This window comes from Ornithodoros turicata, unplaced genomic scaffold (genome assembly GCF_037126465.1).
Source record: "Ornithodoros turicata isolate Travis unplaced genomic scaffold, ASM3712646v1 Chromosome25, whole genome shotgun sequence".
NCBI lineage: Eukaryota > Metazoa > Arthropoda > Arachnida > Ixodida > Argasidae > Ornithodoros > Ornithodoros turicata.
This window is the reverse complement of record NW_026999346.1, coordinates 711,199-783,287: the sequence shown is the minus strand read 5'-3', so window position 1 is coordinate 783,287 and position 72,089 is coordinate 711,199. Positions and strand designations below refer to the sequence as shown.

Sequence of the window (72,089 nt, the reverse complement as noted above, 5' to 3'; positions counted from 1 at the left end):
GCGACGGAGGACGGTACAGGTCTGGCAAAGTGGCTAGAACAGATTGTGCCGCTCACCCTGATCATAGCGGAAGACGCGAGTGGAGCAGAGCCAGCGACGGGAACACTCGACTGAGCCGAGCACTGCCTGTTCCCTGGTGATGAGCGCCCGTAGTCAAGCACGAACTGCCTCAAACAAGCCTACGAGAGATACGCGGTCGCAGGATAACAGACAGTGCTAAATGTCTGCTGCCACGCAACAAGTTGCGCAACTGGGAGAGTTCGTCTGGCGCATTTCATTCAGAAGTGAGGGTGTGCGTGCAGCATTCATTCGAAGACGATGGAGGCGTGACTCTTCAACACTATTGGAACGGCAGGACTTTGGGTGGAGATTTGATAAAATGGAGTTCGTTGTGTGTCTGTGTGCTCCAGAACTTCTGGCATTTGTGTAAGGTAATTTCTTGTGTGCTGATCTGACGTCTTGCAGGGTCATTTCAAAAGTAGTAAGGTCACTTGAGATTGCAGCTGTAGCAGTATGGTATACTAAATAATTCATTGTCTAGTATACCGGTGTGGCTGTGTACTAAGGAATACTCTCTCTTATGTACCGTATGCTGGCTAAGTATTGTGCGAGCTGCGCAAGAAAATTATCCTTCTTTTCAGTTTTCATACGTCGATCACTAGCTGCACTTTTACGTTTATAAAAATCCCTTCCGTTAGTATATCGAATAGACGATTTCAGAAATTGCGTGGATGGACCACCAGGGAGCGCCGTGTTGCGAAAGCCCCGCTGGACCTTGGGATTTAGTTTTCATGAGTCAGACAGAAGAAGAAGAGCGCAAACGGTTTCGGTTTTCTCTCTCCTTCACCTCCCGCACCTTCGAGCAACAGGCAGACGAGCACCAATGTAAACCATTTCCCACGACGCATTGCGCGATGCGCGTGACTTGGGCGACGGAGGGCCCCCGTGCGGAGCACAAGGGCAATATCTGAAATCGCCTATTAGCTCGGGCACTGCAATGACCTCACGTAATGTAATGTTGTAATGTAATGTTGCAGACATTCGTTTGCGCAACATTTCACGATGATCAATGATTATCACGCTTCACACGTGCACTTTGTCAGGAGGCACGACGAAGGCGTCGTGCACGGAAGACGCCTTTCACATCCAACCTCCTCCATAGCTGCGGAACTCTATGCCATCCTTTTCTTTCTACAACACATCGCTGATTTTCCACCCCGGGAATGGGCAGTCTTTACAGACTCCAAATCTGCACTTCAAGCAATTGAAACTTCCGGCATACGAAGCCCATCCGCACCCCTAGTCACAGACGTGTTAATGGCTTACCACACTATCTACGCCGCAGGCCACAGGCTAGTTCTCCAGTGGGTTCCAGCCCATTGTGGTGTCGTGGGGAACGAGCAGGCCGACAGCGCCGCAGAAGCAGCACTCTCGTCTCGGAACCGGACCCGTATTGTTCTGCTCAGAGGAGACCGCCGTTCAATTCTGCGACGTCTAGTGACACCCCTGGCTTCCCGCCAACGGACAACCGACATTCTTCCCCCCTCTATGTTGAACAGAGTTGATCCCACGCTCGCTTTCCGCATGCCACGAAACACATCTCGTCAGGATGCTGCATTAATCCACCGCATGCGCCTCGATGTGGCCTTTACAGCTCAGTGGCGTTACCGCTTGAGACAAATTGATTCTCCCACCTGCTGCCACTGTGGTGCTGTTGAGGATCTGGAGCACATTCTTCTTCATTGCCCTCACTACGAACCTTCCCGAACCACACTCTCCGAGTCTCTTCGTCAGCTGGACTCTCGCCCTCTCTCCCTACCGAAATTGCTTGGTCCCTGGCCCAATCCAGCCCAGCAACGCTCTGCGCTCAAAGCTCTTCTGACACTTCTGGACACCATCGGACTTCGATCGTTATTGTAAAGGGGCTCGTTATTTTATTCCCCCCATTCCACCAAGCACTGGGGTAGAGTATCGCCTGTTGCGATGAAACTCCCCACTCTACAAGACCGAAAATAAAGTTGTTGTTGTTGTCAGGAGGGCTCCCGATCTTAGCTTTTTAATCCCTGCAGTAGTTTTGGGTAACGATGTCACTCAATTTTTTTTCGATAAAGAATGGCGTCATATTCTTAAGAGGTACATTGTTCTTGTGTCTGAGTTTAACAGTACACTCTACATTGACTTTAATGGTTTGCTGCCTGAATTGCTTGGTTGTCCAGTTTGTTGCTCAGCTCCTCCGGTTACAGAGGAAGTAGAATTGGAATTGGATATGAAAGAAAGATACGGAGATGTTAGTCCCTACTGAGTCAGCACAGGCTACTCCAAAACGCGTTTCTGGGTGGGTGGGTGTAGGTGGGTTAGGTTGGGTGGGTAAGTCATCAACAAGTCGTTTGGAAACGGCTAATCCTAACTGCCGCCAGCATTTTATACCCATACAAGTGAGAAAGTCCAGGACTCGTGACGACCCACCAGGTCGGGCTTGACCCCGACTTCCACTGTTGGATGCTTCTATCCTTCACCTTTTATCCTCTTCGCACACTAGGTAACACGTTGGACATCTTTGGGGCTGCGGTGCGTGGTGTTGCCACTCACCAAATATACGCCAAAACCGATGCACCGTGTTGGGGAAGGGGGGCTGTAAGTTCAGTTCTGAAAGCTTGGCCGCGTGGAGAAAGGCGCGATCCAGGTTTTCCAAGTTGCCGCAGTGATGGCTGCTTGATGGTGCAGTGATGACTAGTACGTAACAAGCGATAACGTAACTGAGCAATAAAAGCGAAATTGAGTCGCGACTAGATATGCAAAAATTCCGAAAATTTTGAATCGCTCAGGAAAAACCGTTTTTCTTTTCGGGTTTTTTTCCAAAAAATTTGGAAAAAAATGGAAACAAACGCGGTTACTGCTGAGTCGAAGCAAGCCATTGCGGCTTGGGCGCAAATGCATAGCGGCATTGCGGCCAAGCGCTCAGATATAGCAAGGTTAGATGAGGAATAAGATGCCTGAATGTCGTCAACGTATAGTGAATATGTGACTGATGACGGTAATACCATTTTCCTGGATGAGAGGACGCGATACAGTATTTCTCAACTGAACTCCGAAAGTTCTTCCCCTGAGGAAATCCTTAATGCAGGGTGGAAGACGACCGCGTGTTCCAGAAGAATAGAAGTCACGCAGGATTCCATATCGCCATGCATAGAGATGCAAAATTTCGAGAAATTTTGAATCGCTCGAAAAAAAAAACCGCTTTCTCCGGGTTTTTTTTTTCCCGAAAAATTGGATACAATGGAAGCAAGCGCGGTTACTGCTGAGTCGAAGCATTGCCGGCCAAGCCACAGCATACAATGAGCTGGAAACTTTAGTAGCGTTGACCCTCTAGGCAAAATGCAGAGCAGAGCATCCCATGAGACTGCTGTCTACTCAGCGATAGGTAATTGGAAGAACCCGTCCACTCCGACCAGAACTCCGACCCGAGGACGATCGCTTGGAGCAGCCAGATCGAGCTCTAAGTGGGTGGTTGTTGGCGGATTAGAGGCACCCAAGGCACTGTTGGCGGGTTGGAACGCAGCGAAGGCACCAAAATTTACATTTTTGAATTTTGTCGCCTGGAAATTTTGGGCAATTGTTCCGGAGACGAGAAAAAAAAAACGAAAAACTATTTTTTTCAAAATTTTCGTTTTTTTTTTTTTCGGGGCTTCGCTTCTCTAGTCGCGACTGATTAATCACATCAAAAACAACAACAAATAAATAGTGACTATGAGCTCGGGCGATTCACCACTCAAGAGCAGTAATCTATACCCCGTTGCACGGGAAACATTAGATGTGAGCTATGAGAATGGAGTTAAAGTCATGTGCAAGTACAACGATTGAGCTCTCCTCCACTGGCTGCGGTACTCCACAAAAAAGGAAGGTGAAGAAAGAAACAAAAAAAGCATGAAGGAAACACCAATATTCATTAAAATGCAGAGGAGGGCTCTATACAGTGTCTGGAGCAAACCGGTAGACAAGAGGAACTCCAAGAACATCGAAGACATCGACGGTGTTGTACGTGGCTCTGACATGGGCCAAGAACTGCAGCCAGGTTGAACGTCAATGAATATTACGCACGAAACAAAACATTCGTTACCTGCAACAGTTAATGAACACACGTGTTTCCAATGGTGTGGCAAGGGTTGTTTTATATTATCTAATATCTTACTTAGTACCCACAGCCATACAAACTAGAAAGGATACTATAGACTTACAAAAAAATAAAAATGAAAAGGAAAAAAGAAATGGCCTTAGAGGCTTCGAAGGGATTGCGGCACATCGCACCAATTCATGCCGGACGAATGTAAAAGATGGTTATTTGCAAAGTATGAAACGCGCATTCCACGTCTTACAGTGAAGTGTAGCAGATGCGTAGAAAATCAGCCGCGCGGTACGATCGCTACGAGCAGCTCCGCCGGTGACGAGCGAGTGTTCTTGCAGAAATGAATAGAGGCTTCGAAAGAGGTTTTGGCTTCAGCGGTTTCTTCTCTGCATTGTTTGAGAACAAACTGAGAACAGCAATGTCTATCGTCACATGGCGATGAAGACACACATCTACTGTAATGCCAGGAAGTTTCGCGTCATCCTGTGTCTGATCTATTTGTCATTTGTCTCGATGAGATTTAGATGGCGGCTCGTATTTTTGAGCGCGTGCTTGTGAAGACTAAAAACGTCTCCTTAGTGTCCTTCATTGTGAGTGTACATATAGGCGTATCTTACAGTATATGTGCGCTGACAACTTTACAGAATTATGGCAGAAGAACGAGAAAGCCTTAAGGCCGAAAATTAACGTCGAGGATATAAATCGTATAGTAGTGGTCCTGAGTGGTAACAATAACGATAGGGGTGCGCGACATCCTTCCGGACATATAATGATGACGATGATGATTGCAGTCGATGATGATTGATGATGATGATGATTGAGGTTTTATGGCGCACAAACAACTACTAAGGCTATAGTGCGCCAAAACTGTGGTGAAAATTATGACCAGTTAAAAATCAAACGATTACGCTAAAACAATATCCTTTGTAAAAATGTCACACAAACCGTGATCTGATGTGGTAAAATTGTATATAAGACTATATAGCTGATAGGCAGTCAATGTCTCTAAAAAAAGTTGTAAATTCTTAAAAACGGCAACCAGGGCTCATCACCCAGCAGGAGGGCTGAGTGGAGAGGTAAATTATGTTTATAAAGGGTGTTTTCACGTGACGTCAAAAGAACGCGTTTGGCGGCCATGGTGGTGGTCACTTTTTCGGCGCAGCTGCCGAGATTATCTAGCAGTTGCTCGAAAACGAAGTCTTGAATGGTGTTTTGACATCTGGTCGCGTCCGTACCCTTCTTTTATTCCGAAGACACTTCGTTGTTGTCGTTGCTCACATTTTCTTTTATGAAAATTATGGGTTGTCGCACTTAAATAGCGCAGTTTGTAATCTTTCAATGCCTCTTGCACGAAGAGTGACCACCAGTGGGAGGAGCTTACGAGCATGCCACGTCACTGCCACGACACAATATGACGTAGGTTGACGTTGACGATCGGGCTCATGTAGGGTTCACGTGATAAGAATGTGGAGTACAGAGAGTTGTTGCCCACAGTGCGTATACACTGAGGGGGCTCCTCTCTGCGAAGAAGAAATCCATGTGTTAGGTGGGTGTGTCCGATCCGCAGTAGTGATGAGATGACCTCATGTAGACGACTGTCAAAAGTAAGTGTCGGCCTCCCTATACAGCTTTTAACGAAACGCAACTTGTTGCTGCTCTGTTTGTCCCAGTGTTGCTGCCATTTTTTATTGATGGATTTTTTCAGGACATAATGATGATGATGATGATGATTCGGAGCTTAATGGCGCAAAGGCAGCTTAGGTCGTAAGGTTTTTTCTTTTTTTTTTTTCAGGACAGGCCTAAGGTGATGATGATTTCATGATGATTTGAGTTCTCTTTTTTTCTGGGGTTTTTTTTTTCGCAAAAGTTACTAGGGCTATAAAGGACAGGACAGGCCTAAGGCCTTGAGAGGGAATATCAAAAAGAGTCATGTCAGTGGAAAGGGCAGCTGCAGCAGCTGTATCGGCCTGTTGGTTGCCAGGTATCCCAAAATGGTTAGGTACCCAGCAAATAACTAATTTATAAGATCTATTAGTCACTATACTTGCTAGGTACCTCGCACGATGAACAATGAGATTATTTGTTCTACGAATGTCACATATGAGCCCGTAAGGCACTGTGTGAATTTGTGTATATAACTGAAGATTTGATGTGATGCTGCAAGATGTAGTTGATAGCTAAAATAATTGCATAAAATTCTGCTGTGAAGATGGACATGACATTTTTCAAGCGGTGAGATCGTGTACCTGTTTGAGAAACCATTACGCATGAAACACCAGCGTCTGTCTTTGAGCCATCTGTGTATAGCTCCACTGGATTGCCAAAGCTTTCCTTTAGGGTCTCAAATTCTTGGAGCAGGACGGTTCTCGAGGTTTCACGCTTGCTGGAGACTTGTCGCATTTCAGGGGAGGTTGTCATGGAGGAACTATTTTACTGGTTTCTGCAATCATAGTATTATACGAAAAAAAAAAAAACGTAGTCCTGAGTCACTTGTGACATACGCATGCTAAACGGAGGTACAGTACAAGGTTTGTTCAAGAAGAGCTGTTGGTAGTGTGTCTCCTTAACACATCGAAGGGCTGGATGATATGGATAACCCCTTATTATTAGTGCATATGAAGTACTAAAATAGAATCGACGCCTTTCTAAGGACCACTCATCACATTCTAAATAGAGACTTTCCACAGGTGACGTTCGGAAGGCTCCAAGGATCAGACGCAGTCGCTGATGATGTACGGGATCAAACATATTCAGAGTAGATGGTCGTGCTGATCCGTATACTACACATCCATAGTCCATCCTTGAAAGAACAGTGGATGAATAGATTCGATGCAGCGTTTTACGATCTGCACCCCAAGACCGATATGAGAGTACTTTTAACAGGTTTGACGATTTCATGCACTTTTTCTTCAAGTGCTTGAGATGTGCTCCAAAAGTCAGCTTAGCGTCAAAGACCAGTCCAAGGAATTTATGTTCAGACTGAACAGTTATATCTTGTGTGCCTATTCTAAATGCAGGTTCAACAAACAGTCCCCTAACTCTTGAAAAACGAACACAGACGGTCTTCTGGAGAGAATTTGAAACCATTCTCGTGGGACCATCTGACTAAACTGGTGATTGATGATGATGATGATGATGATGATGACGACGGGTTTTTATGGCGCACGGACAACTAAGGTCATAGCTAAACTGTTGGATGTTAACTGTAGTTGGCGCTCAGATATAGCAAAATCAGATGAGCAATAAGATACCTGAATGTCGTCAACATATAGTGAATATGTGACTGATGGCGGTATGGCATTTGATGATGATGATGATTAAGGTTTTTTTGGCGCATTAGCGACGAGGGCCAGGTATGGCATTTGCTACAGAGTTCATCTTTACAATAAAAAGTGTAACACTTAAAACTGATCCCTGCGGAACATCGTTTTCCTGGATGAAAGGACGTTATACAGTATTTCCCAAATGAACTCTGAAAGTTCTTCCCCGGAGGAAATCCTCAATGCAGCGTAGAAAACGACCGCGTGTTCCAAAAGAATAGAGGTCACGCAGGATTCCATATCGCCATGCAGTGTCGTAAGCCTTTTCTAAATCGAAAAAGACAGACGAACAACGCTGCTTCCTGACGAAGGCTTCCCTTATAGTTGTCTCTAACCGTACGAGATGATCGACAGTTGAGCACGCAGCTCGGAAACCACACTGCTACTGGCTGAGGCACTGATTTTCCTCAAGGTAATATACTAGGCGGTTGTCTACCATCCTATCAAAAGTCTTCCCTAGACAACTTGTGGGAGCGATTGGCCCGTAGCTAGTGGGACAGGAAGGATCCTTCCCCAGTTTAAAAAAATGGTATTATTGTTGCTGCTTTCCAGTGTGGAGGAAGACGACCGTTGGAGTTGGAGTTGGACGGACTAAAAATAATACGGAGAGGTTGAACTTGTCACCTGACTGTCCTTCCATACCAAGCTGAAGAAGTGAAGTAAACCTTCCTTTGATGCTTCAGATAACTGCTACAACATAGCATACGTAATGCGATCTGGACCTGGTGCTGTTTGTTTAGATGATAGTAATGCTCTTGACAATTCTATCATGGTGAAACGTTCATTATACGAACACTTGTCACCAGTGTTGCTCTGTTTCAAAAACTCCTTACTATAATTTGAGGAACTTGACACACTTTGAAAATGCTCGCCAAGTGCGTTGGCTTCTTCTTCGAGGCTCTCACAGACAGCACTGTTGACTTGTAACAGGGAAATGGAAAAGTTGGCATAATCACCCTTGATTTTTTTCAATCTGTCCCACACAAACTTGGACGGTGTATCAGAATTTAAGGATGATATAATGCTTTCCCAAGACTCGCGCTTGGCTTTCCGACGAGTCCACCTTGCTTTTGCTCTGGCTTTTTTAAATGCAATCAAGTTTGACGAAGTCGGGTTATCTTCCGAATTATCTTCCTAATGCTCGATGTTGTTCCTTTCTAGTCATTTGACATTCCTCTGTCCACCAGTGCTTTGGCCGCTTGGGGAGGCGACCAGAAGTTTGTGGGATAGATTCAGTGGCAGAGCTAATTATGGTGTTTGTGATAAGGGCATTTGCTTCGTCAGCTCCCAGTTTATGGAAGCTGGAAGTCACGATATATGTGCTTTTTGTTGAAAGAGGTTCCGGTTCGCCTCTGACGATTTCCACCTAGGCGGACGTGAGCCTAAGTTATTGGGTGGTTGATTTAACTTTAAGACTATTGGGAAATGGTTACTGCCATGAGGATTGCTCTCAACTGCGCACCCGATGTTCTGAAACAAGGGTGAGCAACAAAAAGGAAATATCAATTGCTGAGAAGGACTGTGAGCTACTGCTTACGTATGCACATATAGACGCATTTGTCTTGAAAGAAGCACCCTTTCTACCATTTTGCCACGCCCGTCAGTTTTCCTGCTGCCCAACAGGAAGTCATGGGCGTTGAAATCTCCCAGTAAAAGGAAAGATGGTGGGAGTTCATATATTAAACCTTCTAGCATGTTTTGATTTACCATAGTGGTAAATCACAGTACGTCACGGTACGTCAGAAATCACGGTACGTCACAGTGGACGGTGGTAGGTATAAGGAACAAACAGTTAGGACCCCATGAAGACATGTTTGATCAGCAACTGCCTCCAGTGTTGTTTTCAGTGGAAAGTGCTTTTCAGGGAGGGTTTTCGATGTAAGAATAGCGACACCTCCAGACGATCCTTTCGATCCTTTCGGAAAAGGTTCCACCGCCGGAATGTGTGTGTCTGTTTTGGATTCAAGTAAGTTTCTTGTAATGAGACACAGAATGCATCATACATGTCTGAAAGATCGTTGATGCCACCGAGATTTGTGAAAAGCCCTCGACAATTCCACTGCAGGACAGCCATAACGGAGGAAATAAGGAAGATGTGTACGAGACGTCCGTGCATTATGGAGAAGAGTGTACTAATCAACGAATGTTTTTTTTTTTTTTTTTTTTTTTGGGTCCATTACTGGCTGTCGCGGAGTTTTCTTCCGAGCAGCCGCTAGTTCATTCGGCGATATATCAGGGAGTGAGCCACTCCCTGAAATATTGCCCTTAGGCTTCTTTTGCAATTGTGAGCTCACACTCGTGAACGATACTTGTGAGCTCATGTCATCCTCGCATTACATGGAGCTTGCCTCCACGGGTTGCGATGACAACGGTGGCGTCTGTGAAAACGACGCCACAGAAGAGGATTGTGAAACTGTGGTTACCGTTACAGGAGGTGGAGTTGAAGAAAGAGGTGTACATGTTTCGTCAATCTATGTTGTCTCCTGTGTCTGTGTTGAGCATGAGATCATCCTTGGTTTCTCTTTAACGACAGATGAAAAGGATTTCTGGGACAGGAATGGAGATGCCTTTTTCCTGGCTTCTGGATAGCTTAGTTTCTGTGTGATTTTGATGTGCATGACCTCTCTCTCGAACTTCCACTTTTGTCAGGACCTCCAGTACGAAGGGTGGTCACCTGCGCAGTTGACGCAGTGATCAGGCCCTCTGCAATCTTTGGGGCTGTGGTCCTCCTTTCTGCAGCGAGCACAGCATCCAGACCCTCTAGAAGCATCAGAAGGATGGCCAAGGCGGTTACATGTGAAACATCTACGTGGGTTAGGGATATGAGTGACTGAGTGAGTGACTGAGGTTTTTCTGGCGCATGAGCGACTACGGCTATTATGCGCCAAGACAATGGTAAAATGTTATCTATTTAAAAGTTAGGGATATATGGCCGCACCTCTGCGGTCAGGTAACCTTTACCTTCAACCTCTCTGGTAAAATCGGGCAGTCGAATGTGTTGCGTGTCGTTATGTATTCCTTGTTCTTCCTGATTTTGTTCCTGATGTTCTATCTGTTTAGTTTAAAAAAGTGGAAAGGATAGGACACATAGTGTACGGGGCCAGTTGGTACATATCCCTTGGCCAGGCGACAAAAAGGAACGTCGTCATCGCTGTCTCGTTCCTTTCTTTTGTCGCCTGGCCAAAGGATAGGACAAGTTGACTGTATTGCATGGTAAACTACTATTATGCGAAGCCAGATGGGTAGAAATCAAGCGAACCGGTAGAGAAGTATGAACGGAGTTGCCTCAGGACAGGAGCCGCCGATATTTCGAACAGAGACTGTTCTTCTTCTGGGCACTGTCCTCATCATTGGCATGGTATTTAAAGGGTAGGTGTGACGTGTGAAAGGTTCATGGGAATTGTGGGTCAACAGCCCGGGGGGAGGAAAGGGTCCGTACCGGCTTCTACGGCCGGAGTGAATGGCCACTTTGTTAGAGTGTGGAGGGGATTATGTGAACGAAGTGGTCATGGCTCCAAACCAGATACAGAAGATGGAGGTTCACGAACACGGGGACGAAGCGGGACAACAGGCAGGAATTGGTAAGCATTTCGAAAGATAAGGAGGTTAGTGGTTACGTGGGGAAAGTTCCAGAGCGAGCAAAGCATTTATTTCGAAGATATGCATTCGTAATACAATGTTGTGGCATGCAATATAGAAAGCAAAAAGCAGTGGCCATGCAGAACATAACAGATGATAAAGGGGATAGCAGGAAAAAAGTCCGAGACCTTTTCGTCCCGTTTCGTCCCCGCGTTCATGAACCTCCCATTTCTGTAACCGGTCTGGAGCCAAGATCACTTCGTTCACGTAATCCCCTCCACACTCTAACAAAACGGCCATTCGCTCCGGCCGTAGAAGCCCGTAAGGACCCTTTCTTCGCCCCGGGCTGCTGACCCACAATTCGCATGAACCTTTAACAGGTCACACCTAACCCTTTAAATACCATGCCAATGGTGAGGACGGTGCCCAGAAGAAGAACAGTCTCTGTTCGAAATATCGGCGGCTCCTGTCCAGAGGCAACTCCCTTCGTTTTATGCGAAGCCGGCTTTCTGTGTGGTGCCCCTGAATGGGTGGCTTTCAAGTGGAGAGGGGGGCGCTACGCACGCTCGGACTTCAAACTTGCGGTCCAAAATTACAGCTCTGCTCCATTGGAGCAAAGCAAAAGTTCATGAACTATGGCTTGAACAACAGTCAAGATGAGTTCGGCCGTGAACGCCTTGCCTCCCGAGCAAGTAAGTTACTTCGACAAATTTCTTTTTGGGACAAACAGTGATATCAAGCAACATTTCAGATATGGTATAACAAAAAATCAATCAATCAATCAGTTATTATATAACAAAATGTATAGCCAGTATTTTACGCAGCCATCTTCTGCACGCCGAGGATCGTACGCATGCAGTCGTTTCCATTTAGTTTCAAAGTTGTTGATTTAACGAAGTCCCACGCCTGCTGCTTTTGTGGCGTTTTTTATTTTTTATTTCTTTTATATTTTTCTTGTCGTTGTTTGTTTTTCTTTCTTGTTCTTGTTTGCCTTTCTGGCCCGAATTTTGGGGCTGTTAAGGGAGCGCGGGGCTGCTGAGAAAATCCATCCGCTTCTCAACGCGGGGTTACGTCCCAATGTAACGACGCGTCACATTGACACGTGAGCTGCGCAGCCGCAGGGGGTACTGAAGATGACGTGTTACGTCCTCCGAAGACACATGAGCGTCGTTCATATTAGCGGCACATTCTCTGCGAAAAGATACCCTGTCGGTGAGAGAGGCTCGCTGTCTGCAAGCACGTACTGCGCACCCATCGAAAGAGCTGCCTCGGCCATGAGGGCCAGGAACCTGTGTTAGAGGTGAAAAAAAAAATATAAAAAAAATAAAAAACATCGCTGAAACAGACAGCAACACCGAGGGTATCGGTTTTAAAACTCCAGGCTTGAAAAAATCCGAATATTTGCACCTGCCAATAAACCTCTACCCAAGAAACGTCAACATGACGTTAGTAGACACACCGAAACCAAAACAAATCAGAATGGGGAGGGCTAGCTTCCACGAATGGGCAATTGTTCGCTGCCTCCTATTGAAAGAAAAGTAGAACCGAAGGTCGCGTCCTTTTCAGAGACCATCGTAATGCCCTCAAGACCGTGGCTTTCGGGCGCGACCTTGTTCACCACTATAGCTTTGAACGTAGTTCAACTCTACCAAACTCGTGGCGCTGTCGAACATTACGTCATTTGTTTACAAACAGGTTGAGGTTTATTAATCGTGATCAAGGACGGACGGTAATATTTACAGAAAGGAGGAAAACAAAGACCTCAGTATATGATTTTATTAGGGGACACGGAGTGGGAAGTTCTTCATCTGTTCGATCAGTCATAGTAACAGAACATTTTCCGGTAATAAGGATCATCACGCTGTCCGCATTTGCCACTGCAACACTCACGGTTCGTGTGGCACTGCAACAACAACAACAACAACTTTATTAATAGACGAGTTCAGAAAATTCCAGAGTGCTTAGCGTCCCTTTGAACTGTGGGAGTTTACTAACACGAAGGAAACGGTTGGGCCTCCAAACCGTTCCGATTTCTCCCCTACCGGTCCATTGTCCACGACGTGTCAAGGTCGGCGAAAGCGAAATGTGAAGGATTATTCTTCGTTCCCCCGCTCATAGCAAGCGCCCAAGATGCAATGCGTGCGCAAAGAGCACTGGGATTTTCCGAACTCGGCTATTTTGCTCTTGCTCTTGATCGTTTATAATGAGTACTATACTTTCAATACAACAGAGAATATGAAGCTCGGAGTAGCCAGTCCTGACTGGGTCCGGACTAACATCGACATATTTTTGTTCCAATTCCAGTTCAAAGCTCAGACAGCTAGGAACTACGAGAGTGTTCCTAGGCGGAGCTCCATTCAATAACGTATTCACCATTACGATACGAGGCTATGGTTTAAGATTTCCGCATTTAAGCCACTACAGTGATTTGATTTGATTTGATTTGGGTTTTTCTGGCGCATTAGCTACTAAGGCCATAATGCGCCAAATACCAGTGTAAGTTTTATCTGTGTAAAATTTGTGTATTTACTAAAACAGTGTTGAGTGCTGGGTTAGTAGTTAAAATCACAGATCCTTTAAAAACTCGGTATCTCTAAAAAACATATAGATCTTTTCAAAGGGTATGAAACTTTCATCGCCCAGCAAAAGCGCCGGGTGCAGTGGTAAGAAGTTTCTATAGAATAAAACAAAATGACGTTCACGAAGATGCTGATACGCTGGGCATACAATGAGGATATGGAGGACTGAGAGTTGTTCCCCACAGTGATTGCACTCGGGAGGATCTTCTTCCCGTAAGAGATATCCATGTGTTAAGTATGTGTGTCCCAAACGGAGCCGACAAGATAGCACCTCATACAGTCGATTTGATGCAGATGGGGAAGGGCCTATCTTGGGTTTTATAGCATGTAATTTGTTGCTTGTCTGTTGGTCCCAAAAGCTCTGCCAGTGTCTGTTAATGCTGCTTTTTAAACATAGCCTGAGATCTTTTGATGGAATGTCGAAAGCCGTAATGTCGTTTGTTAGGGCAGCAGCAGCTGCTCGATCGGCCTTTTCATTTCCAGGTATCCCAACATGGCTGGGTACCCAGCAGAACAGTAACCGATAAGCCCTGTTAGCTATAGTGCTTGCAATTCGCCTTGCACGATGGACAATGGGGTCTTTTGTGCAATGAATGCTACAGATAGTCTGTAAGGAACTCAAAGAGTCTGTGTATATGACTGATGATTTGATACAATTTTGTAAAATATAATTCAGGGCTAAAATTATGGCATACACTTCCGCTGTGAAGACAGACATGGTGACCTTCAAACGATGTGACCTTGTAACTGTGCCAGTGACCATAGCGCACGATACCCCGGAAACGGTCTTTGAGCCATCAGTGTACAACTCTACATGGCTGCCAAAGCTATCCTTTAACACCTCAAATTCCTGCTGGAGTACACTGTTAGCAGTATCACGCTTGTTGTATCTGGAAAGGGATACGTTGCATTTTGGAGGGGGCTGCCATGGAGGGATTTTCTTAGTTGTCTCAAGAATCATAGAGCTGTATTCTGGAAAGCCATAGTGTTCGACTGCTTGTGACATTCTAACGCTAAAAGAAGGCACGGCTGAAGGTCTGTTCAAGAAGTGCTGTCTGAATGGTGTATCTTTCACACATTGATATGCTGGGTTCTCGGGGTGACCCCTGATTCTAAGTGCATATGAAGCAGCGAGGTAAAACCTACGTCTCTCTAAAGACCACTGATTCGCTTCTATGTATAGACTTTGTATCGGAGAAGTTCTGAATGCTCCGAGTACTAAACGCAGTCCTTGGTGGTGTATTGGATCGAGGATTTTGAGTGTAGATGGCCGTGCTGAACCATACACAGCACACCCATAATCCAACTTGGATAGAACAGTGGAGACGTAGATCTTCTTGAGTGTGTCACGATCTGCTCCCCAGGACCGGTGAGAAAGCACTTTTAGAAGGTTTAGAGATTTAATGGCCTTTACCTTGAGGTGTTTGAGGTGAGGAAGAAAAGTCAATTTCCGGTCAAATATAAGTCCAAGGAATTTATGCTCGGGCTTTACGTTAATGTCGTGGCTGCCCATTTTAAGTGTTGGCTCGGGGAACACTCCCCGTACCCTAGAGAAAGAGACGCATACTGTCTTTTCCGGAGAAAACTTGAAACCATTTCCGTGCGACCATTTGACCAACTTGTTTATTGTGAGTTGGAGTTGACGTTCGCACCTAGCGACGCTGGAAGAGGAACAAGAAATCTGAACGTCATCTACATACAGTGAATACCTGACTGAAGGAGGAATGACACTTGCTATAGAGTTCATCTTTACGATGAATAGAGTTACACTTAGGACGGATCCTTGAGGTACACCGTTCTCTTGTATGAATGGGCGAGAAAGTGTCGATCCAACCTGGACCCGGAATAATCGTCCTTGAAGGAAATTGGCAATACAGCGAAACATGCGGCCGCTTATTCCCAGAGTGTGCAGATCTTGCAGAATACCATACCTCCAGGCGGTATCATAGGCCTTTTCAATGTCGAAAAATACGGACACACAATGCTGCCTTCGGACAAATGCTTCTCTGATGGCACTCTCTAGCCGCAACAGATGATCTGTTGTCGAGCACGCAGCTCTGAAGCCACTCTGGAATTTATCTATGCATTTATTTTCCTCAAGGAAATACATCAGGCGATCATTAACCATGCGCTCAAAAGTTTTCCCTAGGCAACTTGTGAGTGCTATGGGTCGATAACTGGAGGGGTTTGTGCAGTCTTTTCCAGGTTTTAACAATGGGACAACGGTTGCCACCTTCCAGCCAGACGGAAGACAACCCTCTCGCCAGACAAGATTAAAGAAATCAAGAAGGGATTCTAAAGATGTGGATGATAAATGCTGGATCATGGAGTAGGTAATGCGATCAGGACCTGGGGCTGTAACTTTACTGGATGATAGAGCCCTTTGTAGCTCAGTCATTGTAAAGAGTGAATTGTATGGGTACTTGTCACCGCCCTCACTTGGAATAGTCTGTTTCTCAGCAGATGATTTTATTTTCAAAAAATCCCTGCTATAGTGAGCTGAGCTGGATACATGTTGCATATGTTCCCCAAGGGCATCGGCCTGCTCTTCCAAATTCTGACAAACTACGCCATTTACCTGCAGTAATGGGACAGAGAAACTTGTGTAGTCTCCTTTGATTTTCCTTAGCCTGTCCCATATAAGTTTTGAAGGAGTGTTACAATTCAAAGAAGATACAAAACTTTTCCAAGATTCTTTTTTTGCCTGTCTTCGTGTCCAGCGTGCTTTTGCACGTGCCTTCCTGAATGCGACTAAGTTTGGTGTGGTGGGGTGCCTCCGAAACACACCCCACGCCCGATTTTGTTCTTTGCGTGTAGTCTCGCAGTCGCTTGTCCACCAAGGCTTGGAGCGCTTAGGGAGGCGACCGGATGTTTGTGGGATGGACTGTTGAGCAGCATTTATAATGGTGTCCGTAATAAGATTATTGACATCTTCTTTACTTAACCCTTGGAAAGATGGTGTTAGGAGATTGGCTTCTTCCTTGAAGAGATTCCAATCAGCCTGTGACAGTTTCCACCGACGTGGACGTGTATCTAGGGTGGTTGGTACATTACGCACTTTCAGAACTACAGGAAAATGATCGCTACCCCGAGGATTCTGGTCCACTGCCCAGTCAATGCTTTGAAACACTGATGGGCTGCACAAAGAGAGGTCGATAGCGGAGAAAGACTGACTAGCGCTACTTACATAAGTGGGACTTCCTTTGTTAAGAAGACAGATAGCTCTAGAAAGTAATATCTTTTCCAACATTTTTCCTCGCCTGTCGACTCTTGAGCTTCCCCATAAGCAGTTATGGGCATTAAAATCTCCCAGTAAGAGGAAAGGCGGTGGGAGCTCGTCAATTAAAGTTTCCAGTGTGTTTTGGTCTACCACAGCTGATGGTGGTAGGTATAAGGAACATACAGTTATGACCCCCTGAAGACATATTTGAACGGCAACTGCCTCAAGTGCTGTTTTCAGTGGAAGGTGCTTTGTAGGGAGGGTTTTTGGTGTAAGGATAGCAACACCTCCAGATGTACGTGTTGCATCAACCCGATCGTTTCGGAACAGGTTCCATCTCCGGAGTGTATGTATCTGTTGTGGATTAAGATAAGTCTCTTGTAGTGCAAAACAGAGTGTATCATACCTGTCCGAAAGATCATTGACATCATCAAGATTAGTGAGAAGCCCTCGACAATTCCACTGAAGGATCGCCATAGTATAGAAAATGAAAAAGGTGTGCACAAGAGGCGTCTTCGTCATTGGAAAGTGTGTACTGTGTAAAGAAGATTTCATTATTTCTTCTTTGGGGGCATTATGGGCTGCCTCGGAGTTTTCTTCCGAGCAGCCGCAAGTTCCTTAGGTGATATATCGGGGAGTGAGCCGCTCCCCGACATACTGCTCTTAGGCTTCCTTTTTGTTTGTGAGCTCACGCTCGTAAAAGAGCCTTGCGAGCTCGTGTCGTCATCGCATTCCATGGAGCTTGCCTCCACAGTTTGCGATGACGAAGGCGGCGTCTGTGAAAATGACGCCGCGGAAGAGGATTGCGAATCTGTGGTTACTGCTACAGGAGTTGGTGTTTGAGAAAGAGTTGTACATGTTACTTCACTTTGTATGGTATTATCTGTCTGTGTTGCACATGACATCATCCTTGGTTTCTCTTTAACAACAGATGAAAAGGATTTCTGGAACGAGAACGGAGATGCCTTCTTCCTGGCTTCTGGATAACTTAGTTTCTGTGTGACTTTGATGTGCATCACCTCTTTCTCAAACTTCCACTTTGGACAAGACCTAGAGTACGAAGGGTGGTCACCTGCGCAGTTGACACAGTGATCCGGCCCTCTGCACTCCTTAGAGTCGTGGTCCTGCCTGCTGCAGCGGGCACAGCACGCAGAACCTCTGCAAGCATCGGAAGGATGGCCAAAGCGGTTACACTTGAAGCATCTGAGTGGATTAGGGATATATGGACGCACCTCTGCAGTCAGATACCCTACCTTTAGCCTTTCTGGTAAAGTCGGACAGTCGAACGTAAGGATTGTGTTGCGCGTTGTTATATACTCGTTGTTTTTCCGGATTTTTATTTTCCTGACATCAATCACTTTTTGGCTTTTTAGATTTTCCAGTATCTCTTCTGATGGAACGTCAATGAGTTCCGCTAGTGACACGACACCACGGCAGGTATTAAGGGTCCTATGCAAGGTTGCTGATATTTTGATCCCGTGCATCTCCTGTGTGTTCAGTATACGCTCACAGTCGGCTTCAGACGTGCATTGCAGCAGTAGGTCACCTGATCTAAGGCGTTTGATTTCTTTCACGTTCTTTGACAGAGATGCCACCGCCTTTTCGATGAAGAACGGTGACATTTTCCCGAGTGGAGTGTTTTTTTCAGTCTCTGAGTTCACACTGCTTACAACAATGTATTTATTTTGAAAGGCGTCAAACGCCTGTTTGAAAACTTCGGTCCGCGGGCGCTTACCGCCCGCGATCGAGGAAGGAATATAATTTTTACCCATATAAGGTTTAAGTAAACGAATGTTCCAGATGGTCACCCACACTTCACATTCATACATGTGGGAAGGTCCCGGAGTTTTAAAGAAAACCCATCGGCCGGGGCTTGACCAAGACCCCGACCGCCACCGTTCAAGGTTTCTACCCTTCACCTTAAATCCCCTCGGCACGGTACGGTTAACACCTTAGGACTGGGGGCTGGGGTCCGTGGTGGCGCCACTCACCAAACACCAACTGAAGCCGGTGCCCCCTGCGGGGACTACAGTGAAACCACGTTAATATGACCCCCGATAATCTGATATACGCGGTTACGACCATACTCCTGGGGAACAATGCAGTGAAACCTCTGCAAATCCCCCCATTCATATGACAATTCCTCATTATGACCAACATTTTCGGGAACGACCATGGTCGTAATAACGAGGGTTCACTGTACCACGTGCTGTTCAAGGCCTGCTCGTGCCCTCTCTGCAACGTCATGCTTAGAGGGCCCTTCGTCTATACGTCTAGCTAGGACTAGTATATAGCCTATACTAGACAACAGCTGAGCAGGTGTGAAGCTCTATCCGTCGAGTGCACAGACTTTGTGAAAAAGACGCATGTGTGACGATAACACCGGGGCGATTTTGCGTTGATCGCCATCGTCTGTCGCGGGTTCGTCTACTTACTCCACTAGAAAATCTCGAAGCGACTGACGTCACGGTGATGATGATGATGATGATGACGACGGCGATGATGATGTTGATAATGTGGTGGTGGTGGTGGTGACGATGATGATGCGAGTGTAATGGCGCATAGGCAACTAAGGCTCTAGTGACGTCACGGTGAACAGCAGTAATGTTTCACGTTATCTGCGTCATTTGCCACTCGGCGACGTCTCAAATGTAGGTGCGACTAGGTAGTCAGGATCACTTGAGCGCCCGTCATTTATCATTCGCTTATTGTGTGCACGAAAGACAAACTGAGGCAGTGATTCTTAACTGTATGTATAACTATACACACACACATAAATGGGATGATACAACTATACAACGATCTATAGAACGCCAGAATAACTATATGCAGCTATAGAAGAAGTCTCTTAATGCACTTTGCATTTGTCGGAGTACTCAATAAAAAGTATTCTTGTCCATTGAAGATCTATCCGAAGTGATGCAATGATATAGACTGAGCCAGGAGATATCGATATTTCGTAGGACAGATCATTAGTGGCATAAAAATCGAACTTACTTCGAAGCCGAACGGTGTGCACCCGTAGTAATATTCGTCAGATCTAGAGACCACTGCACTGCGACATTCGATGGCTGCTGGCACCAACACAGCCAGGAATAACATTAGGCTCCAGGTCAAGGGCATGTCAGGTTTCTGGTAGTGACAAATGTGGATGCCGGATGCATATCAATTTCACTAATCAAAGTGTTATTCCTCACTTGACTCAAAAGTAACACACACAACAGTTCAGAGATTACGATAACGGTATAAAGAATTATTGTACGTAACTGCACTTCTAGTCTTTCTCTCGTCACCTTCCAGCTCTTGCATATTTATGTATATATCATATGTATTTAAGGGGAAAAAGCCATTAAAGAAACAAATAAATCACACTAGACGTGTTTGAAATATATATATTTATATATATCTCTCTATACCCGACCGCTTTTTGTATAGGACGCATTGCAAATGCGGCTTGATAGCACGCCTTCTATTAAACTGCTGCTGCGTGAGTTCGAGTATCTGGGCCCGGTTAATTGTATGCAGTTTGACAACAGTAGAATGAAAACAAAACAAAGAAAAAAAATGGTGGCTGGTGCAGATCTTAGGTATGTGTCTGATTATGTTTCTGATTATTCCTGTCTATTGTTACGTGTCATTTGTATTCAAGTTGTGTCTGGTCATATAAACCTTCAGTTGCGAGTTATCAGTTGTACAATGTATGCTCTGACCCGGTCCGCGTGTTTTTTTTTTGTTTTTTTTGCTGCGTTTATACCTGTCCACGCTTGAGCATTACAAGCATACCTGGGTAGTAATGTCATTACTGTAATGAAATTACAGTAATAAATTTCTAGCAATTTGTAATGTAATGCATTACTTTTGATATTATGTAATTGGTAATGTAATTCAATTGCACTTTGGCAGTAATTTTAATGACATTACTCTTTACTTTTCACAAAAGTGTCGACTGATGTGTTGTGTGTTGGTACTTGGCGAAACGAGAGTTGCCGACTGGCGAGCTAAAAGAATTCCAACGCCCACTATGAACGGTGACGCACACAATCGGCACAGATTAAAATATGTCTTATTTTTTACAACGTAGTCTTGTCTGACAATGAATCTCCACATCTTCAATATCATTACGATACTCGCATAAATGACTTTGTAGTGTCATTGCTTTTTGTAGTAATTCTAATGTAATTTCATCACATTTCATTTGCAGCAATGAGTAACGTAATTTAATTAAATCCTAACTGGAGTAATGAGTAATGTAATTTAACTACATTTTAGAAGTAATTAAACCCAGGTATGATTACAAGTAAACGGAACGCAGTATCATATTCCTGAAAACAGCGCTGGTTCCTTGAACTGTGAGAATTCGCCATGTCGTGATGACGATGATGATTGAATTTTATTGGCGCAAAAGCAACTCAGGCCATAATGCGCCAAAACCATGGTAAAATAATTCACCGTGTCATCATCACCGTTACTTAGCTTTTGTGGCTGGGAAGCTGCCGAAAGAAAAAATATAAATAAATAAATAAATGTGAAGACTGGTGAGTGGCACCTGAAGTGTAGGACATGCTGAAGGGTTCCTTTCATAACTCCCTTCCTTCACCAAGCAAAGAAAGAAAACATTTGCTTCTAGCAGAACGGTAGAAGGAACACAGTATATTCGCCCTACGTTCCCTTGACAAGCACAGACGTCATGTTCTTAACGTACACAAAAGAAACGATGATAAGATGGGGCAGCTAAACGCTTAGCGTAGTAGCACAGTTGCTCATCAGTTTGTTGCAATTTAAAGCACTGCAAGCTGTAATATCCAGTGATGGCCACTAACTTCTACAGTAGTTTAACTATAACTACTGACCACTTTGTAATTGAGTACTTAACTAGTGGTTCAACTACTTTTCAGGGAGCAGTTAAAACAACCTCTTTAACTACTGCAATGTAGTTTAACTACATCCATAATTACTTAACGTTGACCACCAACACCAATCCCCTGTAGTGTTCTTGGATACCTAAATATGAATCACAAGCAGTGATAAACTTTGGTTCAAGCCGTTGCTACGATCGTCAAATACAAAGCTTGCGGCGAGATTCTTTCTGTGGCTATGCGATAAACTAAGTTTCAGAACTATTTCACAGCAAATGAGGCTTCACTAGACAAGCATTAAAAGTGAAGATTTAGTACACATGCACGACACAATTGCTCTGCACCTCCGTTCTCATCGAACAAGTAGCTCGAGGTAAAAGTCGGAAGCAAAATTGTGCCGTAAAGCTTGCGGCAAAATCGGAAGTAGTTGGCGCCTGCAGTAACCTAACTACTGTAGTTAACTACTTAAAATAGTAGTTGAACTAGTAGTTCCCACTACTTTTCTGCAAGTAGTTGCTAACTACTTTTCAACTACAATCAGGCAGTTTAACTAGTACTTTAACTACTGGCCATCACGGGTAATATCACTCGTTACAGTTGTGTTTCATCAATATTTTTCGCCAAAATATAAAAGAACTACACAAGCATACCTTGTGATGAAATCCAGTGACGACGGCTGTTCCAAGGCGTTGAAGGAATTACGACGAAAGTGAGCGGATACACGAATTCGTTAATTCCGCAGAACAGATGGCTAACCTATATGAGTGGAACCGACTATAGGAATACAGCTTGTACGCTTTGCGCAGCGGTTCATTTTCTCTTGCTTTTTTTTTTTTTTTTCCTGTTAGGATACGAGGAGAGCGTGATGTTTATACTGAGACATGATGTCTGTTCTGCCCGTGCTTCCTTTGTGCTGTTTACTCACATTTATTTCCTGTGTGTTTGTGACGCTAAGCGATTTCTAACTGCCTTGAAACAGACACGTATGTGTGTGACTAATTACAAGGTAAACGTTTCTATAGAAGCAGTGTGTCGAAAGAGGCTAGATGACCACCATACGAATGCGCTGTTATTATTATTCTTTCTGAAACGCACTCCTCAAAAAATAACATCACGTACGTATGATTTATTATTATGTATCCGTACACACTGTAATTAATTACTGCAGCCGAAATCGGAAAGACCTTGAGCTTCCTGCAACGGCCAGCGGTAGTAGTTCTTTGGTGTACGAAAATTATTTAGTGTAACAAAATACGAGCTAAGACAGTCCTACAGTTGACGATACAACAGCAAATACAAGATTTGGCCCCAGAAATGTCGTTGTTGCTTAAAAATAAAGTTGTTGTTGTTTTGCTGTTTGTTACTCTAAACCACATGCGCGCTGTGATGATGATGATTGGGGTTTTTTTTTGGCGCATGAGCAACTAAGGCTATAATGCGCCAATACGGTGATATATGATCTCTTTACCAGTTAAAAGATAACGATCAATTTAAAACTGATATAAACATAAAAAATATATGTGACTTCAGATATCTCTTAGGTACCCAGTGTCCCTAAAAAACTTGTAAACTCGGCTAAAACTTACAAGCGGCTCATCGCCCAGCAAAATGCGCGCTGTGAGGTCCCAATACTTCATGGGAGCCCGGAAAACCGAGGGTACCTTTTTCTGACACCTTATTTTCGCCCAACGTGCAGCGCTTACCTACTGCATGGTAGATGAAGGTATCCAGAAGACGCGAGATGTGTTTTGGCATGGACGACGAACATCGTTGCTTCTTAATCTGAGGGCCCCCCCCCCCCTATAGGAAGAGCCTATAAAATCTTCTCATCGGCAGTTATGTATACCACATGAAGTATGGCATTTCCTGCATCACCCATAATACCCGTGATAATAAGTATTCAATGGTGATTGAAACCAATTGCTATTGAGCATGTGCGTATCGCCATTGAGCGGGTAGCGCGTCATCCTGTCGGAAATCATTGGATCCAGTGCTGTTTAAGAAGTTGACACGTCAGACGCCTGGTGGAGCTACGCGCATTTTCAATGGTCATTGAAGGATACCTGTGCGACAGGGGTATTAGAGGCTCCAACACAGCACATCCACACACTCGAGGCAACAAAATAATATTCACCTAACTTATTGCGCTCTCCCGTACCGTGTAAACACATGTATAAATAAGATGTCGTGTAATAATAAATAATAATAATAATAGTAGTAGTAGTAGTAGTAGTAGTACTAGTAGCAGTAATGGTAGTAGTAGTGGTGGTAGTGGTAGTGGTAGTAGTAGTACCATACTGTCAAGTTTGCAATACTACAAGAAAATGTTCATGTTCATGTCAATGTTCGAAGACTTTATTAGCAATCTCGTTGAAAGCGGGTGAACCACTTCTTTGTCCTTCACTCGCAACGGGTCACATACGAAGGATCGATCTTGTACTTAACTGTGCAGCGCAGCAATCTTCATGCAAATCACACTGCATAAAAAAATATATTAACGTTACGTTGGAGAAGAGAACTGAAGCAAAATCGTCGTGTCAGGAACCGGCGATATTTCGAACAGAGACTCTTCTACTGTTCCAAATATCGACGCCTCCTGAGGTGAGGCTTTTGTTGCCATTCATCTGGATCACTGGACTTTACACTTTACTAATTACACAGGAGCGTTCCTGAGATATTTGTAGGACTGCAGTTTACATGGGAGCTGCTGTTGCTTTCTACTGAGTCACCCTCTACGAAACGGAGAGGTGGCATTCCAGTGCTCAGCTGAATACTGCTACCAGACAGATATACAACCTGGCTGCACTTAGTGGCCCATGTGAGAACCACATGCAACAACATGTCGATGCAATGTAATGTTTTGGAGCTCCTCGTGTGTACCGGTTTGCTCCAAACGTTGGTGCTTCTTTCGTGTTCTTTTTTTTTACTTTTTTCCTGTTCTTCTTCATCATCATCATCATCGTCTTCCTTTTGATCGGCGTGACGCAGCCAGTGGAGGACAGCCCAATGGTTGCGCTTGTACATAACTTTAACTTCACTCTCATATCTCATATCTAATATTTCGCGTGTAATGGGGCTAGTGTACTACTTTCCAGCGGTGAATCACCCCATGTCATAGTCACGATTTATTTGTGTTGTTGTTGTTCAGCAGAGCTACAAGTGCGACAGTGACGAGCGGCATGGCGAAGTGGGTAAACGTATCCGGTCGTTGCTGGTAGCCAAGGTCGTAGCCAGGGTCGTAGCCAAGGTGGTAGCCAATGTATGCGCCGCTCGTGAGCACAGTTCCTTCGCAGCGGTAACACGGCATTTTTTAAAAACCAATGCCCGAGTCCTCCTCAACACCACCGATGGCTACTTCTGGCCTGCTTCTCGCACCACACTGTTCTACTTTACATTCTAAGTGTCATCTTTAAATATTGAGATGTTAAGAAATTAGGTTTCCTATTAAACCTTTTTTGGTGCACGGCCAGTTTTGGTCGGAGGGCTCCTTGGTGATGGTTCCAATGGCCGACAGCATGAAGATAGCCAGAAACAGCATTAGGCGCCAGGACCGCAACATCTTCTCTTCCCATTTTCATGTTGAGACAGATAGCATTAGTACTATCCCTGTTAGAAGACTAAGCACAAGAGGAGACTAACCATCGCATTCTTACTCCGCACTCCAGTATCCGCCTAGAAAAAATGCGCTTCAAGGGGCCCATTGTGTAATCTGACTCTCTTTTCTTGACCTGTCGATATACTCCCCAAATTCAAGGACAATGGTGATGATGACGATGATTCGGGTTTTGGATTGGATTGGATTGAGGTTTTACTGGCGCATGAGCAACTAAGGCTATAATGCGCCAACACTGTGAGATATGATTCGAGTTTCGTTGGCACATCGGCAACAAGGGTCATAATGCGCCACAACAGTGATAGTGATCTGGCTAGTTAAAATTAAACATAATTAGCGAGAAAAAAAATATCTATAGAGCGTCAGTCTAAACTCCTGGAAAGGGGAGCAATAACAATTGGGATTGCCGAGCTCTTGGGATTCCTGAAGGCAGAACAACGGCGATAAACCGTATGCGATGGCAACTCATGAAGCGGTGTTCGGGGTGACCTCCATCACGTCCTCCTGGTCTGCGAACAGTACGATCATGAGCGCTCCCGCATGGAAACTGCTCTCCAACGCTTCGATCAACGCCAGTTCAACTTAGCCAAAATTCTCGGGCCATGGTCGGACCCTCTCGCATCTGTTGCAAGGCCTACGAGCTCTTGCTGAGTTCCTCTCCAGCACTGGACTAATGGACGAACTCTAACAGGACACCTTTCCATCATCATCACTTTCTCATCCCCTCCACCAGCGCAATGAGGCAGTGTACCGCCATAACGGCGAAGAATGACCCACCACATCATCATCCCATTATGTGTGTGAAGCATGGTCTGATTAGGTACAGCTTGAGAAAAAATCTGTATGGAACACGGCACTAGTGTGTTCCGTCATCGGGACGTTTCCATATTGTAGCGAACGGGAGCGGACATAGTTAGAAACAGGTGTCTCGGTTGTCCCGTCACCTCTTTGTAGTTTCGTTCGACCCTGTAAGCTACAAGGGGGGGGGGGGGGGACACTCCGACGTACAAATGCACGAGTGCTGCGTTTCGAAAGCTCTCGTATACGAAGCTGTACATCAATTTCTGTTTTAAAAACATACCCTAACCTTAAAGTAGCACAGAAGTAATTTTTGACATGCAGTTTCGTTCCTATAAAACTGTTAAGTAGGCCAGTAAGATGCACCATGCGAAGTAATTTACACCCCAGAGTCATAATTATCACAGAAATTGAATTTAAAATACGCCGCAACAAGCGACCGTGCGCAACGGCGGTGAAGAGCAATACCAGCCTGTGATCAGTCTGGAACCTCGCGCTGACGCTATAAGGAGAATGCTCGCTGATTGGCCTAAAGAAATGTTGTCTGCTACTCCGCTGTCGTCTGCTACCAGGCTGTTCGGAATTCTGAAAAAGCCTTTCTCCTGACTCGGTAATGCTTCTGGTTTACAGCAAGACTGGTTTACGGCGGCAAAGGGACAAGGCGCTGACCCCCACTGACCTGCGAACCAGAACGAGTTCTCCTTATAGCGTCATCGGTGACGTGGCATCATACCTCCTCATCCTCGTTATAGCTGGAGTGGCGAGTTTAGGGTAAATGTGAGTTTCTTTTGTTGTTGTTTTTTTTTGTGGGAAACATGATGATGATGATGATGATTGGAGTTTTAATGGCGCATTAACTACATAGGTCATAATGCGCCAACACTGTGATTAAAATAAGACTAGCAAGAAGTAGGTGCAGTACTTAAAAAAGAAGAGAAGTAACATCTAAAATACAAAACTAAAACTACACAAGACTTACAATTCCAGTGTCTCTTAGAAAATTAAAAGTTCTACTGAAGGGGATAATAGCCTCATCGCCAAGCAAGAGCGCTGGATGAAGAGGCAAAAAATGCGTATAAAACTCTGTGAAATGATGCTGACGATGGATTTCGTGGTGTGGGCAGGTGATAAGAATGTGGATGACAGAGAGGAGTTCGCCACAGTGCTCACACAGTGGCGGCTCTTCTCCACAGAGTAAAAATTTGTGCGTGAGGAAGGTGTGGCCAATCCGCAACCTTGTTCTCAGAACACTCAAGAGACGATTTTCCTGCCGGTCTCCGTAACTTTGGATGTGTTGCTTAACTAAGTGTAGTTTGTTGTGTGTCTGAGTGTTCCAGAAACTCTGCCATGTTGAATACAGTGATTTCCTAAGTGCTGACCTAATATCATGCATCGGTATCTCAAAAGAACTGATGTCTTTTGAAGCTGCAGCAGCAGCAGCGCGGTCAGCAACCTCATTGCCTTGTATGCCTGTGTGGCTAGGCACCCAGCATAAAATAACTGAAAGTCCCCTCTTTTGTGCCACACTCACTAAGGACTGTGCACGCTGAATCAGAAAATTCTTTGGTTTACGTGTGCTGCAAATAGCATTAACAGAACTTAAAGAATCTGTATATATAACTGAAGACTTGATACAGCCTTGAAGAATGTGCGTAAGTGCAAGGATGATTGCATAAATTTCTGCAGTAAAGATAGATGCTATATTGTTTAGACGATGTGACCTCACACATGTGCCAGAAGTCATGGCACAGGTCACACCTGCGCTAGACTTTGATCCGTCAGTGTAAATTTCTGTGTGAGTCCCAAAACCTTCCCTCACGTGTTCAAATTCTTCTTGCTGTAGTACATGTGTAGAGGTGTTGTGTTTGCTGTATTTAGTCAAAGAGGTATCATGCCTTGGAAGTGGTTCCCCCCCCAAGGTGGGACCACCTTCCCATATTCAACAACTTGGCAATGATAGGAAGAAAAATTGTGATCCTCAATATCTCGTTCAATTCTCATTGAAAGAGGGGGGACTACTGAAGGCCTGTTAATAAACAGCTGTTTGAAACGTGTGCTTTTAACACAAGTCAGTGCAGGATGTTGTGCATAACTCCTTATTCTTAGAGCATAGGACACCACAAGATAAAACCGTCTTCTAGTCAAGGAATATTCATGTGATTCCACATACAGACTTTCGACTGGCGACGTTCGGAATGCACCAAGGATAAGCCTGAGCCCTTGGTGATGAACAGGATCTAGAGCTTTTAATACAGATTGGCGGGCTGAGCCGTAGCCGATAGACCCATAATCTATCTTAGAGCGAATGCAGGCACTATATACACGGCGGAGTGTCTCCTCGTCTGCACCCCAAGATCTGTGAGAGAGGATTTTCAGTAGATTCAGTGACTTCACACATTTTGCCTTCAGGTTTTGAATATGGGGGTTGAAAGTGAGCTTTGAATCGAACGTAATGCCAAGAAATTTGCATTCTGATTTCACGAGAATATCTTGTTCGTTAAGTTGCAGCGCAGGAGACGGAAACACTCCTCTGATTCTCGAGAAATGGACGCAGATTGTTTTTTCGGGAGAGAATTTAAACCCATTATGTGAGGAACATTTTGCCATTTTATTTATACAGAGTTGCATCTGTCGTTCACATCTGGGTAAGCTCGCTGAACAACAAGATATCTGGATGTCATCCACATACAAGGAAAAAGATATAGAGGGTGGGATGACACTGGCTATAGAGTTGATTTTGATAAGGAATAATGTGACGCTCAGAACAGAGCCCTGCGGGACACCATTCTCTTGCACGAACAAACGGGACAAGGTAGTTCCCAGCTGAACTCTGAATGTTCTGTGCTGTAGGAAATCAGCAATGCATTTAAAGAGACGACCCCGTATACCGAACGAATTGAGATCCTGCAGGATGCCGTATCGCCACGCAGTGTCGTATGCTTTCTCCAAGTCAAAGAAAACTGACAAGCAGTGTTGCCTCCTGACAAAAGCTTCACGGATGGTTGTTTCTAGACGAACGAGGTGGTCCATGGTGGAGCACCCCATTCGAAACCCACACTGAAATTCTGATAGGCACTTATTCATTTCAAGAATATAAACCAGTCGGTCATTCACCATTCGCTCGAAGGTTTTTCCTATGCAGCTTGTCAGCGCGATGGGACGATAACTGGCAGGACAAGAGGCTTCCTTTCCGGGTTTCAGGACGGGGATTATGGTGGCAATTTTCCATGCAGAAGGTAGTGTCCCCTGTATCCAAACGAGGTTGAAGAACTGAAGTAAACATTTTTTTGATATGTCAGACAAGTTCTGTAGCATTGAGTATGCAACACGGTCTGGGCCAGGAGCAGTCGCTTTTGCTGACAACAAGGAACGTGACAATTCTACCATGGTGAAAGCCTGGTTATATCCCAAACAGTCTCCGCCATTTACTGCAATCTTCTGTTTTTCGAATCTTTGTTTATTTTTTAGAAATTCACAGCTATAATGGGAGGAACTTGAAATGCTTTGGAAGTGTTCCCCAAGTGCATTAGCATGTTCTTCTAAATTTTCGCATACATGACCGTTAACTTCTAAAAGAGGGACTGAATGACTGATATGCTCTCCTCTGATTTTACGAAGTCTGTCCCATACGATTTTGGATGGGGTATTACAAGATAGAGAAGATACAAAAGTTTGCCAAGAGGATCGTTTAGCCTGTTTTCGTGTCCACCTGGCCTTTGCTCTTGCCTTTTTGAAAAGTAAAAGATTATCTGAGGTGGGGTATCTCCGAAATGTACCCCATGCACGATTTTGAAGTTTGCGAGTTTCCTCGCATTCATTATTCCACCAGGGTTTAGATCGCTTTGGGAGGCGACCAGATGTCTGGGGAATGGATACTGTTGCTGCATCAAGTATGATGTTGCTGATAAGATAATTAGCTTCTTCTATTGTTACACTATCAATAGGAATTAAAGATAGGTCACTTCTTTCTGAAAACTGCCTCCAGTCGGCCAGTTGGAGTTTCCATCTAGGAGGGCGTGTTGTCAGAGTGTTCACTGGCGTAAGATATTTTAACACCACTGGGAAGTGATCACTCCCAAGCGGATTTTGTTTTACAGTCCATTCTATCTCCTGAAACAAGGATGGACTGCAAAAAGACAGGTCTAAGGTTGAGAGAGACTGACTTGAAGAATGTATGTATGTAGGTGCCCCTGTGTTTAAAAGGCAGGTGGATGTTGATAATAAGAAATTCTCTAACATTTTCCCTCGAGTGTCAGTTCTCGTACTGCCCCAAAGTGGATTGTGAGCATTAAAGTCACCTAGAAGTATAAAAGGACTTGGAAGTTGGCTGCATAAATCTTCTAATTCTTTTTGTGTAGTAGTGTCTGAAGGTGGCAAATAGATTGAGCAGATGGTGACAATTCTGTCTAGAAACATCTGCACGGCTACAGCTTCCAAGTCTGTAACTAGGTGTACTGCTTTTGTTGGGAGAGATCCTCGTGTGACGATCGCAACACCACCAGATGCTCGGATGGCGTCAGTTCGATCTTTTCGAAATATATTGTGTCTTCGCAGTGGATTTTGTGTTTGTGTATTCAGATATGTTTCTTGAAGAAAAAAGCATGATGTGTTATACTTCTCGAAAAGATCGTTGATGTCATCTAGATTAGAGAGTAACCCTCGGCAATTCCATTGGAGGATCGTGTGTTGCATAATGATTGCAGTAAGAAGAAAGACGCCTGTCAAGAACTTTTGCCGACTAGGAAGAGCTTCCATTACCTATTTTTTTGTTGGGGGTGTGACCCGCGGCCTTGTGGTTTTCTTTCGTGCAGCCGCAAGCTCCCTGTCAGATATGTCAGGGAGTGACCCGCTCCCCGACAGACTAGATCTATTCTTTTTGGGGGCTTGGGAGCTCGTGCTCGCAAAGGAGCGCTCAGAGCTCGTCTCGTCCTCGCAATCCATGGATGTCACCTCCGTGGACTGTGAGGACAGGAGTGGCGCCGGTGTTAGCGACGCCACAGGAATTTCGGGAGTTGGAGGTGGATCTGCACCTCCTTGGACTTGCGTTGGTCTGGGTGAATATTGACTGCTCGGTCTGGGTGTACTGTGTGACTAGTTTTACTTTCTGTTTTACAGCTGTGGCGAAAGATTTCTGGAAAAAAATGGGAGCTACTTTTTTCCTGGCTTCTGGGTAACTGAGGTTATGCGTGACTTTAACATGTAGGACTTCTTTTTCGTATTTCCATTTTGCACAGGATCTCGAGTAGGATGGGTGGTTAGAAGAGCAGTTGACACAACAGTCTGGCCCTTTGCATTCTTTTGTTTCATGGTCAGACTTCCCACACCGTGCGCAACAGGCAGAGCCACGACAGGAGTCGGCAGCATGACCAAATCTGTTACAACGGAAGCAGCGGAACGGGTTTGGGATGTATGGGCGAACTTCAGCTGACAGATACCCTACTTTTAGCTTTTGAGGAAGAGTCGGGCGATCAAAGGTAAGAATAATATTACGGGTTGTAATGTACTCATTGTTCTTTCTTATTTTTATTTTGCGTACATCTATGACGTCCTGGTTTTTCAGGTTTAGAAGAATTTCCTCAACGGGCATGTCGATGAGTTCAGATATGGCAATGACGCCTCGACTGGTGTTCAGAGTTTTGTGTAAGGAAGCTGATATTTTTTTTCCCAACATTTCATGTGTGTTCAGAATGGTCTCACAGTCTGCTTCAGATGTGCACTTTATTAACAAGTCGCCTGATCGCATGCGCTTGATCTCAGGTATATGCTTAGACAGAGATGCCACCGCCTTCTCAATGAAGAACGGCGACATTTTACCCAACGGGACTACCTTTTCTTTGTCATTTCCTGTCGCTGAAAGAACGACGCACTTTGCTGTAAAGTTCGTAGACATTGTTTTGAATACTTCGGTCCGGGGACGTTTGCCGCCCCCGATCGTAGAGGAGGAAGAATTTTTTACCATGTACGGTTTTAAGAAATGGACGCTCCTACGAGTCGCTCACGTTTCACGTCCATACGCGTGAGAAGGTCCCGGAGTTTTAAGGAAAACCCATCGGCCGGGGCTTGACCAAGACCTCGACCGCCACCGTTCAAGGCTACTACCCTTCGCCTTTCATCCCCTCGGCACGATACGGATAACACCTTGGGACTGGGGGCTAGGGTCCGTGGTGGCGCCACTCACCAAACATCAGTGTACGCTGATGCCCCCTGCGGGGTTTGTGGGAAACAAATTGCACACATCAAAACCTTTCGCGCTATTCGGTATAATGACACACACACTTTCATGTGATGTCTTAATCTGAAATTTTTTTGGATGGCCCTCTGTACTCCTTTAAGAGCTTCATTCTCCAGTTTGAGCACCGGGCTCAGTAGCTCAGTTGGTAGCATGCTCGTCTACTGATCCAAGGTTGCGGGGTCAAATCCGGCCGAGGGCAACAGCAACTTGGTGGCAGAGAACACGTTGCTTTGACACACGTCGTCCTGCGCGAGGGGACGTAAAATACCGCGCGCCGCGTGCTGAACTTTCGGAGCACGTTAAAGAACTCCTTGGTGGGCAAGACTAATAACACTATGGCGCCGCTTATGATCACAGCTGTCTGGCGACATAAATCCACGAATCATTACTACCTGCCATTGAAGCGCGGTTAACTGGCTAGTCACTCACAGAAACCCTCACTTCACTTCATGGCAGTATACGTGTGGAGAAACACACTTTAGCGTGGTAACAATTTCATAAACTTTTCGATTAAGTGGACAAACTGTGTGTGGTGTCTTTCGTATAGCGCTACCAAGTTACGAGTTATAGTTCAGATTCGACGTGTCTCGTAGATTCTTACCGGGCACGGAGTCCAGTAGCCGTCGTTTACTCTTTAGGGTCGTCGGTAGAATGAGGATTAGAGTAAGTGCCGTACGGTCTTCGTTTAATTATTCGCAGCAGCTGCGCAGACCGGCACGACGAGAACTTGTCTCGGGATAAACAGCTGCGATATTTCGCACCTCGCTTCAGTGTCGGTTGTGCTAGATACGAAGCCACGACCATTTTTTTAAAACACTAACTCTTCTTCCGTTGTCTAGTATCATTTAATATAAAACGTGCACGTCCAGTGTCATGTCACAAATCATTCAAAGCGCCATTGCTTTCCTCGAAACTTTGTTGTGTTCCCAGTTTTGCGTTAATTGCGTCCTCGCGTGTCTGTTACAGTCGTATCGGATGCAGTATGGGGAAGCGTATACGGAGTGCGAGGGGATGGGGGATGTTGGGGTTGCAGTGTAGTGTAGTGTGTGTGTGTGTGTGTGTGTGTGTGTGTGTGTTTGCGTGTGTGTTTTCGTGGTTGGTCGTACGGCGGATGACGATGGTGATGAGACAGGAAGCTACAATGCGAGTCTCCGCATTATGGCAGTAGCAGACGTCTCGACAATTCCGAAAAATCCGAGTGCTCATTGTGCACATTCAGGGAAAGAGGAAGTAAGCCTCCATATTTAGCCTCCATAGTAAGCCTCCATATTGTTTCAGCTGAATTTTCATGCGCCGAGAGAGGAGAAACCATAAAGGTTTGGGAGGCACTCTCTCTCTTCTTATCTTTTTCTTTTTTTCTTTGGCTGATGAGCAAACGAAAAAGAAACCCCATAGTGAGAAGAAACCAATACAAAACCCAGGGCTAGGCTCTCCGCCAATTTCGGAAGTCTTTCATTCGTCGGGTGAAGAATACAATTTTTCGACTTGTATCTTTCTTTTTCACACAAATAAAAGTAATTCCGCTGGGGCACGCTGATTCGTGTTAACCACGTACCAGGCATACGTGGACAGAGACTCCGTACCTGACGGATTGCCCTACACGTAAGACCCTAATGAGCACACCTTTAGAGGCTGTTAAGCAGAGTTCGAGGTAACTCGTTACTGTAACTAATTTCCTTTTTTTGGTAACTTAACTCGTTACTTTTTCGCCGTGGTAACTTTACGAGGAACTGGTTTCTTTTTTCGGGTAACTTTGCCAAAGTAAATTAAGCTAAGTTCTAAGTTATTTTTATTCGCTTTTCACTCACGTCCACATATTTTCTTGCTTTCTCTCCGGTTCTTTCATGGCATTTTATGCTATAAAACGTGATATTCAATCAATGACAGTATTCTATTCAGGAAGTAGGAACCGCTGCCATTGAAATGAAGCTGAACCATTGTGCGCCCACTGGGAGCAAGGTGCAAAGCGTTCGAATTGTCGGACATATACGAAAAAGATCTAAGCGTGTTGCATTCCTCCGCAGGCAACTCAAGGTCTAACTCAACTGCTCACGCGCGCTGCACCTGTGTAGTGCTACTTTGCCTCCGAAGTAACTTGGAAGTAACTCGTTCCTTTTTTTAAAGTAACTCCGTAACTGCGAGTTACATATCAGGCTGAAGAACTTCGTTATTAACTTAGTTACATTTTTCGCACGGTAACATAACTCGTAACGAGTTCTTTTTGACGGGTAACTTCTCGATCTATGCTGTTAAGCATGTAACCCACGAGAACTCGAAACCTAATACAATGTTTACAGTGACGCGGTACCTGCATTTCACGCGGTTGTGCCTCTCGCATGCGGGTAACTTGGCTCTCGCTAATCGAGATCAACGACGTTCGCGAACAGGATTACACTTCAGAGAGAGTTGGCCCAGGCGCAGTGCGATATGGCTCTCCTTTTCCCCTTACTCCGCGAACGTTGGCGCCATGTGTTCCCAACGTCCGTCAATCTATTTCATTAGCCAAACACTGTCTGAACGCGACGCGTTTCACAAAGTCAGTTGCAAATGCGGTTGGTTCCCAAAACGAAAACCTGGATTCCCAACGTCAAGAGCGAACGGCAAGGTTCTGTGAAATGACGTTGCCGCGATCACGATTCAGCGCTATAGTATATACGTACACAATGCGCAACACAGCGTCTCGTATTCCATTCACTTACTTCGGGAAACCAGACTGACATGGAGCCCACAGGACGGACGGTGTCAAGTCGTTACCGCTGTCATTCCAAAGACAGTGGGCAAAGAGAAATATGGAAGGAACGATAAAACTAATGAAGCGTCTCAAAACAATTTTAATGAGCGACGAGCTTTCGTGTTGACTGTGCATTAAAGCCACGGGGTAACTTAGAGAAGGCTCATATTTGTGTGCAGTTATCATTTGCGCCACTCATTGCTCCTTCATGGCTTCCTAATATCCTCTTATCTCATGACATCACCTCACCTTAGCATATATGCGTCCTTAGTGACGCTGCCCAAGGACAGTGAAGTCAACAAATGACCAGATAACGTAATGACTACCACAATCGCCACCCGACATACGTTACATACCCGGCTAGCCACAGGACATACGTCGTATCGAACCCACGTGCAGAAGTGAAGCACTGACGAATGACACTACAACGCAAAAGAGACACGAACAGCGCACCTGCCCTAATTGTCAACCAGATGTGAGACCGCTATGGTCCGGTGGAGGCATCCTTCCCGGCACGGGAGGGTGTATCCTCACGGTAGGTGACACTACGGTCCTCTACCATTAGTCCATACCAGCTTGCCTGAACTCTCTCCCTTCTTTCCATGGGAGGGTGATTGTGGGAATCATGCACGTTGACCTTTCTCATATGTTACGCGACTCGAACATCAGTGGATTTTTCCACAGTTAAGGTTGCCCTTGTAGCTAAAGGCTTAACAAGTTATACATTGGGAAATGTTAGCTCATACACGGAATTAAAAAGAAAATAACTCATACAGATCAACCCCGCCCATAAATCTAAAGTCATCTGTGATAGGCTTAGACAGGAGCATGACGCCTCCGACGCATTGTCTGACGCGTCTGGCTTTTCCTCGGACGCTTTCAGACGCATGTCTGCACAGTTCCCTTAGAAGTTGGCCCAGGACACACATTCCCCAAGGGCGTCAGTCGTGACGTTGCCCACCTTTGTGAGGCCGACAACGGCAAGCCCCTTTCACCACCACCTCCACCACCACCAGTCACACCGTATAGTGCGGCAGCATGCTTCAAACTGTTGAGTCATCGATGACAATTGGCGTCTTCTGGCACGGAGGCGACTTAGGCTACAATGCTGAGGTTTACCTAACGTAGGTCCGTGTTTGGGCTGAAGGCAAGGGGGACGAAGCACAAGCTGTCAAACGCATTCCTACAGTCTGTCGACCCATAGATGGAGTTTGTCGTCGCTTGCCACTGCAGTCGTAAAAAAGAATCCCTTCGCCACCGAATACGACTCAATGTTGCCCTACTCCCTCGCTTCTCTTCTACATAGGTCGGTTAAGTTTTCCGAACTGCACTGTCTGGGGTGTAGAAGGTGATACCCCACACCAACTCCTGTATTGTCAACAGCACCTTCACCATCGGAACACCTTCCGGTATCGCCTACTCCAGATGGGCTGTAATGACTTTTCCTATAGGCCACTTTCCTTGGCCGTGTCCTGCACCCCAACCAGTTGGCTGTCACTGCCGCTGTCCTCTGTTTTCTCAGAGCCTCAAGACTCATGAACTGTGTGTGACTTTGTCACGTTGTTATAGTGTCTTTTTTTCTTTCTTTCCTTTCCCTTTTCTTCGTTTCGGTTTTTAGTTCCCTTTCTTTGTAATAGCATGCCGGCTGCCTTGCATGGCTAACCTTTCCTTCCCCCTTTTTTTTAATAAACATACCCCCCTTTGGTCATCACGTATAGCAGCCAAAAACCAGGTACAGACACAAGAATGAAACACGAAAAACTGAAAGGGAAAAAGCAGCACGAAAAACTGAACGGAGAGAAGAGACATGCGCACACAACGAGCACTGTACACCAACTCGCCCACGTCACTGCCTTAACGAAAAACTGCTATCCGCGAATCCGCGCAACATCCTTGTTTCCGGATAGAAACATTTTGAAGACCGCGCGGATAAACGGCGCATAAAACCCCACGCGCACCTGCGGTGCCCGCGGATATTAGCATCTTATCCGCAAATAAGCATTAGTGTCTCTGCCGATGTATCGTAGGGGGAGCCATAATTGAGTGCGAGCAAATGAATGAATCAAAATGACCTCGAAGTGTGCCATTGCTTGCTTGCAGTACTCTTAAATGCTGTCATTTGCTGACTACCTATTGTGCCATTAATTACAACACAACGGAGGGATAACATAGCGGTAACATGAGACAATTGATGTTCTCAGGCTGGAGCACATGGAAAGGACAAATACCCTGGACCGGTAATTATTATTTATTTATTATATACTGCTAATCGTCTCTAGAAGATCCAGAAGATGTGGGTTCGAGTCCTACAGCTGGCTAACCTATTCCATCTTTCATCATACCGGTAATGTTCCTGAGACAGTATTGTATGCCGAAAAACACACATTCATGACATAACACTTTTGTTGATGATGATGATGATTCGGGTTTTTCTGGCGCATTGACAACAATGATCATAATGCGCCATACATTTTCCTATTGGCTATATTTCCTATACAAATGCAATAACTGCCGATGTGAGGTATACTCGATATGAGCGCGGATGTGGTAAAGCTATTTCAACAAGTCCGAATGCGGTTTCAGATCATGCGCGATAGCGTGTGGATATGAGTACGGTCAACCTTATCAGCGCTCACTTCTACGTATAGCACATGACCTCTCAGGCCCATATTCTCTCGACGTCGTTCAACTGTTGATTGCTTTTAACGCCACAATCGTTTTTCCCTCTCTGCCTAGACAGGGTGATACATGCTTATCAGGGAGCCTCTCGCAGGAAAGGTCAAAAACCCCATTCTTCTTCCGAACTGTGATTAATGTTGCGACTCAGTGAAACCGAACTTTCTCTTCTTCTTTTCAATCTTCTTTTTTAACCTTTACTCGCGGATCACTTAACTACCATTAGGTTTGCAGCAATTCGTTCGTTTCTCTTTCTCGATGACACTTTGCTGGAAAGGGTGAGGGGTTGCATATAGGCTCTGGTTACTGGGCGGCATGATTGGATTTTGGTCAAAGTTGTAGGTTGCCCTGCGAGATTGTCATCGTTGTGCATGGCCCTATAAAGGAGCTGGAATGTGATATTTAACGTGGCTCGAAACCATGTTTCATTAAAGAAGCAGTTTCTCAGGAGCCAGAATGCTCAATATTTCCGCTGAGCGGTGCATCGTCAATGCGCAATCAAATTTACTAATGCCCGGGGTCGACACGGTCCGATTCCCTGGCGTGATGTCAAGAGACCACTGCGCCATCGGGCATGCGAGTGAAGGAGCAGCAATATTTCTATGGCCGCGGTGTTGCCACTTCTAAATCGAGCGACTTTTTTCTTTTTTTTTTATACTGGGTTTAACGACTACCTCCAGCAGATCATGAGATATTTAGGGACAGTGAAAATGTGAAAACATCGGTGCAGTATTGAAGACTTCATGGCGCCGGTTTGAGGGGGAACGTGGAAACAAGAAATGACTAATATTGAACGCTTCTGGTCGGTATGCAGCTTCAAGCTTCTCAAGCCAGCAAAATTGATGTGCGGTCCTCCAGGAAGCAATGTATCAACGCATCCCCCCAATGAGTAAAGGCCGACACGCATACGACGTTTTCCCCGACGAAAAAATGTCAAGAGCTCGACGGTTTTCCGCTCGAGTCCGAAAACAATAGGCGCAGACCTGTTTCGTCGACGTCTGGGGCGAGCAGATACATGAGGCCAACGGCGGAAGTGACGCTCAGCCTTGAGCGCCTTGACCATGCTGTGCTTGCCCGAAGCGGCCGCCAGCACAGGCAGTGTGCTCGCGCCGGCGTGGACAGACAGTGAAAGTAGCAGACGACCAAGTTGGCGTACGAACAAAGTGGGCAACACAACTGTGGACAGAGGAACATTCCTATCAGTTACAAAACACCTAGGGTCTTGCGACGGTTGTTTCCTGCTGTCCTTGAAAGCCCTACGGTTCCACGAAACGGGAGGGCTGTTCACGCATTCTTATTTTGCGTGTTCGTCGGTTTGTGTTACCCCAAATTATACCCACGCGGGATTGTGTTTTATATTCTAAACGTGAAATTGTCACCCACGTTCTTACCCGTGACAGAAAACGCCGCTAGGGACTCCGAAGCCAAGCATCGCTGACGCAGCGCAAGGAACTGTCGAAAAATCTTCGTTTGCAGGTGGGCTCGGCGCGTTTCCGTCGAGAAAAACGTCGTACGCTGGTCTCACTCTCCCAATGAGTAACGGTAACGGCGTGGCTCATTGAGAGAGAAGACAGCGCCATCAGAGCACCTTGGGCCTGAACGTACACTCTAAGGGAAAAAAGGAGTAAAACGGGGAGGAATTGCAGCTTCTACTTCTATAGATTGCAATTACTCCCCATTTTAGCCCCCTAACCCGACACTTAGTCCCGACATTTACTCCCCAGGACTGCAAATTGTTACTGAACTTCGCGAACTGTCTCCTGAATGCAACAGTCTACGTCAATATTTGCCCTTGGTCAATTTGATGGCATAAGGCTGTATAACTCAGCCAACGTAGCAATTTTCCAGCCACACAGAGTAAGAAACAGATAGCGCAACTTTCTTCGCAAATTGTGCCCTGTGTATGGCGCAAGATTTTATAACTCGATATATCACGGTTGACGGTTGGCTTCAAAGTATTTTCATGCATGCACACGAGTTATGTACCTTGGACTCTTACAACAGCGCGTGAAATGCAGTCTCCACTCTGTGACATTCATTTTCTCCCGTGCATTTACTCCCGAAAGGGACTATTTTTGTGGCAATGCATTTAGTCCCCTAAAAGGAGTAGTCCCCAAAAGTCCCCAAAAAGTACTCCTTTTTCTTTCTTAGAGTGTACACGGAAAAGGGGGCACGGAGAGTGGCCCACATTGCAAGACGCCCATCTAGGATGTGGTGCGCGCTGCTCATGTAACCAGCATGCGTCAAAGAGCATATTGAACATGAGCTTCTTTCCTCTGAACAAGCGAGTAAATGTGAGTGGGATGACAATATATAGTGAAAGGGGGCTAAGAGAGTGTTTCCCGGTGTGCATCCTTGTTTGTAGTCATTACAAGTCTTAAATACCAGGTTCTACACCAAATCCACATGCTATGAGATTGTAGTTTCCTTTAATTCACATTTATTTGTCTTACGTATTCATACATTTCAGACACAAAGAGGTGAATGAGCCTATGGGAATGAGCTTCCAGTCCTTGTTGTCATATAACTCTTTCTTACGTGTTTAGAGACCCCTATTTGGCGCTTGTTGAAACTCGTAATCTCCCTTTCTTTATCTCTCATCTAACCTAATCTATTATCCCCTTTTCTTTTCTTTTGTATTGCCTCCTAAAGCCGTCAGTACTGCGCTCAGTACTCAATGCACAAGTATACAAAGTTTTCCCCCTATATCATAGTCGTCAATAAATCACGTTACTCGTGTTACTATGACGGTGCAAAGTCAGTGCAAAATGGAGAGCAATTACAGCAAGAGATTTCACCACGTATTTTATGGTACGCGCCAATAACCGCATAATAACGCAAAACAGTTTAGCCCATTCTGTAGAGCATTGTATGCAGCCAGAAAGGCTCCCATTACACCCCCAAAGATGTTAATCAAACTGTTGGGAATGTAGATAATTCATTAAAGCTACCAGTGACAGTAATTGTTGGTATTATTACGCGCCTATTTTAAACTTGGCGACTTTTAGCGACTTTTCCCCCAAATTTTTCGAGATTTAGCGGCTTTTAAATCCAAATGTAGTGACTATATAAGCTTGTGACAATGAGTGCCTGTATAAGCGGAGAAAAAGTGGCAACACTGGCTGGTTACACCTACGGCGCTTCCGCCGCGTCAGGCTCCGTCAGGAGTCACCGGATTGCATGGAAGGGCAGTACTTGATGTACCCAGTACTCAAGTGGTACTTGAAGTACATTTCTGAGTCCTTGTACTTCACTTTAAGTACATTTCCAATTGTGTACGTTGTACTGCACTTTAAGTGCCATTTCTCTTATTCTTCCCATCGAGAACTCAAGTTCCCAACTGGACATGCGTGTGTGTGAGTGTGTGTGAATGTGAGTGTGAGTGAGTGTGCGTGTGTGTGTGTGTGTGTAACTGAGGGTTTTAAGGCGCAAGGGGAACTAACTGGACATGCAAAGACAAAAAAATTAAAGTATCGAGTAAGTTTTGCGCCTAGAAGCAATATTTTTTCGCAAGAATGTGGACTGCTGACCTTTTCCTTGTACTTTCCCAGTACTTTGTACTTTACTTTAAGTACATTTACATATGACCCTTTGTGCTCTATGGTACATGCGCGTTCTTAGAAGCAGTGGTATGTTTCTAGGGGGTGTGCAGACCCGGAGCCTCTTGCGCGCTGCAGGTCCGTGGCGTTCCCGTTTTTCTTTCTAAAGTTCATGTCATTTGTGCCACAATCCCGTGCATTCAAAAGCGTAAAGTTTATTTCACTGCTCCTTCAACAGACAAAGGCTTCAAAGGAGGCCGTGGCGGCGCAAAGGCCTTCCCGCACGCAGCATGGCCAGCCATAACTGCCTTTCCAGTGGCAGATTCAGAAAGCAAGCGAATACACACAAGGGAATATGGACGCGTGAAGCCAGTGAGGAATTTTATCGCATAAAACTACAAAAAAAATATCTTTTTTCTGTCAGCGTTCTATAGGTTATTAGTCCAGTACTTGTTTTCGGCTTGCGCTTTCGGAACTGCTGTCCAGAGTGGTCAGTTTTGCTCCGGAAGTAATAAACAGGTTTCGCGAACTCTGCTCCTTTTGTGTCTCCTTGTCCCTTCTAAGGGCTTAATGCCGCTGTCTGGCAAGACCTCAGTCTTGCTTTTTGTATACGCCCTCTGACAGGTGCATTAATAATGGTGGTGTGCCGCGTTGTATACAGCCATATGCCTTTCTCACTTCCTTTTACTGAAATAAACGCGACGCGACACGACACGAATTAGATTGAGTTGAGCTGGAGCGCTATTGGCTCGTGTCTTTACGGCTTCCGTCATAGCGCTTAGGATAAATGGTTTCTTTTTATGCAACACAGATTCTTTATTTAAAAAAATGGTGTAAGAGCAGCGCCGACGCCATTTTTGCAGGCGGCATATACGCGGCCGGGCGGACACCCTGTAGGACAGTGTATGCAACTACTGGACAACTAATTAGCTATATCAGATTCACTAGTTAACTGATTAATTGGATGATTTCTGTGAAACGCGAAATGGCAGAATTGGAGACAGCCATTGTTCAAGTCCATCGTCTTTATTAAACCCCCATGAGATGCGAACGAACCTTGATATCTAAATTCCCAAATTTCGCTATGCAAATCAGCCTAAACCATCGCTATACGCACTACCCGAGCCGAGAAAGAGCGACATGGAATCCATGTGAGAGGGCCACGTGCTTTGGAGCGATGGCACGCTGTTTGGAGTAGGCGCTAACCTGTTGGCCAGATAGACCACACTCCGAACCAGATAAGGAGGTGGTCGCGTCGTTTCAGCGCTCGGAAAGTGCCCAGTTCTCGTTTTGGCTAATTTCCATAGCGAAATTTGACAATTTACAGTGAAAATCGTCGTTATTACGACCATGGTCGTTCCCGCAAATTTTGGTCATAATGCGGAATTGTCATATTAACGGGGGAGGGGGATTTGCAGAGGTTTCACTGCATTGTTCCCCAGGAGTATGGTCGTAATGCGCGTATGTCAGATTATCGGGGGTCATATTAACGAGGCTTCACTGTATATCGCAAGGTACGTTCGCTTCTCAGGGTGTTTCATAAGGACGATGGATTTGAATAATGACTGGCTCCAATTGTATCTTGCATTGCCCAGAAAACATTTAATTATTATTACGCTACATAATGAATTTTAGCTAATCAGCCGCCCAGTATATTTGCATACGGCGTCCGTCTAGTCGTATAACCTGCCTGCAAAGATGGCGTCAGCGCTGCTCCCACAACTTTTTTACAGTGGTAGCTGGTCTCGGGGGGGGGGGGGGGGTGACGTTCAATACTTACCCCCCCCCGAGTCCCCCACTGCGAAGGTATCGGCAAAATCATCTGCGGCTTCATCTCTCGTCTTCTTCTCTGTCTCTGTCTCTAGACGTCACCACTCACTTGACAGATCACAAGACAGTACTCGTCGCTGTACACATAGCTCGAAGTCACTCGAAGCTCTAAAGTAGTAGTTGTGCATATATCAGCAATAAAAGTGTCAAGATCCACACACAACAGCTGCCGCTGAAATTCGCGTGACACAATCGTGACCGTCCTGTATGTTTTGACACAAAATCTGTATTAAAAAACATCGTGCATGTGATCGAATAGCGCACTTCATAAAAACTGCTGAAACTTGGATAAATATTGACTAAAATAAGAATTCTAAGAATGTACGCAAAATATTCCAATTCAGAGACTCAAAGACCACTAAAGGAAGCAGTTGCGAGAAACACTCTTAAACAAAAGGGTCTACTTTAACTCCTTTTTCTTGCCACATATATAGCTCCCTTTTGGAGAGTATAATTACTCTCAAAAAAGGAGTCTCCTCACTTCCTCAAGGGAGTAGCGTAACTCCCTTTCTAGCTACCCTTCCCTTTTCTGTTCTTCGTTTCCTTTTCTTCCGTTTTCGTTCCTCCCCTTTTCTCCCTTTTCTTATTTTTCTTTTCTTTTCTTCCCCTTTTCTCCTTTTTCTTCCTCTTTGATTTTTCTTCCTTGCCTTTTCTTTTCGTCTCCTTTTCTTTCCTTCTTCCCTTCTTTTCCTTTTATTTTGTTTGGAATAGCAAGCCGACCTTCGTCTGGCTGACCTTTCCTTCCTTTTTTTAATAAACATATCCCCCCTTTCTAGAGTTTGAGACTCTTTTTTTTAGAGCAATTGTACTCTCCAAAAGGGAGTGATATATGTGTCAAGAAAAGGAGTTAAAGTACACCCTTTTTTTTTTAAAGAGTGAATGACAGGCGTACTGATAACAGTTAATTTCTTGCTGAGCTACGATCATCGCGATCATGTCCAAGTCTTCAGCATGATCTACGAGTAAACCACCAAGGTACAGATCCTCATATCCATTCGAGCACAACTCTGAGAAAAACCATTTATTTCGAAATCATCGAAGCAGAAAAGAACGCCTTACTGGAACTCTTTCACTGAACTTCTTTATAAAAGCATTCTAAGAACCGCTCCTCAGAAACAGCGCATGGTGTAAGGCGGGTAAGTACTGGGACGGCAACGGCCACTGCAGCAGGAAGCGTCCTTGTCGCACTGCGTGCAGAAAATTATTCGCATCACACTGCAGAACAGAAACCACAAACGTATTTTATTCTTCAGCAACAGATCGATGCATAGCGCTCGTCCCGTGGAAGCACAATGAGTTACACGCACGGTTTATTGACACAAGCTTCCGTGCAGAACACGTTTTCACCTGATGAAGTGCAGGTTCTGCACGAAAGCTTGTGTCAATAAAAAGTTGAAAGCTTCACTGCGCGTACTTCAATGTGCCTGTACATCTTGGACGCTGACTGCCCCTTGGATTCCAGACTGGTGCCCGTTACTCAAAAAAAAAGTAATTGATTACCGTTACTCTTCTAGCAAAAGTAATTCATCACCATTACAAATTACGCGACACAAAATGTAATTGAGTAACGAGTATAAAGCTAACGTGTTACTCGAGCCGTTACTTTCAATTCATGCAAAAATTTCCGCCCCTGTGTGCTTTGAAAAAAAAAGAAAAAGAAGAACCCCACGCGTGAGAAGTAGCACTATTTTTTTTATTTTCCCGCTTACTACAGTCGAATAGCCCAACAAAGACACAAGAAACTTGTCACAGAGCATTCTTATTTTGAGTCAGACTCTGCTTCAAAAGTAACTGATTACACGATAATTCACTACTCAAAATTGTAATCGAATTACTTGTTCAAAAATATAATTGATTACAAGCAACGCAATTACACGTATTACGTACAAGTCGGGATTTGCCGCTGTCTTCCCGTGAAATTAAGGTGTCACTCATTGTGACCTGCAATTCTATACTACAATCACGCTTACAACGATGTCCACGTTGAAAGCCTGCGAGTGTTCACTTCTCGCACGCGTAGACGAAGTGACCGGAAGTGGTTGTCGTTGGAGTTGGACGGACTAAAAATAATACGAAGAGGTTGAACTTGTCACCTGACAAGTTCTGCTGATGATGACTAGGCTAGGCTGTACGGCGCAGTGTTCACGGGCCCATGACCGTCGAAGGATTGCGCCACACAGGAACCAGGGCGTCACGTACAGATAAATTAGTACTCAGCATCAAGAGAACAACTTGAGATGAAGCCTACGAGAGCCTTGAATGCAGCGTCTCTCTGGTTGGCGACCCACGTCCCCAAGACCTTCCCTATGGAGAAAGCTCTGTTGTCCAGACGAGTTAGTGCGGCCGCAATGTCTTGCGTTGGGGCTGATGTCTTCTGCACTCCATAAAAATATGTTCATATGTCGTTCATATGCTCTGTCCGATACGTTGTCTTGGATATCGTGCCTCTGATTTATGCGCATATTAGGTGTCTCTCACGGTGCGTTACAGGTAAACACTTCATGGTCGATGCAACTTAAGGCTGAGTGAGATTCAGCAACTTCGTGTGTTCGGGCTGATAACAGTGGTTTATCCATCGCGGTCACAGGGTGGTATGCCAAAAAGTTAAGGGGGGGCATTATTATGGTTACGTCACAACAGCTTAATGTGTCATTACCGAGAGGTGTCTGCCTGTCTGAGTCCTGCGCACCCTTACACGGGGTGTGCAGGAATAAAAATTAGGGGGGTGTCGCCATACATTTGGAGGTGTTGGGGGTCTGGCTAAATCCCTGGCAGCATTATCTACGGATATATTAACATATTTATTCTAATCACAGCAACGTATTACAACAGCAACGCCGTAGATAGGAATGTGAAGGGGCTCGTTATTTTATTCCCCATATCCCCACCAGAAATGGGGTAGACTATCGCCTCTGGCGATGAACCTCCCCACTCTCCATCTGAAAATAAAGTTGTTGTTGTTGTAGTTCTTGTTGTTGTAGAAAATAAAGTTGTTGTTGTAGATAGGAATGTACCTCTGAGCCCCTATGAAGTTGTAATTTTCTTTTGAAGGCAAGTAGGGACAATTGAAAGCCCAAGTCGGTCTCTTTCTGAGAGCATCCCAGATTGAGATAATTAGTAGTAAATTCTGTACGCTCGTCCCCGACAAGAGCGGAAGTCATGTAATTAGTCATGTAATAAGTCATGTAACGAACCTGTCATGTAATTAGATTCTGAGATACGGCATGGATCTCTCTCTCTCTCTCACCACCTAAAAAGTAGGCAAGCACTATGGGAGGTGGTGTTTTGGTGTTTTATGGCACAAGAGGCACTATGGGAGAGAGAGGCAGGCAATCTCACCTTTCCATGGGTGTTCCAATGATTTTTTTTCAAGGGGGAGCAAAGCGCTTCCTGGGGGCGGGGGGGAAGAGTGCAAACCCCCACCCCCCACCCTATCTTTTTCTGGAGGCGGACGTTGCGCACTGTGTGAGTGTTCAGAGGTTCCTATCGTGACGTCTGAGAATAATCATTACGACCTATGACTAAAGAGCGTACTATTTTCACAAGCGACTTTGGAGTTCAAAGGGGGGGGGGTGCATTGCCCCCGTTGCACCCCTCTCGGTACGCCCATGCGTCTTTCCCTTTCATGTGCAACACCTTAAATATCATTCCATTTCTAATATGAACTAATATGTATTATGGCAAGCATGTGTACTCAAAGGCTTTGTAGTTTTGTTTGTCCAGCAAAACAAATATACGTGATCGCAATTAGGGAAATAATGGTATTGGATGAACGGCAGATAAGGTCGCAGGCAATGCGGGGGGCAGGGGCAATATGTAGAACAGATAGCGTGCACCTCCATTGGTAAGCGCGATTCTCATTTCAGTTTCGTATTTTTTTGTCAGACATTCGATAATCGCATAGTCATTCATGTTTATCACTGTACCAACAATAGATCAAAATTTTTAAGAGGATACGGGCTACCATATTAGGAAACATCTTTCCAGGCCAGCAACCACTATGCGATATGTTCGAACGTTTCACGGTTATCTCGGCTAAATATTCGCATTGCGCTTCATACAGCATATATCAAAGGAATAACAGCAATGTACAGGGTGTTTGCTCTAACGTGTCCAGAAATTTTATTTAAAGCGAGCGCTACTGTTCAGCTACTTGTCTAAAAAACAGGTGCTACCAGCGAAGCAGTACCTGTTTCTTACTCAAGTAGCAGAAAAGTACCACGCGCTTCTCTTTTATCGCTAGCTTCTGGACACGTTAGAGCAAACACCCTGTATAAGAGATGAAAACAAAACAGTAACGGTAGCATAAAGATAAGGACAGCAGGGTTGCGGAATGAGGCCACCAATTACATTCCAAATTCCATTCCGAGGAATGGAGATTTGTGATAACTCCATTCCTTTCAATACCTCGGAATGAAAAGGTATGGCCAATTCCCACTCCTGGAATGGGCTTGGCAACACCATTCCATTCCGTTAATTCCATCAATAAAAGAAAAGGGACCGGTACTGGCTAGCCCAGTAGCCACCGGGGCACCCAGACCATTCCATTCCAATTCCATTCCGGGCTCTGATAAATCTGGAATAATTCCGGAATCATTCCAACTCCGGAGTGACAACTCCGGAATCCTGAAGGACAGTAACTGGCAGACACTGAATGAAACTGTGCAATAAGAGTAACGTAAAAGGTCAAGAGAAGCCGTTTCCGCCGCTCCTTTCATAGCAGCATCGCAATGCAGAAATGATGATTATGATTAGAGTTTATATGGCGCGCAAGCAAGTGGGGTTATAGGACGTCTTTCTGTTCTTTCGAAGTCTCCTACTTGTTTTATTTATCAGTTTACTTGATGTCGTGGCTAGCTAGTTGACAAATTGGCCTTGCGCCAATTTTATTATACGTCGAATCTTCTATTTTCTAGTATTCTTGTTCATTCAAAATTTGCTTCCCAAAATAAATAACTTCCCTACTTATGGGCAAACATTTTGGCTTTCGAGAATCTCTTCGACATGTTACCCTTTAGGTAGATATTCGTGTATAGAGTTAACTGCCAGTACCAGATGTATGTATGTGCGTGTATGTAGTTGAAAGTTTAGTGGCGCGAGGGCAACTAAGGCCAAAAAGCGCCAAATCAATGACTAATGTGAGCTCAAGGTGAATTAATGGGTATTGATGGATTAATAAACATACTGTTTAGCACGTCATAAAATAGATCCTCTAAAACTGTTAAATGATCCAAGGTCTTACAGGCTACTTATCAGCTTAGTGGTTTCTAAAAATTTGATGACATTTATGTGTGGCACAACCGGTTCCTCACTCAGCAAGAGAGAAGAGTGATAAGGGATGTGATATCGATAAAATGCACCCCCGGTACCAGATGCTAACACATGATCATGAGATGTGTTCTCGTAATTTCACTGAACAAAAAGCAGAAGCCAAGAATCGGAAAGCCACCATCATAGCCAATTACAGTTTTGTTCTCATTCCCGTTATCCTTACTCGATGGATTTTAACCAACAGTTTATCGGAGCTTCGCTGCTTTGCTCGCATCAACACTATATATTTCATGTTACAGAATAATGCTTGATGTAAGTGACATGGATGGCATTATCCTGCTCTTCCATACCTGATGTCTCACAAAGTTGCCTGCTTTCCATTCCTCTGTCTTTAGTGTGTCTCGCTAAGACCCAATGCAGGGATGATTGCATATCACGAGCCAATCAATCCCACCCCGTATCCGGGCAACCTGCAGCGAAGCACGTTCGCAGACTGTTAGAAGCATTACGGTGCATCGAACTACGTAGGCCAAAGGAAAATGCACAAGGGCCTGTGTATACCTTTCAGGTTGTTCCTTACTCAGATGGAATCTCCGCAGGACTCTTCCGAGCACATGCACGGGAAACAAAAGAGTCACTTTCTTCTGTGTATATGTTTCTGTCTACTTTTTTGTTTCTGGGCTCTGCATCTATGTATGTGTATGTAGTTAGAGTTTTTTTTTTTTTTTTGGCGCAAGGGCTACTTAGGCCAAAGAGCGCCAATTCTGGGCTCTGCAGAAGGAGCTTTGGCGTAGTGTCATCGAGACGTTAGGAGGATCAGAGGAACTCTCGCTTTACAGCGATCTGTTAGTGCCTCCTTTTCCGAGAATTGGCGTCCGCGGTGGGGTGGACATTTACCTCCTCGTTTATAGTAATAGAGTAGTGCCTCACGTTCGGCGTAGGGCGCGTTGTATACCGCATTACATCGTTATATACAGGGTGGTCCACCAACCATGATAGAAATTCATAGTAAAAAACGTACGCCCCGGAGAGACATGCTGTCAAGGGATTTTTTCTTCCAACAACTTTTGCCACATACTGGTAACATTTTTATTTCATTTCAATTGACGGAAAGTTAATTTCTTGAATTTAACTCCGAAATTTCCCAAGGCAACCTAACGTTTTCTTTGCGGTAATGGGTTCCCCGTGGTCATTTTACTCTGTACAGCACATAATCCCGCTCGTAATGCAATGGCAATTGCCGAAATAAATTCGCCAAAAATCCGTGGAAATGAGCCCTTTGCTCCGCCTCTTTTTTGAGGGCTCGTAGTTTGATCGCAAAGCTGCGAAGAAGCAGGTTACATTGACACGCCACACGAGGTGGGAAAGGGTTACAAGCCTTACCCACGGAACAAACACCCGCTGTGAGTGGAGGAATCAGAGCTATCTTATCAAAAATGAGGTCACCCGACGGCTTGTAACCCTTTCCCCCCTCGTGTGGCGTGTCAATGTAACCTGCTTTCTTCCCAGCTTTGCGCTCAAACTACGAGCTCTCAAAAAAGAGGCGGAGCCAAGGGCTCATTTCCACGGATTTTCGGCGAATTTATTTCGGCAATTGCCATTGAATTACGAGCGGGATAATGCGCTGTACTGAGTAAAATGACCACGGGGAACCCATTACCGCAAAGAAAACGTTAGGTTGCCTTGCGAAATTTCGGAGTTCAATTCAAGGAATTAATTTTCCGTCAATTGAAATGAAATAAAAATGTTACCAATATGTGGCAAAAGTTGTTGGCACAAAAAAAATCCCTTGACCGCATGTCTCTCCGGGGCCTACGTTTTTTACTATGAATTTCTATCATGGTTGGTGGACCACCCAGTAAAAGGAAACGCAGTATTAGTGACGGCGACGAAAAAAAAAAGCTTACCGAAAACACCCTAGTGATCCTGTTTCAGACGCCATAGAAATACCTGGTCCCGCTGACGCAAAACCTTTGCGGCGGGCACGAGAACGCCAACGGAAGCGCTGAACGCGCGAAGACTCAGCTCGTCGTGCAGTCGATGCCGCAAACAAGAGAGCGCGACGTCAGGATGCCAACGTGCGAGCCGGCGAAGCTGAGGCAAGGCGGTCTCAGCGGCAAGACCCTGCAGCGTGTGCAGCCGAAGCGGAGGCAAAGAGGATTCAGAGGCAAGCGAAAGCCGAAGGAGCCACGAAGGATTGGATTGGATTGGATTGAGGTTTTACTGGCGCATGAGCAACTAAGGAGCCACGAAGGAATGCACTAGGTAATTCGGGAAGAGCCCACTCGGGTACAGTTGTTCGGAGTGCGAACGCTTGTGGTTCAAGAATGATCTCACCGCTGCCATCGACTTGCCTTGCGTTGCTTTGACTAGAATTTCAAACTGCCCTTCTTACCACCTACCGCTTGTGTGCATCGTGTTTTCAGTCAGTCCGCGCTAGAGATGCAAAATTTCCAGAAATTTTGAATGGCTCGAAAAAACCGATTATTTCGGGGTTTTTTTCCGAAAAATTGGAACGAATGGAAACAAACGCGGTTGCTGCTGAGTCGAAGCATTGTCAGCCAAGTCACAGCATACAATGAGCTAGACACTTTAGTAGTGTTCACCCACGCATAAATGCAGAGCAGAGCATCTCATGAGACTGCTGTCTACTCAGCGATAGGTAATTGGAACCCATCCACTCCGACCAGAAATCCGACATTATGTGAACGCGATGGCGATCGCTTGGAGCAGCCAGACGGAGCTCTAAGTTGGTTGTTGTTGGTGGATTATAGGCACTTAAGGCACTGTTAAGACACTGTAAAGTTGGAACGCATCGAAGGCGCGAACATTTACATTTTTGAATTTTGGCGCCTGAAAATTTTGGGCAATTTATCCGGAGACGAGGAAAACAACAGAAGAACAAGTGTTTTTCCCCAAAAAATTCCGTTTTTTTTTTTGTTTCCGGGGCCCCGCATCTCTAGTCCGCACCATTGCAGGTGAAGGGCTTTCATTATAGCTGCGTCTCTCGACCCCACTGCAGGAACCGCGTGGCTGCAGTGGCGGCCATTTTTCTTGCTTCCTCTTCTGTCCCTTGATGGCATTTTTTGCCATAAAACGTGACATTCAATCAATGACAGTATTTTATTCATGAAGTAGGAAACCGCTGCCATTGAAATGAAGCTGAACCATGGTGCGGGGTACAGGGAGTAAGATGCAAAGCGTTCGAATAGACCCCTACCAGAGAAACGTCATCATGACTTTAGTAGACAGACAGAAACCGAAACAAATCGGAAGGAGAGGGCTGGGAACGGGCACTTGTTCGCTGCCTCCCATTGAAAGAAAAGCAGGACCGGGGGTCGCGTCCCTTTAAGGGGCCATATCGTAATCCCCTCGAGACCGTGGCTTTCGGGCGCGATCTTGTTCACCTCTAGCTTTGAGCGTAGTTCAATTCTACCAAATTTGTGGCGCTGTCGAACACTATGACGTCATTTGTTTACAAAGAGGGAGAGGTCTATTGTTGGACATAAACGAAAACGATCCAAGCGTGTTGCACTCCTCCGCGGACAACTTAAGGTCTAACTCAACTGCTCATGCGCGCTGCACCCGCGTAATGCTGTTTTGTGTCCGAAGTAACTTGGAAGTAATTCGTTTTTTTAAGTAACTGAGTTACTGCGAGTTACATTTCACGTTGAAGAACTTCGTTATTAACTTGGTTACATTTTTCACTCGGCAACTTAACTTATATAGCCAGTTCTTTTTGACGGGTACCTTCTCAATCTATGCTTTTTTGTCGTCGATGCGGATACCAAGATGGAGTCCACGTGGTCCAGCTCGAATTTGTTGTCCCCTTACTTGTAGCCCAACCAATGAGAGGCACGGTCTAACTTTTCGCTCGTCCTTGAACACTGGGTTGTTTCGGTCCCCTGTATGATGATGATGATTGAATTTTATTGGCGCAAAAGCAACTCAGGCTATAATGGTACGTGTTTGACCTGCCTGACCTTGTGAGCATTATAACTGAAACACTTGCACACACAGGACTTGCCCTCACAGTCCCTCTTTGTGTACATTTTTGCAATATTAACCAAATAAAGATTACGATTAGTTTTCTGCTGATAGCTTTTGCTCTATACAAACACAAGAATAATTCAAGATCGAAGATATACACAGTATCAGCGCGCGCGTATGATCACCCCTGCCCACGCGCGATATTTCTCGTCCAGCGTACTCGTCCTGGAGTGCGTGGCTGGTCTTGCAATAGAAGGACAAACCTCCGAACACGCGGAAATAAAACTGCACGCGTGCGCTCAACAGAATGATGATATCTGAACGGCCAAGACGACTGCAGCTCCTGTCGTCTGCTTTATGTGATGGGAGCCGCCATGTTCTTGAGGTCATGTGAACGGTCACGTGGCAGAAATCAGCATCCCAGAATGCAACGCGAAAGTCGCCCGTTCCGATGGAAAACGGACAGAAGGGCTGCTCTTCTGTTTCCTTTCTGTTTTCTTTTTTTTCATCGTCGTCACAGGGTGTCGAACCGAAACGTTTTTCGTTCCAGTTTTCGTTCCGGTTACATCATAAACGATCCGGTACCGGTTCTGCTCCGGAGCAAAACAATAACGGTTCATACCGGTTTTTAACCGGTTCCGCTTCTGCTGGGAATATTCATCCCCACAAAAAAAATCAATGTTATAAAATGTAAACCCGTTTATTCCGCATACATGGTATTTAATATTAATAGACAGCTGTGAAATTGGTAGCTCCTTGTTCCTGTAGGTTACTGTCTGCTCAAATGGGCTTTCTCCTATCTTGAAGCGCATACTACAAACGGACTTGTTTGTCGTGATGTCATACGTAAAGTACTTTCTTGCTGGGTTGGAGCGATCGTGTCCCATCCGAATGTCTGTTGGTACTGTCTAGCCAGCAAGAACCACCGCACGAGTACGACGCAAATCGAGGAACATCTTAACTCACAAACGCGCTCGACGGCTCCGTTTTATTTTCTTCGTGTCCTGTCCAGAAAAGAGTTGCCACTTCGCACGGGCTTGCCCTCGCGTATACATAAGGCTATTCAACTTAGCTGCTCTCAAACAAGGGACGCGTTGCACGACATTACCGATAAAGAAGCCGTTATGCAGCCCCCTAAGGTCGCTGTTTAGTTGAGGAGAGTTTGGGGGGATCAAATTAAAACGAACACTACGGCACATTGCTAGAGAGTCACATGTACCTCTAAGTCTGTGTGCGTGCGCGAACTATAAACCATTACAAAGGGAGCCTAAGGGTCATAGTATACCTACATACATTCCTCCGTAAGCGTAACCCTCGTATAGTATCCATGACATGACTTCAGAGCACACGACGTCTGTTTCGTTCGCGTATCCGTAGTCCAAACCGACGAAGCTTTTTCTTGGACCGAAAACCTTCAATAATATTTTTCGGTTTCCCTCCTGAGCGAGAAAAACGTATACGGTTTCGATTCCGTTCCGGTTCGCATCAAAATAGCGGCTGTTTTCGGTTTTCGGTTCCGGTTTTCGGTTCGCTCCGACACCCTGGTCGTCACAAACGGGGAAAACTAGAAGGGTTAGACTGGGCGCGAGCTCAGCCTTTTGTCACGCACTCCCCTACATTTTTCGAATGCATTCTAATAAACAATACAACGAAGAACGCAGCATCTTGACAACATAACGGAAGACTGCCCTGTCATTCCATTCCACGCATCGTGTCCACTGTAGAATCACTAAATAAGCTACACTGAGGTCCAAGGGAGAGCAGCAGAGCCATCTTGTTTTCGCATCACACCGGTATCATCCCCAGTCGAGGATCAAAGACGGCTAACATAATGCTCCCTGTGGGATAGAGAAGCGTGTATGATTGTTGGGCGATAATCCATGTATTGTCCGCCTGAGCTTCCAGAAGATGTAAAGGTGAGCTCAAGGCCGTCAACTGCTGCTCGTAAACGAAAGGAACATTTCACCCGCGCACGATAGATGGCATCGTACGCTAACGTGCGCTAGAGTCACTGTACCCGGGGAAGGGTACCGCATTCGCTTTCCCCGTGCCGCCGCCTTGCTCATTCGCCGAGGCACGTCACGTGGTGCGTTTTCCTCCTCTTTGCTTCCAACCTCCCGCCGGGTCTACGGGGAACGCAATGGCTGGGACGCATGTGCGCGTACGTTCATGTGCCTCTCTTGGTTTTTTGTACGTGAAATGGATCTCAGAGAGCTGAGGAACTACGAACAACCATGTGTGAATGTTGCGCTGCAACGGGACAGAGTCAGGCAACGCATTTTTCTGCGTTCCGACGGGAAAAATTGACGAGACGCGTAGATCGGCACAGAGTCTGCCGGAAGAACTTTGCGCCTACGAATAACACACGCTTGAGCGAGGTAAATTTCGTGGTGTGTTTATTTTTCATTGCAGAACCTTTGCACACAGTATTGAATAACAGTTCAACTGTGCGAAGAACAGCTGGGCGCATCAAAGTTGTGCTTGTTGGATCTTCCCATTGCGTTCCCTGTCCTGCGGTGCTAACAAAACATCACTATCAGGACCACTTCACACGCGACGACTTCGAGGACAAGGAGATTCGAAAGAAGTTGAAGTGGACGGCAGTCCCAAGTAGTTTTGCATACCGGACACTTACGAGGCTGAGGAAGGCTCCTATCCCCCGTCCTTCGCACGCAGAGTTCTCCGAGGAGTCACCAAAAGACTTGCACACTGAACTTGATGACAACCTAGTGTAAGATCAAGGGGCAGTGGAGGATGGTAATGCGTCGAAATATATGTAGATATGCACTATGCGAACTATGGAAACTTGTGAAAACTATTCCTAAATATTGAGCTGTAATTGTGAGTGAATCAACTTTGCAGAGGAAGACAACACCGTCACAAATTTCTGTGACCTGAGCATCGAGGAATATGCACAGGAAAACCCTGCAGACAACTCATGTGACGGTCAAGAAACGAGCAAAGGCTGAGACGGAATGTAGTGACTTGAAGCTCACGGTCTACTTCTCATGGAAGATCATCTGCTTGCGTTGGAGCGGGGGATTGGAAAAACAATCAACAGCACTTTACATGCGCGTGAAAAAACGTTGGCATGCACATAGCCATTGAACGTGTGAAATAGAAATTTTATTGCGAAGAGATGAGAATAAAACTGGTGGAGGTTGCTTATGTCAACCTGAAGCTGCACACATGAGCACTATAGTTTTATGTCCACAAAACAAGTGAACTACAAGAAAAAAAAAACTGATCTATAGAGCACAGACGAGACTCGACGATGCCTTTTAGAGGCGAACACGCGCCAACATAATTCGTCTGTTAGCTACAGAATACAACAAACTATACTGTAGTGACGCTTGTGCCCTGTTTCATTTAAGTATTGCCCGAGTCCCACCACAGGAAGTCACTAAATGTTTGGTGCACAGCCGCGAAATCGACGCGATGTAACACTGACTACAGCTATCCTAACACGCGATCTGCAGCGTCTTGGAAGCAATATGGCTGCCGGAGCAGACGACGCGGAGCGGTTGCGGTACTCTTCCCCCGGTACAGTGACTCTAACGTGCGTCAGACCCATTTGTAGGGAGAGTTTGGCCATTCTTTGATCTTTTGCCGCCTCATGGGAGGAACTTATTTTCAACGTCAGAGTCGTCGTTGCGCAGCCCAAAAAGCCTGAATCCGAGAGGAATCCGCTTATCAGCCATCTAGTCCGCGCCATATTGATGCTGTCCGCCAGCTGGTCGACTCTTTCGTGGCCGTGTTCAATGCAGTCTACAGGAATAATCGGCTTATGACCCACTGGCGCCATTGATAAGTGGGGCTTTGTTGCCAAACAAAGAGTTCAAGGCTCCAAAGCCTTTCGAACCAAGAAACACGCACGTGTCTTCTCTCCTTGGATTGTAATCAACGATCAGCATCAACATGGCGTCGGCGACCGATTGACGACTGGATAACAATGGAGCACGACGAGGGAGGTCGTTCAGCCGTGACGTCGCATGACGCGCTTTCAGTTAGGCTCCTCCCGATGGCCAAACTCTCTCTATAAACGGCTCTGACGTGCGCATGGGCAGTGTGGCGCGGAAACAAGATGGCGCATGGAACTCAGTGTCTCTTGGAACTCAGTGTCGATACTCTGAAGCGTAGCCTATTTAGTGACTCTAGTCCATTGTATCCTAAATCGACGCTTGGCAAGTCGTTAGAAAGTGTAGCCAGGTGTATTGTAAAGGTTAGCGCAGCTCATGGGTAATCGAGAATCGAGAATGGTTGTTCCCAGCGACTATTGCGGCTCATTCGACGACTGCCTCATTTTAAAGTAAAGTTTACCTTCATTTCTCGGTGGTGGCAAAAGTTGATGCGTTTGAAGAAGAACTCGAAGAAGCCCGCGACTGTTGGTACCAGGGCAGCCAGAAGCAGCATTACGTGCCAGCACGGTCTCATCTCCTACGTATGGTTCAGGAAGACATACATTTCAAAAGCAACTGTTTAGTGCCAAGCGCCACTCCAGGCTTTATGAGGGCCACGTTCCACTACGTGATCGGCGGACTGTGTTCGCGGAGCCCTCAAATAATGTGTAACCACCATAGTAACAACACAAGGAAAATCGCAAAACATTGAATGGGCCTCAATAAAAATGATGATGATGATGATTGGGAGTTTAGTGGCGCAACGACAACAAAGATCATAATGCGCCAAAACTCTGATGTGTAAAATAAATTCAATTTAAAAATATACTGATTGTTTTAAAAGGATAAAAAAATATTCAAGGTTTCAGAGGGTGTGTAAATCTCTGCATAAAAGGGGAATTGTGACGCTACAACTCAATAATGATACCAACATATCTAAAAAACTTAAAAACGTTCTCAAACGGAACGTGAGCCTCATCACCCAGCAGCAATGCTGGATGGAGAGGTACACAGTGTTCATACAGGAAAGAGAAATGGCGTTGACGATGTACCTCGAGAAAAGGACAGCTAATAAGTAGATGCAAAATGGACAAGTCAGCTCCACACTCCGTGCACGCTTGTGGGTCCTCTCCTCGTAACAAATGCCCATGGGTAAAAAAAGTATGACCCAATCTGGGCCGACTAAACAAAACTTCGTGCAGTCGGCTCTGAAAGTGTTGCACGCACTTTCCAATGTGCGGTTTTACGGTGTGCAAGTTGTTGACTGTTTGTGTTTCCTAGAAGTCCTGCCGTTTTTTATTAATGTCTTTCTTTAACTGACGGACTAGATCACATAAGGGAACTTCAAAAGGTGTGACATCGCTTCCCTGGGCAGAGGGTGCCGCGCGGTCAGCTTTCTCATTTCCACTTATGCCGGTATGGCTAGGTACCCAGCAAAATGTTAAGGTGTAACCTCTACCCTGCACGACACTCGCTAAGTATTGTGCACGCCTCACAAGAAGATTTTTGTGAGTTTTTATAGTATTAATTGCATGTACGGCACTAAGTGAGTCCGTATATATAACAGAAGATGTTATGCGCATTTGTAAGACATGGTTGAGTGCCACCACAATAGCGTACATCTCTGCACTGAACATGGACAGGACACTGCTAAGACAATGGGATTTTGTGCAGTCACCAGACACCATGGCACATGATACCGCTGAACTGGTCTTGGATGCATCGGTGTAAATTTCAGTGTAGTCACCGAAGCTCTCCTTGAGAAGTTTAAATTCGTGCTGTATCTCAACAGCAGGTCTTTCCCGTTTGCTGAACTTCAACAGTGAAATATCACACGTTATAGCAGGTTGCCAGGGAGGGAGCATTTTGCTACATTGCAAGGAAGGCAGGTTGTAGCTCAGAAAAGCGTAGTGTTCGGTGTCGCGTTGTAACCGCAGACTGAAAGGCACAACAGCACTGGGCTTGTTAAGAAACAAGCGTTCAAAACGGGTGCCCTCCCCACAGGGTAAAGCGGGGTGTTGAGGATACCCTCTTACCCTCAGTCCGTACGACACTGCAAGATAGAAGCGTCGCCTTTCTAGAGACCACTCATTTGCTTCAACATAGATACTTTGAACTGAGGAAGTCCTGAAAGCTCCAAGCACCAACCTTAAGCCGAGGTGGTGCACTGTATCCAGGCATTTTAAGGCAGAAGGCCGTGCCGACCCATAAACAAAACATGCATAGTCTAACTTGGAGCGCACTGTGCTCGTATATATGCGATGAAGGGTCTCACGATCGGCACCCCAAGACCTGTGTGACAGGATTTTCAAGATATTTAAAGACTTGAGGCCCTTTGCTTATAAGTTTTTGATATGCGCTGAGAAGGTGAGCTTTCTATCAAAAGTTACTCCCAGGAACTTGTGTTCATCCCGAACGGCAATGTCCTGGCCGCTCATTTTGAGTGTGGGTTCTGGGGATAGACCCCTAATTCTTGTAAAATGAATACAGCCCGCCTTGCTCGGTGAAAACTTAAAGCCATTTTCACACGACCACTTGTCTAACTTGTTAAGAGTCAGTTGAAGCTGTCACTCACAAACAGCCATACTTGAAGCTGAGCAGGACATTTGCAAATCATCAACGTACAAGGAATACTTGATTGATGGCGGAATAACGCTTGTAACGGAATTCACTTTCACTATAAACAGTGTAACGCTGAGAACGGAGCCTTGTGGGACCCCGTTCTCCTGCACGAATGGGCGAGACAGCGTAGCTCCCGGTTGGACTCTGAACATACGTCCTTGAAGGAAGTTGGAGATACAACGGAACAACCGGCCGCGTATTCCCAGGGAGTGCAGGTCTCTTAGAATGCCGTATCGCCACGTTGTATCGTAGGCTTTTTCAAGATGGAAAAATATGGAAACACCAGTGTTGCCTCCTAATAAATGCTTCTCTTATGGTAGTTTCTAAGCGCAGTAGGTGATCTGAAGTAGAACGGGAGGATCTGAACCCACATTGGTACTGGTCAAGGCATTGATTTTCCTCCAGGTAGTACATAAGTCGTGCATTGACCATGCGCTCGAAGGTTTTTCCAAGGCAGCTGGTCAGGGCAATAGGCCTATAACTCGCTGGATCCGAAGCTTCCTTGCCAGGTTTGAGAAGAGGAATGATGGTCGCCATTTTCCAGCTGGTAGGCAAGGATCCTTCTCGACAGACAAGATTGAAATAATCAAGAAGGCTTTCCAAAGAGGTAGTTGATAAATGACTGAGCATAGCATAAGTTATACGATCAGGTCCAGGTGCTGCGACTTTACGGCAGCACAAGGCTCTGAGCAATTCTTGCATTGTAAAGGGCTGGTTATAGGCACACCTATCACCTGTGCCACTTGAAATGTTCTGTGTTTCGGCATGATGTTTAACTCTCAAGAAGTTATCAGCGTAATGTGAAGAGCTTGACACATTTGCAAGGTGTTCACCGAGAACATTGGCTTGCTTCTCCATGTTCTGAGAAACAGTACCATTTACCTGCAGTAAAGGAATAGAAAAACTGATCTAGTCACCCTTAATTTTTCTCAGCCGGTCCCATATTATTTTAGAAGGGGTGCTTGAGTTCAGGGACGACACAAAATTATTCCAAGAATCTTTCTTGGCTTGGCGCCTTGTCCAACGTGCCTTTGCACGAGCTTTCTTGAAAACAAGTAAGTTTGTGCTTGTGGGGTATCTCCTGAAAACACCCCACGCCCGATTTTGTTGCTTGCGAGTCTTCTCGCAGTCACTCGTCCACCATGGCTGTGGAAGTCTTGGAAGGTTACCTTTTGTTTGTGTAATTGACTGCTGAGCAGCATTTATAATGGTATTTGTAATTACAGTGTTTGCCTCGTCAACATGAAGATGTTGAAAAGATTGGGTCAAGATATTGGCCTCTTTGGTGAAAAGGTCCCAGTCTGCCTCTTGTAGTTTCCACCGAGGCGGGCGTGATAACTCATACTATAGGCAACGCATATCACACTCAACTCTTACCAGGACAACTTATGCCGTTTTCCCTGAGTTTTCCGAAGACGTTCCGGACGAATGTCGGTATGGTTCCCCCTGAAGTCGGCCCAGGACGCATACTAACCCCCCTATCCCCCACTCCTTCCTGCTGTCCTCTCTCCATCTGTCCACATCTGCACGTCACTCACAGCCACAGTTACCACGTAGCATATACGCACGTTACATATACAGTGAACCCTCGTTAATATGACCCCAGACAATCTGACATACGCGCTTTACGACCATACCCCTGGGTAACAATGCAGTGAAACCTCCGCTAATTCCCCCCGTTAATATGACATTTCCGCATTATGACCAAACTTTTCAGGAACGACTATGGTCATAACAACGAGTGTTGACCGTACACGCATATAGCACGGTTGCCATGTATCCGCCCATAGTCACGTTTTGAATGTCTTCGGAAAACCCAGGGAAAACCTGAGACAGCACAGCAGGTGGTAGGATTCGAACCCACCACCTTCCAGTTTTCAGCACGACCTTGGCTACCACCAACGTGAGGGACGCCTTAGCCCGGTCGGCCATGCCGTTGATCAGTCTTGTATTGGACAATAGCACAATGACACAATGTTTCTCGGTTTCGGAGGTACCCAGGTTCGAATCCCGGTGCCTCCGCTGTGCTGTCTGGGGTTTTCGGACGCTTTCAGACATATGTCGGGCACATTTCCCTTAGAAATCGGCCCAGGACGCACATTCCCCCAGGGCGTAAGTCGTGACGTTGCCCACCTCTGTGAGGCCGACAACCGTCACCACCACATCGGTTGTCTGCGTGCTGAAAAGTGGAAAGATTTGTAACTAAGCATTTGCGTCATGTGGATTTTGTTTTTACCAGGAATAGAATGACTGCGGATGTGCGAACAAATTCAGTGAGGATAGACCTACGTATGTCATTTAGCGCGGTTGCGGTGGAGTCGCGGATGTTTCGTGGGCGGGTACCGTGCGGATGCGCATATCTAGTGTCAACGTTATCCGCGCTCAGCTCGCGACATGGCGTTGGTCACGAAACTGCGATATGCGAAACGTAGTCGCGCACAGTTGTGCACGTTTATATTTAAAATACTCTCACCAAAACCCACCGATTCGTGGTGAGCAAAATATAGCGACCGAAGTTTCTGAGGAATGAAACACAAGAAACCGGAAACCATTTGTATCCGGCAAACGGAAATGTTTTTCGCGATGCTCTATTCCAAAGTGCAACAAGAATATGAACCGTAGTTCCATAATATGCCCAGGCTCTATTTTCTGTATGAAAATCATCAACGTCAGCTGTATTGTTTGTGCACTCAAAATGATACTACCCTACGTAAAAACGATCATCATATTTCTTTTAGTTTGGACTCTAAATCAACCTAATCGAAAACCCAGTAGCGGAAAATACATCAACGGTAGAAGTGCGGGGGTGCAGGAGCAACACACACAACACGTTCTCAAACGCAGCAAACTCGTTTGATTAATGAATTAAACGAATAATTAATTTAATGTAATGAACTTAATTTAATTTAATTGATAAAGAATACACATGGCGTCAGCGAACATAACACGACGAATATTCGAAAGCACACGAAGAACTTCATAGTTCCGGATTCTCAACGAGAAGACGACGTCACCAGGGGGCTCCGATCACTGTCTCCTAGCAACAGCGCGCGCACCTTCTTGGTCTCCGTTCTCCACCCCCGTTCCCGGTTCTGGAATTTTGGAAGCACCTCTATGTTTGACATTTAACTCACCACGAGATTCCAGTACGTCCCATCTCCTCTCGTCAATTCAACTCTTTTAATTTCGCGGAAGTAATCTACGTAATTAATCGCCTCCTAACGCATCTCGCCATCAACCACGATGGAAACCTGTACACCTGTCATTGTTTCATGGCGTTCATTTTCTACACTCCTTCATGTTTAACGACGCCTAAGAGGCTGAGAAGTATACCCCCTATTCTTTTTCTTCGCGATCAATAGTCGGGTTCATCCCCGTAATGCGAAGTGGAAAGACAAGCGCAGGTGTTGGAAGAACCGCGAGAAATTAATGTAAATCCCTGCGAGATTCAAAGTGCTTTCTCGGTTCTTACCTAGAAGGAAGTCCGGTGACTGCCGTTGTTCCTAAAGGCCGTTGAAAGAATGGCAGCGAATGGAGATGCACGCCGGTTAATTGTTCTCAACAGCTGCACCGGCTGGCCCCCTATTCAGCCTCTATTCTCGCCAGGGTTGTTAACTAGATCGTTGCGCCGCTGAGTCTGTCTCATCGTGGTGTATCCGTTACCCGTGTGGAAGATATAGCTTCAACTATATTATTCAACTTTGCTTTTGATCGACACAAGAACTTTTCATGGCTGATTTTGCGATCGCAATTATATTGGTGTACCGTGCTCGGGTTGCACCTATTGATACTTGTGTTCTACCTGATACCGAAATTGCGCAACGTAATAAAAGTAGCGCAATTCTGGTGTCGCTATACGAATTCTAAAAAGTAACGCGATGCCGCAATAGCTACCGAATGAAAGTAACCCAAGAACTTTTCCGCCGCATTTGTTCGACAGCATCAACATAAATTTTTTCCGCTATTTTTCTGAAACTGCACTTCCATCTCACTGTTCCTTCCTTCATTTAGTATTGTTGTTTTTGTACTTTCATCGTTCAAACATCTGGTTGCGCCCAGTGTATCTAACTCACAAGTACTATTTAAATTTATTCGATCTGCCAACATGCGGCCACTTTTTGGACGTCGTTCCAGACTTTCACTATATGTCTACCTACGTAGTTGTGTGCAACACAATAACTTTCTCGCGCTGTTGTTCTCTACCTAGAGTATAACATCCCGCCAGACCGACAAGCAGACTGGCGGTGCTGGTGTTGACGAGACCGACTTGTCGTTCTCTAACACCATAATATGCGAGCAGCATCACGAACGAGATAAGATGATATGATAGTGACGATTAAATTATGACGGTCGAAAGTTAAGCAGTAGGGTGTGTGTATTGTCATCAAGCAGGAGAGCCAGCAGTAGGGTGGTCACTGTTAAGGAAGTATGTATTGGCATCATCGTGGAAGACCAGCCATATTGGCTGGCTCCCTTTAACGCAACAAACGCACTAGTCTACAACCATCGCAACGCCAACACCCAAAGACGAGCTCACGGCAGGTCTGGGATTGATGTACGTGCTAGATGCCGTCTCGCAACAAACCAAAACTCACGGAGAGTTGCTCGTGGGACAGCAGCACGAAGGGTATTAGAAGCGGATGACATACCTACCATTGCTTTCTTCGAAGAGGGTCCCTGATGTTTGCCACCGCCTACCAAACTGGACGGCCCCAAGGACTGCTCTCTCCCTGTATAGCACTCTACGGATGCTCGCTCTGACCCTGTTCAGTACCTCAACGGCGGTGCGAGCACGGCCACCGTGCACAGCTATGCAGCGTGCTATCCAGGCCTGGTAGTTTATTTCTACCGCCAGGAGTACAAACTGGCGTCTATCGCAGACCGGAACTGGGAGCGAGCTCAGTAACTGGACCGTGCCCCACCGAATGAACGGAATGCCGTAAAGCACCTCAGCCTTGTGCCACAAAAAATCCGGGAGTAGACAGCTGCGAAAAGCGTGCTCCGACGTTTGAAAGGTAGGGCAGAAAGGGCAAAAAGGCCTGGTCAAAGCAAAGCGGGACAACCTGTCCCTGAGAGGTAAAACTTCGTGCGCAAGACGCCACTGCAAGCTTGCACGGCGCGCATCCAACCAGCCGGCCGTAATATGAAGCCACGCGATCGGGCGAGGCACAGCCGAGCACGCCGTCGGAAGGAGCTCCAGAAGAGCGGCATAAAACTGCTTGACGGACCAGACAAAGAAATCCTCCGACGGGAATGATGCGCGTAGGCGACGGATGTTCAAAACGTACTCTCTCAAGTGCGAGGCCACAAACTCAGAGCGTGGTCTATTCTGCACAAGCGGGTGAAACAGACGTACGTCTGGACCTAAGCAGTATTGCAGGAGATCGTGGGCGGGGTGGCCAGAGTCACTAAGGCCGTCGAAAATTGCCTTTATCCCGAGCGCAAGACACTTGATTTTTACGTGCGGAACCCGCAAACCGCCAACCTCTCTCGGCTGGTACATACGTGCTCGGGATACCCACTCAGCTCCGTTGCCCCAGATGAACCGAAAGGCCGTACGAGTTGCTGCAAGGAAAACCTGACGAGGAGGAAGGCAAATTGTCCCGCGATACCAGTATTTGCTCAGGAACCACGACGCAGCCAGGCGTGCACTACAGGTGATAGGGAGCGCTAGGCCCCTTAAATCCGTGAGAACCGAGACACTGCGCTCGTGAACACGCAACCAAGAAAGAGAAGAGATCCCAGTCTCTGTTATAGTGAATACCGAGATTCCGCACCTCATTCCTAACAGGGATCCCGAATGGAGACGGACAGGAGGGAGTGACATTAATGAACAGCGCAGCGCTTTTTTCTCTGTTGATTCGCGCATTCGATACTCTACCGTATCTCTCCAAAATAACCAGAACACAACCTATCGAGTCCTCGTTACTGAGGATTAAGGAGAGGTCGTCTGCATACGCGAAAAGAGGGAGGTTCCACGAGCCTGGCAACGGAAACATAACAGGTCGAAGGCAGGTTGCTAAGGTTTCTAGGAGAGGACTAAAGACCATGGCATACAACGCCGGGGACAAAGGACAGCCTTGCCGCACACCGGTCATGATGGGGAACCTACCGGAGACGCCCCTGTTCACGCCGACCACGGCAGAGGAATCTCTGTATAGGGCCTTAATCCAGCCCACCACTACGGGAGGAAAGCCAGCCACCTCCAGCACAGGGAACATATACCCATGATGCACCTTGTCAAACGCCTTATTCTAGTCAAAAGACACCAGTACAGCGGGTTGCTGACGGCTGTGCGCCCAGTAGATGGCATCACGCAGGGCCTGTGTGTGCAAGTTGATTGACCGTCCAGGAACAGCACAGACCTGACAGGGGGGAACTACAAGACCCAGGACTAAGGAAATTCTACGCAGAATTGCGGTCGAAACTATCTTGTAGTCTGTATTAAGTAGGGAAACAGGCCGATACGCATTCGGGTCCCGCTTCCTAGACGGGTCTTTGCATAGTAATGTTACCACACCCTCTCGCATGGACGTGCAGAGGAGGCCGTCCGCCAAACAGCCATTCAATAACGCTGTCAGCGGGCCAGAGAGCGTACGCCAGAAGCACTTATAGAATTCGGCGGGGAGACCATCGGAGCCGGGAGACCTTCCAGTTCGCAGGGCCTTAACGGCGGCCGTATACTCGTCCAGAGTAAACGGATCTGCGCTAAGGACGAAGTGCTTGTGAGTCGGCAGAAAGCTTTGCGTTTCGTCATCAGCAGGCACTACTGCGCCGTACAAGGCGGCGAAGTGGTCACGAAAAATTGCCCGAACGGCTTCAGGACTAGCCTGAACAGACCCGCCAGAGGTCGCCAGCTCCGCAACAGCATTTGGAGGGCGACGAAAAAAGCGGCCAAGAAGAAGGCGCGAGCAGCAGGACTCCTGTGACCAGCGCTCAGCTGCATGCGACGCCGCAAAGTGTTCCCAGGCACGCATCTTTAGAGAGGCAAGACGTCTCAGAACGTCCTGGATAGCATCGTCGTTGCCAGGGCCCCTCGACCCCGGATGACGCAAAATTGACAGCACTTGCCGAAGGTTTTGCATTTCCTCTCGGCTCTCCCGCGCCCGCCGAGCCCGCCACTGTCGAAAAAGCCTCGCGGCCCCAATTTTCGTCTCTTCCCACCACTCTTGCGAGAAGGAAGCCATAGCACACCGAGCCTCCAGCCAACTACTTACACTGCCACGAATTTCAGCGTCACTCAACAGAGAGACGTCGAGCCTCCAACAACCCGAACCACCACGGAGGTGCCGAAACCCACCAAGGAGAAGGAGGACTCCGTCATGGTCCGACAAGTCCCCGGACGAACAAACAAAACACTCCCTCATATGCGACATCAGCCCGGGAGAAACATAGAAACGGTCTATGCGGCTGTGTGCACCACGAGTATTGCACCATGTGTGCTGGTATTGCCCATTATTCAGATGGCTGAACGTGTCGACCAGACCGAGATCATCAACTAGCCGGGCTAACTCAAGGTTTACTGGCCGATGTCTACTGCCGGAACCGTCAATACAACAGTTAAAGTCACCCGCAAGCACAATATTGCGGTTACCTGTGTTAAGGAAGCAGACTAGGGTGAGATACTTTTTTTTTTGGGGGGGGGTCTTTTAGTGAAAGAGTCTCTTCGATGTAAGGCACCACCTAGCGTTCAATTCCTGCGGTGTCCAAGGTCTTTTTCCCGCACCTCAGGATATTCACGATAATGAATCATGATGTGTTCGATGGGTTCGGTTAGCTGACTGTGTCAGTTTGCGTGACCCTGAGAGCCAATCGTGTAGCCAATTGTAATTTAGTGAGAGCGCTTCCTGTTCGCAGCCTAAACATTAGGGTTTGTGTATACTGGGAAACACATTCCAGTGGGACTAACTTGTCTTCGTGGGTAACTTCACCACATAGCACGCTCCTAGCCAACAACCAGCTCTAATGATATCTGCCCTGATTTCTTGAAGACGGGTGCCAATAGATGTATGTAATTAATTGTGAACAGCAGAGACCCTGGAAGACCACGGAACACGAACACAAGAGGAAATAAAATCTATACCACTACAAAAAAGATATTCTTCATCAATATGATTACAATCAAAATTACAAGTTGTGTTATAAAAAGTCTGATATTCCTATACGTGAGAACCATCATTGCAATAGCGGGAGGTTCTGATAGTTGTATGCAATTAACTGTGAACAGCAGATACCGTGGAAGACCACGGAACACGAACGACAAGAACGCAATAGGAAATAAAATCTACACCACTACAAAGGAGACATTCTTGATCAAAACAACAGAGGAGAATAATATATCATTGCAACTTTAAAAGTCGATGATTTTCCAGGATGCCAGGGTCCTGTCCTTGTACTATCTCATTAAGAAGAAATTGTATGTCGTTGTTTCCAGGGGTTGGCAAACTGGGGATATACTGCCGAAGTGCACACCAGATTCTAATTGGTCCGCATTTTTCTTGCCACTGATGCCGATGTGGGAGGGGATATATTGCAGGGAGATGTCTCCGACAATTGATTTGTGTTAGGCAAGTTATGTTCAGATACACCGCGTCATCACCATCAAATAGGTTGTCGTTGTTGGTATTGCACGTGGTATGATGATGACTGGTTTCTTTCCCTTCTCTTCAGACTCCCTTCAGTCCCTTTACTCAAGTAGGGAGTTAAAGAGTCCGAAGGGAGTGTGGAGACTCCTTTTTGAGAGTAATTGTACCCTCCAAAAGGGGAGTGATATATGTGGCAAGGAAAGGAGCTAAAGTACACCCTTTTCTAAGGGAGTAGTTTGTGCCCACAAAGAAACCAGTCATCATCATACCACGTGCAATACCGACAACGACACTCTCCAGTAGGGAGTTAAAGGGTCCGAAGGGAGCGAGGGGACTCCTTTTTGAGAGTAATTGTACTCTCCAAAAGGGGAGTGATATATGTGGCAAGGAAAGGAGCTAAAGTACACCGTTTTCTAAGGGAGTAGATTGTGCCCACAAAGAAACCAGTCATCATCATACCACGTGCAATACCGACAACGACACTCTCCAGTAGGGAGTTAAAGGGTCCGAAGGGAGCGAGGAGACTCCTTTTTGAGGGTAATTGTACTCGCCAAAAGGGGAGTGATATATGTGGCAGGGAAAGGAGTTTAACACGTGGTATTCATCAGCATTTGGAGAACGCTTCGTGAGTACGTGAGGACACGGTGCGTGGAGGTGACAGCCTTGGTGATCCTCTTGACCTGCACCGCAGCTGCTGCATGTAACATAACCAGGAGCTCAGCACTCTTAGAGCGTATTGGAAATCAAAATGGTATTCCCTACTAGGACACGTTGAAGGATGATATATAGCAGGATCAACTAACGCTCCTACCATCGGCGTCAACGAAGCCTTCTGTGAACGCCAGCGTGTGCCCTTGGAAAGCGTCATTGATTAGGTTTTCAGCAGATCCATTGTCTTCCAATTAACAGGAATCGCCATTCTTTCTCTCGCCCTGGGATGTGCAGCAAGACATAGGGTATTCTCATGCCACGGAGGAACAGCATGTCGTGGGATATGTTCGTCGCACGGTAAGGGGCGCTTGGCATCCAACCTAACCAGGTGTCCTAGGAGTGAGGTGGGGTTGCACTCAACAACAACAACAACAACTTTATTGCAAGATGATGAATGGGAAGTTTCATCGCCAGGGGCGTTGCTGGTGGTGATGCGGGGAATGAAACAATGAGCCCCTTCACAGTAAGGATCGAAGCCCTACCTATCTCCTATAGTGGTACCAACGTATTTGCATGTTCTACATCTTGGACCTTGGAAGAGGAATTGAGACGTGGTCTTTCACTACCAACGCGTTTCCTTGGGGGGGATGCAGACTAGACGTTGGGACATTTCTGCGGATACTTCCAATAAGAACTCGTTGATGGCGTTTAGTGCCACGTTGGCTGAGTTGCGAACTTTCTCCTTGTTCGTCCCAGCTACGCGAAGATAGATATCATCATATATCGTTAGTTTCGGCGGCGCACAGTGCAGACCGGATTCGTTTGTGCGTTCCAGTCATGATTCAGTTGAACAGCGTGGGATCAAGACACTGCCCTTTGCGGAAAATGTTTGGTCGGTTGGTTGGTTTGGAATATTTGGTTGGAATATTTGGTGACCGCTAACGGACACGTCGACCTTTCTGTTCGGCAAGAAGTCTACTAGGTATCTCAGTATGCCAGGAGACGTCCAGTGATCCTGGCTTCAGTTAGCGACGTTAGACAGGCTGAGTGTTTTGCGTAGTCGTAAACTTTCGTCCCGTCTACTCCCTCGTCTGCATTTTCTGAAGGCTGCAATAATACGTTCTGTGTGGAGTAGTGGCCTTACTCTGAAGCCCATGGCCGCTCGCAAACAGCAAGCAACCACCAAACTGTCGCGCGTTGTACAATGCGTACATGATGCTATGAACAACATCTATTATCCACATCTATGAACCCCACTACGAGCGACAAGTTGGTTACCCCAACGTCTCTTTGGCCACCCTGCTCGGCCCAATACGCTCTGCAAGTAACCGAGCGTTCTGCGCATATCTCCTCTCCCAGTTACTCCACTCGGGAAGCCCCATTGGCTACGGCGGCGCCCTCATTCTTCCCTCTCACACCCTCCTCTCATGCGCAGAGACGCACTTGCACAGCGTATAATGCACAACCAGGAGGCGGTTACGACTACCCTCTTGCGCTTTCTTCATGCCTCTAAGGCCTCTCCACCAGCCTCTAAGGCCCCCTTTTGTGTGTGTTTCTTTTTGTTTTGTTTTTTAAGGGAAAATAACAAGTCGGCCTACGCCCTGCCTAACTTTCCTCCTTTTCTTTTCCAATAAACATACACCCCCCTTTTAAGTAGTTTCTGCGCACCTGAGAAGGCAACACAGTCTTTGTAGTGGCGCCAGTTGAAGAAGCAGAGGATTGAGATCCGCCGCGCTCGTGCTGTGGAAACGATCATTCTGTTTCGGAACTGGAGTCGGACTGAGAACCACGCACTTGTGGTGCAACTTGGTTGTACATAGCAGTATTAAAAGGGTTTTACTACTGCCTGTTACACTGGCGACGAGCGGACAACAGTTCGACTTCTAGAGGCATCGACGGGGATGATGCCTCCTGCGGCTTCTGAAAGTATCACTTCTGATAGGGCGGGTTCTACTCCGTCTGGTGCAAGGTTCATCGGCCCAGGAACCTGAACGAGAAGACTGGGGATTGTACCAGATCCGTCTTCAAGCGTGCCTCGACGTTTCCGGAATTGTTTCAGAGGTGGACCGAAGGAACACCTTGATTGCGCTTTTGGGAGCAGAGACTTTCAAGGTCTTGCACTCTCTAGTTCAGCCCCAAAATATCACCGATGTGTCCTTCGCCGACCTGCTGAAGAAGCTGGACGAACATTTCTCTCCTAAACGCTTCAAGGAATTCGAACGAGCAAAGCTGTTCTCCGCTCACCAGGAGGAACATGAGACTCCCACCGCATTCCTTGCAAGGCTTAGGTCCATCATCGCGTTCTGCGGATACGAACAGGAGACTGACCCCCGGGCATGTTCCTTACTCACTGCATTTATCGTTGGACTTCGGGACCAACGAATACGAGCTCGTCTAGTTCAAGAGGTTGACCTGGATGTCAACAAGGCATTAAGGATTTCTGAAAGTTGCTTGAAGGCAGAGCAGGAGTCTCGACAACTGGATCGCAAGCTACTGGCTTCGTCGGCGTTGGGGAACGTTGCTAAAGTCAAAACCTCCGTTGATCAACAAGTGGAAAGGTGTTTTCGCTGCGGCAACACCAACCACAGTGAGGCAACGTGTCGCTTCAGCAAGGAACGTTGCAGAGCGTGCAATCAGTTAGGTCATATTGCACGTATGTGTACGAAGAAGAGGCAGAAACCTTCTCGCACTGTTCATCCTCGTCGTAGCGTGAAGTCTATCACAAGTGTCTTGGCTGTGGGTGACAAAGAAGAGGTCTTCACCTGCATCATCGACGGAGTTCCAACTCAACTCCAGGTAGACACAGGCTCATATTATACAATCCTTGGGAGAAACGCATGGCTGAATTTGGGGAAGCCAAAACTCGCCCCGGCGCATCAGAAACTCAGGGTACTTACCCATTACAGTATACCTTTGGAAGGCCAACGTTCGGTGGAGGTAACCGTTGCGGGACAAACCCACCAGCTCCAAGCACTTTTTGCAGAATTTGATGGTATGAGCTTACTTGGCAGAGAGTGGATCCGCGTGCTGAAGCTAGACCTCAACGCCATGTTTGTTGGGCGTATCCGCGATCCTCAGCCAGACCTCTCGGACATTCTGCGCCAGTACGACGAGCTTTTCGAGGAGGGACTAGGACGGTGCTCGAAGGTCAAGGTCCACCTACAGTTTCAGTCAGAAGCGAGACCGAAATTTTGCAAAGCCAGGCCTATTCCGTTTGCGCTTCGTGACGCAGTGGACAAAGATCTTCAGAGGCAAGTCAGTAACGGAGTCTTGACGCCAGTGGAAGTGTCGCAATGGGCAACACCAATTGTAGTCGTTCCCAAACCGAACGGGGCGGTGCGTGTCTGCGGCGACTTCAGCGTTACTATCAACCCGCAGCTGGACGTTGCCCAGTACCCCCTACCGCGTCCGGAGGAGCTGTTCGCAAAACTGAACGGTGGCAAGCACTTCTCGAAGCTCGACCTCTCGGAAGCATATTTGCAGCTGGATCTTGATGAAGATGCGAAGAAGGTCCTAGTCGTGAATACTCACAAGGGTCTTTTCCGCTTCAACAGGATGCCTTTTGGGATATCGTCAGCCCCCGCTATATTCCAGAGAACCATGGAACAGGTCACTGCTGGGCTAGAGGGCGTGGCTTGTTATCTCGACGACATCATCGTAACTGGAAGAACTGAGGCCGAACATCTGGACCACCTGGAAGAGGTCTTGCGAAGGCTTCGTGAATATGGTTTTCGCCTTAAGAAACAAAAATGTGAATTCCTCAAAACAGAAGTGGAATATCTTGGACAAATTGTTTCAGCAGAGGGCTTCAGACCATCACCGAAAAAAGTGTCAGCTCTGCTGGACATGCCAGAACCAACCAACGTTGGGGAACTTCGAGCCTTTCTTGGTCTCGTGCAATACTATGTTCGATACGTCAAGTCACTTTCAGATCTCTGCGCACCACTCAATCAACTTCTGCGGAATAATGTGCCT

The 72,089-nt window shown here is 46.1% G+C and overlaps 1 protein-coding gene and 3 long non-coding RNA genes across 4 annotated transcripts in view; 1 reads left to right on the top strand and 3 right to left on the bottom strand.

The window, feature by feature from the left end:
- Positions 1–12,781: 12,781 nt before the first annotated feature.
- LOC135373496 (uncharacterized) lies at positions 12,782–22,465 on the bottom strand. The gene is made up of 3 exons (XR_010416494.1): positions 22,328–22,465; positions 19,819–19,953; positions 12,782–12,925 (listed from the first exon to the last, which is right to left on the bottom strand). It is a non-coding gene; the product is annotated as an uncharacterized LOC135373496 (long non-coding RNA).
- Positions 22,466–24,016: 1,551 nt separating this feature from the next.
- Positions 24,017–32,943, bottom strand: LOC135373477 (uncharacterized). Its single transcript, XR_010416481.1, has 3 exons — positions 32,922–32,943; positions 29,203–29,334; positions 24,017–24,154 (listed from the first exon to the last, which is right to left on the bottom strand). It is a non-coding gene; the product is annotated as an uncharacterized LOC135373477 (long non-coding RNA).
- Positions 32,944–44,104: 11,161 nt separating this feature from the next.
- Positions 44,105–62,405, bottom strand: LOC135373475 (uncharacterized). Its single transcript, XR_010416480.1, has 3 exons — positions 62,351–62,405; positions 56,678–56,794; positions 44,105–44,283 (listed from the first exon to the last, which is right to left on the bottom strand). It is a non-coding gene; the product is annotated as an uncharacterized LOC135373475 (long non-coding RNA).
- Positions 62,406–70,018: 7,613 nt separating this feature from the next.
- The window catches only part of LOC135373441 (uncharacterized protein K02A2.6-like), a 3,874-nt gene continuing 1,803 nt past the window's right edge, over positions 70,019–72,089 (top strand). Inside the window, exons 1-2 of the mRNA XM_064606642.1 lie at positions 70,019–70,040; positions 70,084–72,089. The exon at positions 70,084–72,089 is cut by the window's right edge and continues 1,803 nt beyond it. Of these exons, the coding sequence (XP_064462712.1) occupies positions 70,019–70,040; positions 70,084–72,089 (2,028 nt within the window). The remainder of the gene's footprint in view (positions 70,041–70,083) is intronic.